Below are 71,642 nucleotides of genomic sequence, written 5' to 3' on the forward strand. Positions count from 1 at the left end.
TCTAGGGAATAAAGCTCAGGGGGAACGTTTTTGAGGATTAGCCAGGTAGGGGCCGAGGTGAGTTCTTGCGGAGCTAGGTTAGCGTCTGGCGACTAGGGAAAAGCTGAGAAGCTGCAATGAGCTGCCTGCCAGTACCCAACTTGGAGAATCCATTCACTAGTTTGAACTGACAGGACGAAGATGAGACATGATGTAGCTGAGATAATGCGGATTGTAATCTTTCCAAACTTTCCCCAGACTGGGTTTAAGTCATCAAAGATCTTCTTAGCTGGTGAAATGGAACCATGGAAGTGGGCCAAGATGTGATCTTTCCACAGGTCTGAGGTATAAAGTGTAGAGGATGGATTCGACCATCCCTCAAGGCTCGAAGAACAGACGGCCCAGCCCATATAAGGCGTAGCAACAGCTCGGCGCGAAGGCTCGGAGCGCCGATCTCTCGGTGCGACGCGGGAGTAATTTTAGTCGGCCGCACATTGACTAAACGCATCCGGCTCAATGGCCCCTCGAAGTAACATGGGCTTCTCGGTCCAGCGAGTTAAAAGCCCACGAAGACGATGCAAGCTAGGTCACGGAAGAGCACCAGGTCGGCTAAAAAAGAGAGAGGGGTGCAACGTAAAGAGGATCCGAAATCACTCACACATACTTGGCGGCTAGATTAGGGTTTTACCTTTATTATCTCGCCGTGTTGTATCTCTCCGGTAAAGCTCTTCGAGCTCTGGCATCCTTTGCTTTACGCATTTCCTTTCCTTGTAACCGACGAAACGCTTTCCCGACCATCAATAAGACGTCTTTGCTTAACCCACATCTAAAACCGAACGTTCCCTCATTTAATACCGTTTCCCGATCAAAAATAGAGCAAGACTGATTCCAGTGCTTGGACAACCGGTGTACCATCCTACAGATACGTAGGAGACGATATTTTTCTTAGGTTCCGGAGAGAGGCCTTGAACCGTTCAGCATACGAGGGTGCAACGGCGGAAGGGATCTCTGCTGGAATTGAGGATTTCTGAAGCTGATGAGCAATGGCATCAAAAGACGAAGCCAACGGAGACTGGGAGGTTGTGGCAACGCTAATCGGCTAGAGATTCGATAGAGTCTCACCAAACATCCCAAACCGGCCACCCAGGAGGCAGCAGCGACAGACGTTCAGTCCAAGGAGCCTATCTCTTCAACCAGAAGGATTTTGTCTATGAAAAAACTTTTAAAAGATGGCTAACTCACCAAGGAGTCAGTGAGGCTTGGAATTTCGAGAAAATCTTCACGGACCAGAAAGTTATGGATTTTACAAACTGGAGCTTCTCCAATCCATCCAGTTGCGAGTATCAGCCCTTAGAAGTGGATTTCAGCCCAACCAAGAAGCGGCCTTCTCCAGAAACAACCATGGGCTTCAATAAAGATATCTTAGCTTTCCATAAAGCCCGAAATCAGCCAAATTTGTCAAGAAAAAACCAAGATGCAATCAATTTCCCAAAACTGGCCAAACCGACATCAATTTGGGAAAGTCTCCAACCAATTCGATTTGGTTCGATCCAGAGTTATATGTGGAAGCCAGGAGATCATCTCAACCATCCAGAAGACATCCAAGATGTTCTTAGCTGCACCAGCACCAAGAGGATCAGGCGGATTCTCATTTACCTCAACTTGCCTTATTTGGAGTCTTTGGCAATAACTCCCCAACAGCTACTTCCTAAACAGGTTGTGCACGACTTCAGCGCATATCAAGCCATCAAGAAGATTCCCAGGAAGCTTTCATATCCACTCAAACCATCCAGGTTCAAGAGGAATCAAGTTCCCCATTTATGGCCAAGCAAATCTCATTCCAATGGCCATATTTCTCCATTGAAGACTAAACTTTATTTTCAAGTTATTTTCTTTCCTTGTATTGTTTATGACCGTTTGGTCTTGTCTAGAGTCCCCTAGGAGAGCCTATATATGCTCCAGTCATCCATCATTGTAAAACACCCATCTTTGAAAGTATTATGAATTATTCAGTTTTTTCTAGTTTCTCAAAACTATTGTTCTAAGTCTTAGAGTATTGTGAGAAGCAGCTCTTGAGCATCCAGACTTATCAAAGCCTCCTTTCACAGAGCTTTGTGGCGTCCATCATCCCACTTCCATCCACCAATCGATCTTGAGAGTGAGACATATCCAGCAAGACATGTTCCATCTTCATTCATCTTCCATCCATCGATCCTTGTTGAGAGCGATACACATCCAGCAACAAAGATCCCATCTCCATCAATCTATCCCTTTTCTATTTGTTTTTATTCATATTATCATTTTGATTCATATTTATATTTTTTTTCTATTCTCATCATAAAAACTCTAAAACTCATAAAAATCGGTTCTCTTTGTTTTCAAGTTTAATCCTTAGATTCTACCATCTATCAATTTGTGGGTTACACCCCCCCCCCTGTACCTACAACAGGGGGGGGGGGGAGAGAGTCCGGATCTGGGGGGACCGGATCTGGGGGATCTGGAAGGCGAGGAGAAGCTCGGGGTGGCGAGAGAGGCCATAGATAGGACAGAAGAGAGGGAGGCAGAGAGATGTCCAGGGGACTTCTCGTTAACCGGCATGAGGCCAGTCAACGGCGTGGACTCAGAAGGAAACCCTAGTCGCACTAAAGAGGGCTCATGAGAGAGGCCATTTCACAAAGTCCTTTTATATTGTGTTAGAGTTTACGAAGTTAAACATGGCAAAGCAACTATTAACTGTAAAACATTATCCATCGACTTATATAACTGTCAATAGGGACTGTAACCATAACACTTTGAATAGCATGAGTCTCATTGTTGTAAGTGGTCTTGATATCACAAAAAACTTCTGCAGAAAACATTGGTAACTAACGGTTAATAAGGTTGCGAGGAGTTTCGGCCAAACATTGTTTGAGAATGGGAAAAGCATGAGTGGCTAAACATACACGGAAAATTCACATTTGTATTTGCCAAAATCATAAGCTTTTCATATTTTGGAAACCTGAATTTTTCTGTTGGGATCGAATAAGCTTATCCCATAGATTCACCCTTCCTTCAGCAGATATTTGGAAGTGCTGAGTTTCTGAATTCCTATAGACCCTTGGATCAACTTCGTCTACTGAAAAGATTAAGGCCTTAGGCAGTTGCCTTATGTTAGAACGATGAAACGAAAATGTTAAATTGATTAAAGGACGAACATTAAAAGATGTTACCTTCTCATTGAGAGAAACCAGGTTCACGCCCAGAAGCTCACCTGTTTTCTTCACGTCCTTGCCTCCCAAAAACGAAGAAGACATTTAACAACTGTCTCCTTACAATGCTATGCCTTCAAAATGGAAAATTGAGCTGGTTAATCGCCATCTGTGGAAGCTCTGTTTGTAGGGTTTATACTTTATTATAATTTGAAGAAGTTTTGCGATTCGTCTGGAGCACCGTCGAGACAGAAGTTACGGTCCAGACATCAAAGAAAGGAAGAACTCAATCGTAAGTAATATTTTTTTTGAGTAGGGCTGAAAATAAGGTGGGTCAACCCTCTTAATTAAAATATACGAAAAACACCCGATATTTTATAATCTATTATAGTAAATGGCAAAACAAAACCCAACCCATGAAAATTTTCGAAATCAGTTGACAGTAAACAAATTTCAAATGCCATGTGGCAGTTTTTTTGCCCCATGCTAGGATAATGATGTTGAGGGATGAAGAAAGAGAGAAGTTTATTATATTATAATAGATATATACATATATAGATAGATATTGTTTAAATATCAATTGTTTACATCAGTTAGTTACATATGTATCATCAGTGAATCAAATTTATTATATATAATTATCATTTTAATATTTCTATTTTAGTTTTTTTTTTTTTTTGACAGCAAGAAAAATTTACAGACTCATGTAGACTCTGTAAACCATAATGGTAACTCCGCATCCATGTGTACGACGAAAGACGGTTGTGTCCGAGCACTGCGTGCCAAGCGATCCGCCTTTATGTTTTCCGTCCTAGGAACATGAACAATCTCCGAGTTGGTAAATCTTCTTCTCAAAAGCTTAATGTCATCCAGGTAGCTTTCAAATGCTGGACATTCTTCTGGTTCCGAAACCATCTTCACCAATTGAGAACAATCCGTTGCAAACGTGACCCGGTACTGTCTTAAGTTCTTCATGCATTCCATTGCCCAAATTAGAGCCTCCAACTCCGCATGAAGAGGTGAGAGACTTGCCCTTACATTCCTTGCCCCTAACAAACCCTCAAACCCCGGAAGCGTGCTGAACCAGCCTTGTCCTGAGGAAGCATCCTTATCTTTCTAAGAACTGTCAATGAAACACCATCTTCTTGTAGTCTGTGAGGGAACTCTGATCTGCGCTTCAGGGGACACCCTGGGGTTATTGACAATTTGTGCCTCCGCCCAAAGTGTTGATTTCAATTCTGCTAAGTTTAGCGTTTCCCTCGAGTCAATATCAATATTACTGAACACTTTGTTATTCTGACCCTTCCAAATGTACCATAGAATCCATGCAAACTGATGATCCTCCATTTTTAGATTGACTCTCCAAAATAGATGATCCATATTAGCAAATATCGAGCCCAAAGGAAAAATATTTGGGTTCGATGGGATTTTAGATAGTGCCCACACTTGCCGTGCCGGAAGACATTCAAAACACACATGAATTGTTGATTCCTCCGGGTCTCCACACCTTGCACAGCTTGTATCTCCTTGTATTCCTCTTGATTTTAAATTTTTGGTCACTGCTATACAACCTGTCAACAGCTGCCATAAAAAATGCTTTAACTTTGGAGGACACTTCACTTTCCAGCATAATGTTTTAAGAATGTCCACATTGGGTCCATAAAATTATGGTTGTTTTTCCTTATCAGAATATATCCTTTCTACTTGATACCCTGATTATACCGTGTATCTTCCATTATTAGTGAAATGCCATTCATCCCTATCATTCAATTGATTTCTACTCAGAGGAAGACTCTCAATCATTTTTGCATCACGGGGGTCCACCAAAGTCCTAATTGCCTGTAAATTCCATGTTTGGGATTCCTGATGAATGAGGGAATCCAGTGTGAGATTCGGGTAACTGTTATGAAAGTTTTTGTTTGCTGGTCTCGGGCGAGTGGATGAGATAGATGACCATGTTCCAACCCTTTTAATTAGTCTTTTACAAACCAAAGATCTAGCAGAGATAATACTCCTCCAGCCATACGACGGGGAATATGAACGAATCGGTTCCAGGGGTGACGCATTCCTGTAGTATCGTCCTTTGAAGATTCGCGAAAAAGAGAATTTCTCAATCAGCCTCCACAGCTGCTTTCCCAACATTGCTGTATTAAAATCAGTCAAATCCTTGAAGTCTAACCCACCATTATCCTTATGAACACATAATTTATCTCATGATTTCCAATGCATACCCCTTGTACTTCTTCCTGGGCTCCACCAAAACTGAGCTACTGCACTCGTTAATTTCTTCACTATAGCTTTCGGCAATCGATACACCGACATCACATGATTTGGCAGAGCTGTGATAACCGACTTAATGATCACCTCTTTTCCCCCTTTTGTAAAAAACCGAAGAGTCCAGCCATTCACCCTATTATTCAGACGATCTTGTACAAAACCAAACACTTGAACCTTAGATCCCCCTAAAATTTCTGGCAAGCCTAAATAAGAACCCATACCTCCTAGGTTCTGAATCCCCAAAATATCTCTCAACTCTTGCTTACTGGATTCCTCAATTTTATGTCCAAATTGAATTGAGGATTTCTGAAAATTGATTTGTTGCCCTGATACAGTTTCATAATCCTTTAGTATCATGAGGATAGTTTGACACTCTTCTTTGTTTGCCTTACAGAAGAACAAACTATCATCTGCAAATAGCAAATGAGAAACTGCTGGACACGCTCTTGCTACCTTCGTACCGGTTAATTGTTTCACCCGCTCCGCTTTTTTTATATTCGTGATTAAAGCCTCAATACACATAATAAATAAATAAGGAGATAATGGATCTCCTTGACGTAATCCCCGCTGAGGTATTATAAGGCCTCTCGGTTGCCCATTGAGAAGAACTCTATATTGAACTGAAGATATACACCCTCGCATTAATTTAACCCAATGAGGATCAAATCCCATTTTATAGAGAAGAGCCTCGATAAAATCCCACTCTACCCGATCATATGCCTTCTCATATCCGTTTTAATCGCCATAAACTTATGAGTTATTCTTGGGTTCACCCCCTAGGGTGAACCTCTAGGTTCACCAACCAATAGGATTTCATTATTTCAAATTCGATATCTTTTAAAAAAGGAAACAAAATATTATCAAGTTATATTATGTTTTTAAAATAAAAAAGTAAAAAAAAATAGTAGTTACAAAAAAAAAAAAATTCCTAAAATATTGTTAGCGTTGTCAGCAAAACACTAAACCCTAAATCCTAATCCCTAAACCCTAAATCTGAAACCCTAAACCCTTGGGTAAACCCTAAACCCTTGGGTAAACCCTAAACCCTTGGGTAAACCCTAAACCATTGGATAAATCATAAACTCTAAATCAAAAACACTAAACACTAAAATCCTAAACCCTTGAGTGTTTTAGTGTTTAGTGTTTTTTATTTAGAGTTTATGATTTATCCAAGAGTTTAGAGTTTACCCAAGGGTTTAGGGTTTCGGATTTAGGGTTTAGGGTTTAGGGATTAGGATTTAAGGTTTAGTTTTTTCTTGACGACGTTAAATTTTTTTTTTTTGTAATTACTACTATTTTTATTTTTTATTTTTTTATCTTTTTACTTTGAAAATATAATATAACTTGACAATATTTTGTTTCCTTTTATAAAAGATATCAAATTTGAAATAACATAATCCTATTGGTTGGTGAACCTCTAGGTTCACCTAGGGGGTGAACCCAAGAATAAGTCTAAACTTATTTTGACAGGATTTGTTGGTTCGCAAGCCATGGAACATTTCCTGCGCAATAAGAATATTATCCAATATTAACTTTCCTGCCACAAAAGCCGATTGTGTTTCCGAAATTAGATGGGGAAGACAATTTTTCAATCTTTGACACAACATTTTCGAGATAATTTTATAACCAACGTTACATAGACTTATCGGCCTTAGTTCCATCATCCTTGTAGGTCTCTCTATTTTTGGTATCATACAGATATTAGTTATATTAAACCGTGAGTCCATATCTCCTGTGACCAAGAAATTATTTACCAACTCGACCACATCATTTTTAATGACATTCCAGGAATGCTGAAAGAAGAGAGCCGTCATTCCATCTGAGCCTGACGCCTTCTCCGGATGCATCATGAATAAAGCTTGACGAACTTCTTCCTCCGTTGCTACTCGCAGTAGCATAAGATTCATCTGGGGGGAAATTGATGGCTCTATCTCTTCCAAAAAACTATCAAACTCCACTGGGTTAGTTGAATTAAACAAACCATCAAAGTAATCTACCGCCACCTTTTCAACACCGTTCTCTTTTGTGACCCAATTACCCGCTTCATCATAGAGACCCACTATTTTATTTCTGATCCGATGTTGTTTCGTCAAAGCATGGTAAAACTTAGTATTAAGGTCCCCAAATGAATGCCACATATTCTACTCTTTTGATGCCAGTATTTCTCCTCATCCTTATTGGCCTCTTGTAATTTCCTGGAAATCTCAATAATATCCTCTTGTGATCTATTGTTATCTGTTTGTACTTCTTCCAGCGCTTGTTGGAGATTCTGAATTTTGTCCTTCCCATATGGCTGGTTGTTTTTTCGCCATGAAGATATTTCATGACGACAATTATTAATATTAGTAATAAAATCCATTGATGGATCTTCCTGATTTTCTGTCCAACCCGATACAATTGATTCCATGAGTCCCTCTTGGCCAATCCATCGCTTATCAAACCTGAACTGTCCCCTTCTCCTTCTTGTTAATTTATCTTCCAAAAAAGCTACCACAGGCCGATGATCTGACCTCACCAGCCTCAAATATTATGTATAAGAGTATGGGAAAAGTGTATGCCATTCCTCATTAGCCAAGGCTCTATCCGGTCGGCATCTGACTGTAAAAGCTCATTTCCCTTTACCTCTCCGTCCTTGCCATGACATTTTATTACCACGGGCTGGGAATTCCAGTAAACCACTATTCCTTATCATATTATTGAAAGGAATAAAAGAGGTTGCACTCCGTAAAGGCCCCCCATCCTTTTCATGGTTCCCGTAATCTCATTTAGATCACCAATTATAAACCAAGGTTCCGATCGTGTGAGTCCATACCTAGTCAATTTTTCTCATATCTGTTCTCTTAACTCTTGAACCGGGTCTCCATAGACATAGATAAGGAAAACTTGTTTCCCATTGCTCACTGCTTCAATGTCAAATCATTTTATTACTAGAATAAAGAATCTTTACTTGATACCCATTATTATAAAAAAGAGCTAAACCACCACTCCTCCCATTTGGATCCACAGTAGACTGTCGTATCCAAAGTGAGATTGAAATTTTTGAACAAATTCAAAATCCTGTTTCGTCTCAAAACAAAAAATCTGGTTTATGTTTGTGCCGTATTTCCTGAAGATAACTTATGGTCCAATGACTTCCAAGTCTTCTGCAATTCCAGCTTACTATTTTCATATATAAAAGAATGTATATTGCTCATTCGAGCGAAAGGACTCAGGTTTGATGCCACCCAGAAACCGACCAATGTCAAAACTCCACACACCCCTGCCTAGCCCTCGCGTACATTGTCGCAATCCCACATTCTGATGCCAATTAGTATACCACTGTATCCAGAACCAGAGCTCATCTCGAAACCACTCCCGCCACATGTGTTTATTATTTAAACAAGCCAAATTCGATTTATGTTTCAATAACCATAAACTCCAAAGCCTCCGGATATCTCTAATAAAAAAAAAACCGCTTTCAAACTAAAGATTATACATTTCAAACTAGCAACATCAAAATTTCCCAACCAGGCAATGATATTAAATTTTGTCGTCAAATCTTCCACTCGAAGCCTCACCTTAATATCCGTATAATGCATCTCCATAGTGGTCACTACTATATATAGAAATCCAAATAATTCTATCATTTGTTCATACCACTCTGTTACCAAGAATGTTATATCCTCCACTACCATCCCCAACACAATAACTGATCTGTTTGGTTTTACAATCCATACCAAAATAAAATTAAGAAAAAAACAAGCCTTAGCTGTATTGTTGTATCTATCATTGATCCCTCTCTCCCATGAATTCGAAAAGATGCCTCCAGACAAGCCAAATATCCCTAAAGTTCCCAAATATATCTGCAAAGTAACCGTGAAGATTCTCACCCGATGAACCAAGTGCCAAAACAAAAACAAATCCTTTTTATTCTCTTGCATAACCAATTAAAAAAACCAAATTGACCATCTCAGGTCCAAACAACAAAACGGAGCCATGCTACCATTTAAATCAAATAAACCATACTTGCTCATAGAGCTTATTTGAAAAAAGAAAACCCCAAAACAATGATAAAAACCCTGGAACCTCAGAGCTACTAAAGAAAGAGACTGATTCATAAAACTACGGTTTTGGTGGTCCACTCTTCGGGATTGAAGGTCCCTTGCTCTCCTGCTGCTTGCCATTCTCTCCACAGCGCGATCATGTCTTGTTCGGAGCTCGTTTACGCGGTGAAGCAAGAGCATTAGCAATCCTCATCTTTGTGCTTACTGCGGTTCCTAGCGTAGGCTTGAACAGTCTCTTACGAGAACCATTCTTCTTCCCCACTTCTCCTTCAACCTGCACTTTCTCTTCAGCGTCATTTCCAACTTCAACCTCTCCCTGAATATTATCTCCCTCCTCCTGTTCCTTCAACATCTCCTCAATCTCACCGTCAGAGACATCCGGTAAGTCATCTGTCGCATCCATATCAATTCCATGTTCCAAAAAGACGGCTCGAAACTCATCCATATTCATCACCTTATCATCCTCCAAGACCGGTGCTTTCTCAACCAAACTCTGAATTATTTGAAGCCCTTTCTCCACCTCCATAGGATCCGATAACGCATCTGTTCCTATCTTCTGAGTCTTATCGTGTTCTGCTTGAAAAGCAGGAGAGGGACGTGTCTTATTGAGACTCTCAGGAGCTCTGATCTCCCCATCCTCCTGCGCCTCATCTCGTACTTCACCCTGTAACTGCTGAGCTCCTGTCTGTCTTGATAGATTCCTAGCATGGCCCTCTTGAACATCAACCTGAGGCTCGTCTCTTCGTGAGCTTCTGTATCGAGAGCCATCACCATCTCCTCTGTAACTCTTGTGATTGTTAAACGACCCCTTACTTCCTCTATCAGCCATCTATACCCATTTAGAGTCAGCCTCTTCAATCATTTTGCCTTTGCCCTTCCCATGGTAGTCACGACCCTCTCTCTCCTTGTGTTGTTGCATCGGAGGACCATTAATAACCGCTCCCTTGTAGCTCCGTGCCCGATCATCATGTTTCCCTCCATCATACCACCCACCGTTGCCTTCTCTGTTCTCCCGTCTCTTCTCTGGACTCGCCTTTACCACATTTTCTTGGTCAAAGGGCAGATCTCCTCCTTATGACAGAGACTCGAGCAAACTTGACAATAGCCGAAGAGTTTCTCGTATCTCAAAGAGATTGCAGCTTCCTCCCCATCATAAAACTCGCCCCCCTTGAAATCCAAAGTGGTTTGAAAGCAGAGCTCTTGAAACGCGTTCACCACCACCTGAACTCTTGAACGTTCAATATCCACTGCTACCGTTCTTCCAAGCGCATCGCCGATGCTCTCAAAAGTGGGAGCCGTCCTAAACTCCATTGGAACGCCAATCACCCGAACCCAAAACGTTATTTCCGATGGAAAGAGTTGATTCTTCTTTAGTTGCCAGCGCGCCAGAGCCAGCATCCAATAATCAAAATGGTAAGGTTGAAGCTTCATGACCGCATCAATGTCCTCCTCTGTCTCAAAATCAAATTGAAACTTTCCAAATCCCAAATCTGTCCCAACCACCGGGTCCTCCAGCTTCCAAATCTTAGGTATATTTAGAATCAACGCCTTCATGTCTTGTTCCGGGGGATTCATACACCTTCCAATCAATGTTTTGGAGTAAGTCTTGATGAGCGCCGAGTTATCGAAATGAGGCACCAGATATCTTCAATCTTTTACGGGCATTCTCTCCATCCTTCACCTCCCCACCGTTACTCACCAATTGTCCCTGTGTCATGATCACCAGAATGATAAAAAAACCTTGCTCTGTAATATAAAAGATTGTAAAAGAGACTTTAGATGTGCTCCAACAAAGAGTAAAACTAATATCCCTTTTATAATGATCCCGGCCTTCCAAATCCCCAAACCAATCTTGATGCCCGTTAATACCATATATTTCCAACTGATTCTCGTGATTGATTCGCCTTCCCAATGTTTTCCGTAAAATCTCATTACCATAAGTACTAGAGATCCCATATTTCCATATCACAGTTGAATCAAATCCATTTAATCTTCCATCTATATATCTCCTTTATATAACAATGATACAGATTAAATAAGAAACCAGATACAATACCTGTATATCCCTTCGATTTCGTCTTGATGATGATCGAAATCGTAATCCAATTCGCTGAAATCCCAAGCCTCCTTAACTTTCCAAAGTTTCCTTTTTCTATAACCAAATCAACACCTCGGAGATTCGAACGCAATCTCCATTCCACGACCCCCTGATTCTCACTTTGCCAATCCACTAGGCCCCACCAAAACCCGCCTCCAACACCGGAATCCCATCGTCGTGAAGTCATGAGAACCCTAGATCGCCTCATGTGTCGCCATTTCCCCACTAAAACAGATCGTATAATATCCGTTCTGCAACCGTTAAACCTTAACCCACTTAGATCTTGTGATCTCGTTTTAATGAGAACGAGGATCCTACCACAGAGATCTCGTGGTTGAAAGATGCGTGAAGAAAACTCCCTTAACCGGAACGAGATTGAAGATCCCTCTGATTCTCCCCGCCTTGTCGTATAAAACTTTCCTAAACTCCAGAGATTCCTTCGAAGATCCGGAAAAACATTCCTTTCAAAGAAAACGTCATAGGGATGTAAATCTTTTCATAATTTCTAAAAATAATTTGAAATATTATATTTTTTTCTAAAACTATTTGAGGTATCTGTTTCTTGTAAATCAAGTTTATCTTAATATGAAGAAACCTAATAACAATTTTTTTATAAAATACTTTTATATAAAATGTTAATATATAATTCATAAATATATTCAAACTTTGTTATATGTCTTCATATTCATATTTGTGATAAATAATATAAATTTGCTTGATGATAAGTTTAAAATTTTACTTATCTTAAAAAAATATTTGGTTTTTTTATGTTTATAGGTTTTAAGTAATTTATTAATTTGTTTGTATGATAAAAATTATATTAAGTATCTTTATGTTCTCATCTTAATTAGATATGTGATTTGAAATATAATGTTCTGTATTAACTTAACTATTTGTTACGGTATGTTGATTTGCATCTATTATTTTAAATTGATGATGATTTTGTTTTGTTTAATCAGGTTAAAATTGGTTTATTAGTAGGTGGTTAAGTTTATCATCTTATATTTGTAAATATATTTTATAAAATTTTCTATAGTTTGATATTTGTTGTTTTGAAAATTTGAAAACAATAAATATTAAATCAGATGTGCATTAATAAACATAGTTTGTAATATTTTGAAAATTACTAAACATATATAAATAAATATATATATATATATATATAATAGATAATTCATAATAATTGGTTGATTTAATTGTTCGTATTTTGATTGGTTTCGCTATTTATATTTTGAATTGTTAAAACCAACCCAAATATTCAGTCAAATGCAAAACCAACCAAAAGGGGTAGTAAAAGTACTATGTAACCCTTATGACCAAACAAAAAAACAGAAATGTATTTTACAATTATATCATTATTAAGTCTATACGTAATAGAAAGAAGTCTACATATATGTAGAAAGTCTACTGTGTAGACTTATTCTGTAGTCTACATCATAATTTGATCTAATAATTTAATTTTAGAAATGTATAAAAATAATTATTGTGATATTGTTAATTAATCATCAATATAATGATCAATATGAAGTAAATAAATTAAAATTTTATATAATTAAACAATTTTAAAGAATATACTCTAATTTGGTAACCATGTGTTAGACAATATGGTTTAGAAGCAAAAGGTTATAACATGTTACGTATTCTAGTGGTAGATTTCTTAGGGTTAGATTTATATTTAGTTTTTTTTTTGTTTTATTGACTTAATTTGTATATTAACGTGTAGTAGTTTAAATTTTGTATAATTTGATATTTGATACAGTAATTAATACTTTTTATTATAAAGCAAAACATTTAGGGTTCGAGATCTGTGGTTTAGGGTTTCGTAGACCTACAATAAAGTCTATTTAGTTGGAGACGTATTTTTCAGTCTACATTTTTCAATTTTTTTACAAAAAATCATTACATTTAAATTAAGTTGAGTTCCTTAAGAGTTAAAAAATGAAATCATATACTATAGCTATTAAAAAAATAAAGAAATAAATTTAGTAAATCATATATTAAAGTTATTAAAATAATGAAGAATAAAAAACAATAATGAAATTATTATAGTAGACTTCCAAAAAATTCTACTATGTGGCAGTAAAATCTACTCCAAAATTTTAATTTTAATAGACTTCAAAAGAAGTCTACAGTGTCGTAAATTTTAACCTAGTTACATTTTCGTCTCCCTATATAAATAAAATTTATACAGTCTCTCTCTAAAGTGGGTGCACAAGTTTTTAAAACTCCCTCACTTCTCTCTAAAACTCTCTCCCTTCTCTCTATAATTCTCTCCATTCTCTCTAAAACTCTCTCATTTCTCTTTTTTCTCTCTAAAATTTTCTCAAGTCTTTCTAATAATATTATCTTGTCATTTTAGGTATTATGATTCATGGTTTTCATCTTCTCCTTTAAAAAATGTAAGTTTTAGATCTATAGATTTTAAATGTGTATTTTAATGTTATTTATTTCTCACAATATTAACTTTTTTTTTGTAGGTATTATCACTCATGGATTTCATCTTCTCCTCTAAAAATGTAAGTTTTAGATTAATAGATTTTAAATATGTATTTATATGTTTGTATTCAAATAAATTTATAGATCAAACTCTGTGCATGAATTTGCTACTAGTTTATCTTATAAATTCTATTTTGTAAAGTATTTTCAGATTTAAAATTATTTTCACATTTCAAAATGTATAGATTTTTTAAAATCTGAAAATTATCAGACAGTGTAGACTTCTAAAAAAGTCTGCTTATAAACTAAATTAGTAGACTTCATATGAAGTTTACTATACCACAAAGTTTAAGCAGGCTTCATTGGAAGTCTACAAAATATGACTTTAATTTTTTTTTTCTGTTTTTTAATAATTCTATCTTATTTTGTAGGTATTTTCTTCCATGGTTGTTATCTTCTCTCCCAAAAAATGTAAGGTTTACATCTATAGATTTTAAATATGTGTTATAGTATTTATATTTAAATAAAGTGACATATTCAAATTTTATGTCTTTAATTTATTACTATTTTTTCTATTAAATTATACATTTTTTTTTTAAATTTAGATTTAAACTTATTTAATATTTTTAATGTATATATTTTTCAGATCTGATTTCTTTTTGATAGAGTAGACTTCAAGTGAAGTCTACGAGCCTTGACTTTTAAAGATATTTCATTAGAAGTTTAATCAAATATGATTTTAATTTTTATCTTATTTTTCATAATTTTATCTTATTTTGCAGGTATTCTCTTCCAAAGTTTTCAAATCATCTTCCCAAAAATGTAAGTTTTACATATATCCATTATAAGATATTTTTGTGTTTATAATGAATAAATTTATAGATTCATACTTTATGTTTTTGCTTTGTTACAAGGATGACAAAAAAAAATATTTTGAAATATTTCCCAGAACAAAGTATTTTCAAATTTTCTAAATGTACACTTTTAGATATGAAAATTTTCCGTTACTGTAGAATTCAACTAAAGTTTACTAAACAATAAATTTACGTAGACTTAATAAAAAGTCTACTAAAATATGATTTAATTTTTTATCTTATGTTTTTCTCATAACATTATCTTATTTTGCAGGTACTCTTTTCCAAGACTTTATTTGAGGCATCAAGATTATGAAAAATCAAACACACTCAAGAATCTATCTATATATATAAAAATATGTTTGCTTCACTCCTGTGCATCCACGTCAGCGCCAGGTCAGAAAGTCGAGGTTTGTAGTGCTGCCACGTGTCCAGGGATAGTCCTCGGAAGCGGGTCGAATCCGCCCCGCCCGACCCACCCCGCAGTGGGTTTAATTCATTTTGTCAAATTTAAACATTACCCACCCGATCCGCCAGTAGTTTTTTGGAAACCCACACCCGCCCCGCATTAGTCAAGCGGGTCAAGCGGATACCCGAATCAATTTTAAAAAAAAAATTTAGTGACCAAATTAGAAAAATGACAAACACACGATCAAGTTTTAACCCGACAAACACCAAACAATAAGTTAAAGATCTGGCAAACACACAAACCATAAGTTCTTGTTCAAACTAAAATCAAACTTGAAAACAAATTACATAGAGCCTCTATGATAGAGGAATTCTTTCTTCCCCTGACTTGAATCCTCTGAAATTTCATATGGTAAACTGCCCCCTCGTACCAACACTCGAATTTACATAGAGCCCCTGTTTTTTTCCGTCACAATACCTGTAAAAAGACAAGAGGAGAGGATGAGACCTCAACACCATCAGAGACAAACTCAGATAGACAGAGAGTCGTGAGAGAGACAAGGAGAGATACAAACTAGAGAGAGAGAAACAGATCCGTGAGAGAGACAAACTAGAGAGAGACAGATTTGTGAGAGAGCCAACAAGAGAGCCAAACTAGAGAGATAAAGAGAGTATCGAAACAGAGAGACTAAGATAAGAGCCAATATACCTGGTTTATCGAGCAAGACTCAGCCGTGAGAGAGATAGAGAGTCGAGGGAGAGATTGAAACTAGAGACAGAGAGATGAGACTCGTAAGAAACTTGACAGTCGACGATTTTAATCTGCAGAGAGCCAAGAGAGAGCGAGAGACTCGATTTAGGGTTACGGCAAAGAGAAAAGAAAACTATAGATTTGGGCTTTTGGATTTGTTTTATCCCTCAAACCAATAAAAATTGCACAAAGTTACATCCTAAAACTATAAAACGACACACACTAACAACCTAAAACACAAAAACGACACAAAACAAAACTAACAAAACAACATGTTTTCAATATAAGCGGGTGCCCGCTAACCCGTTTCCAAAATTACAATGACCCGCACCGCCCCGCTATTTTTTTATCTGATCCGCGTGACCCGCCATTTATAAAATCAGATTTTGTTTGGGCCCGCACCCGCCCAGCAGCGGGCCTAATGGGGCGGGGCCCGCGGGTGAAGAATCAAATTCCCAGCGCTATCCCGGGAGAAGAAACGCAGCGTTTCATTAACATCATCTTATTGGGCTTCGTTATTTTACATGTTATTAGGCTGTGATAAAAAAAGCGTAACTGGCCGGATAAGTCTGAGTTTTGCTAACCCTAATATGACAACAGTGAAGAACGGAGACGCATCCTAACGCCGTTGGTAACTGTTTCAATCCTGCTGCTTCCTCTAGACCCATGATTAGGCCTGGGAAGCAGGTCGGATCCGCCCCGCTCAATCCGCCCCGCCGCGGGTTAAACTCATTTTTCACTTGAAAATTATACCCGCAAGACCCGCATGACCGGATTTCGATAACCGCACCCGCCCCACATCAATCAAGCGGGTCTAGCGGGTTATCCGCAAAAAAAGTTCAAAAAGCCAAAAGAAAAAAAAAAGAATGCTTGCTTTCGATTTACGCAGAGTCAAGATTTGATAGGGATGAGTTTACGGTTTCTGATTTGCAGAGAGTCAAAGGGTTGCTTTGACGTTTGAAAGAGATGAGTTTAGTTGAGAGAATTAGTTTACGGCGTGAAAAGAAATGTTTGTGTAAAGAAATTTAGGTTTTATGTGGATCCTATGTAAGATGACAAACACGTTTAGTTAAAGTCATTAAAAAAACACACATTCTCAAGAGTCAACACAGAAACAACACACACTCTTATACGTATAACATCAAATCAGCACACGCTTTACATCTCTATCACTCCTAAACGACACAGTATCACCTTATTCGACATAATCAATTAAACACCATAACTAAATAATAATAATTTTTTTTTATTCTACTCATCACCTTATATATAATTTCTACTAACAAAAAAATGGATATTAAAAATATTAAAATACATAATTGAACAATGAATAATTTAAATTGATTTTATAATTGTTTGGCTACTTATATTTTTTATAATATATTATAATATTTATAAATAAAATAAACATAATAATATACAACCAAAATTAAATTTAAACAAAAAATTCCGGGCGTAGCCCGGGCCAACCCTAGTACTTTATGATATATTGCTCTGTAATAATTTCTCATAATAAAATATTAATTTTTAAATAATTGTTTAATGCATAATCTATAAACATTGTATTTATTTTAGTTGTGTTTCACTTGTATGATATTATTAATTTTTTGTAAGATATCAATTTTTTTCACAAGATCTAATCAACCAAACAAGTAAAACCACCATAAGCTGAAATAATCACACATGTGAGAAGAAGAAAATCTATGCAAAATTCCTAAGAAGTTTCAAAAGTAAAACTAATCACAAATTTTTGCAATAAGTTTCAAGTGTATATTTATAACACATTAACTTTTGAAATTCATCAAAGACCACTAAAATTTCGCTAACATAAACTGTAAAATAATTAAATCATGAAAAAATATGATGAATAATACAAAAATGCACTTTTAATGGAATTTACGATGTAGACTTCAACTGCAGTCTACATTTGTAGATTTACAAAGACGTCTACACTTATTATCTAACATATAGTCAATCCAAAAATTTCTAGTGTACTTGGCGCTGGCTTGATACACAAAGGCGTACAAAGTTTGTCTTAGATAACTCGATCAAGTTCTGCACTTGCCGATCATTCGTGACAGGCATAAGAGGAGTATTTGCCTATTCGGAGTCATTTGTTGTAAAATGACGTCTGGTAAGGAATATGTTAGCATCATCTTCTCGATTTTCTTGTCCAGATCATAATCTTCTTGTGTCATTTCAAGAAGTTCACCATGTGTACATCCATCATGCACAAGGAACATTCTTCCTCCTTTCCGATTATTGACCACAAACTCCCACAAAGAGTCTTTCACCACCCATTCTCCGTATACAACAGGTAACAGAGCTATTTCTGGAAAAATACAGTTTACATAATTAGCGGAGAAATATTTCATGTTTCATAAAACTATAAAGGTAGACTTACAAATATGTCTACAATTATTAGCTAACAACATAGTCAAATCAAAAGTATTATACTTTCATAATTATAACATATTTTCTTTTCAAAATCACTCAAACGCATTATCAGCTAACAACATAGTCAAATTAAAAGTATTATTAGCTAACAACATATTTGATCAAAATTTTTTTTTTTTGAAAAAACTTAATGAATAATACAGAAATTCATTTTTAATTTATTTTTCTATGTAGACTCCATATTCAATCTACGAAGATGTAGACATTCTTTTCAGTTTACTAATGTAGACTATCAAATAGGTCTACTCTTTGGGTTAGTTTTTGCAATTGAAAATTTTACTGGTTACTTTCTATATTTGAAAAAAGTTGTGATTTTGTACATGTAGACTTCCATTTTAGTCTACACTTCAAAATGGTTAGTTTTTTCAATTGACCAAAATTCACCCATGATTTGACTTTCGGAAGTAGACTTCATATGCAGTCTACATTTTTGAATTTTTTTGAAAAAGGTTAGTTTTGCAACTGACCAAGTTTGACTTTCTACGAGTAAATGGAAACGAACATCTACATATTTTTAGACTTCGTTGAAGTCTACTCTCAAATTCGACGGGTTAGTTTTGCATTTGACCAAAATAAAATAGTAGACTTCATAGGTAGTCTACCTTTTTTTCTAAAATAAGAAGACTGAATATGAAGTCTACATTTTAATAAAATTTTAATTAGTTTTTAAACTTTTTAGTCAAACACAAAAGTAACCTATTCAACGAAGTCAAAGTTTTGGTCAAATGCAAAACTGACTTTTTGCAAACTTCTGAGGCAGTCTACATTTCGTAGACTTCTGTTGAAGTCTACAATAAAAAGTCAAAAGTTCGGTCAAATGCATAACTAACTTTTTTTAGGTAGACGTCTTATTAAGTCTACCTAAATTTTTGTTTATGTTGTCAAAGATAAAGACGAAGACTGCCGGGGAAGTCTGTGGTACAAAAAAAAAATTTGTTTGGTCAAATGCAAAACTGACATGTGCGTTGACATATAGACTGCATAGTACGTCTGCATATAGGCGTAGACATACAAAATAGCCTACTATCTCGACACAGATCTGAAAAATGATGAAAACCATGTAAATAGTTATTTTTTTTTGTGTAAAGCTCGTTTCTAACCTCCTCAACCGTCCAAACTCCAAATATGAACAAAAATAACCACCTTTAACGATTCACTAATGAAGAAATTAGAAAATATGAAGTTTGTGTTTATGAAAATGAAAGTTATGAGAGTTTTTTAGATGAAAATGTAGAGTAAATGAGAGGAAATGAAGGTTTGTTGGTTTAGAATGAGAAAAAGTGATTGAAAATTAAATTTAGAGCTTTAAGAGCTCAAATATGGTGGTTCATGATGGTTGAAAAAATGATGATAATGACATTATTGTAAATAAGAAGAAATGGTGTGGGTGTATTTGGTTTTTTGTGAATTTCGAAATTAATAAAAAAATAAATAATAATGGTAATTTTGTAAATAATTAAAAAACATAGAGATAATATAGAAAATTCATTGATGAATAGTAATGACAAAAAAGTTGGTTTTGGGTTTGACTTGAAAATATGGGTTAGTTTTGAAAAACCCCCTGATTGTTTTGTTATAATTAGACTAAAATAATAATAATATTGTTAATTATACTTTCTTTAGTTTTTTTCTTTGGTTGATAAATATATATAAATATATATATTTATGCATGATTTTATATATGTATTTCACTAAATATATGTCTATATTTTATAATTTTATAGATTTGTTTTTTTAATGATTTTTGGACAAATAAAAATAAAAGTAATTTTCGTTTATATATAATCTATCTTTTTACATTTTGTAAATATTTAATTGTATTTTTATGTGCTATTGTAAAAAAGAAATTTAAGCTAAAAATTTAGTTAGAGCAAAAACGAAAATTTAGTTCAAAAGTTTATTTAAATTTATCAAGAAAAAAAGAAATAAAATAGTTGTTACTAAAGGAAATTATATATAATATTTTTAGTTGTTATTAAAGGTTTTAAATGTAAAAGTTTGATATATTTTTATAATAAAGTTATTGTTTTATCTTCTATTCCTTTTTATTTATATAAAATAAATTCGTTTTTGTAAATTACATACTTTAAATATAAAAATTGATATTTAATTAAGATATTGCCTTTTCTATTAAATTACTTTTTGATTTGTATAAATTTAAATTCGTTTTTATTAAATTTATAAAAATCTATATGTTTATATGAAAGATGTTGCCTTTTCAGAATAAAGTGATTTGGAAACAAATATTAAAAAAAAGTTAAATAAAAATATTAATAATGTCATTATAATATAAACTTAATTCATTAAGGTTATCATTGTAATTAACCATTCTAAGAATCAATGTGAGAGGGACACACAAGAAACTGATTTCTCAAATAATATTATAGAGATAAATGGCAAAACAAAACTCAACCCATGAAAATTTTCTAAATTAGTTGATAGTAAACAAATTTCAAATGCCACGTGGCAGTTTTTTGGCCACATACTAAGGGCATTTCCAACTACTAACACCATTTTAGTGTCAAAATCACACTATTTTATTGTAATTTCAACGCTAAAACCAAGGTCTTCTCTAACCATAACACTAAACTTAATATTTTATAATATTATATGTTTTAAGTTTTTTATTTATCATTTATTTAATTGCATGTTTTAGTAATAAAATAATTGAATAGTGTTTTAGTGGGAAGAATAATGTTTTAGTGTGGTGAATAGTGTCATACCATATTTGGTGTCAAATTTTAGTGTTGCACTAAAATAGTTTGATTTTTGCAGTTCCATTGGAAAAGATTTTGCGTAAAAATCACACTAAAATAATGTTTTGCAGTTGAGTTGGAGGTGACCTAAGATGATGATGTGGAGAGATGAAGAATGAGGGAAATCTATTTTATTATAATAGAGAGATAGATATTGCTTAAATATCAATTTTTTAAATCAGTTAGTTACATATGTATCATCAGTGAATCAAATTTATTATATATAATTATCATTTTAATATTTCTATTAATTAGTTAGTGATACTTTTTATAATTTCTATAAATAATTTGAAATATTATATTTTTCTAAAACTATTTGAGGTATCTGTTTCTTGTAAATCAAGTTTATCTTAATATGAAGAAACCTAATAACAATTTTTTTATAAAATGTTTTTTATATAAAATGTTTTTTTGCAACTAAACTTTTATATAAAATGTTAATATATAATTCATAAATATATTCAGACTTTGTTATATGTCTTCATATTCAAATTTGTGATAAATAATATAAATTTGTTTGATGATAAGTTTAAAATTTTACTTATCTTAAAAACATCCCAAAGTCAATATACAAAAGTCAAAAGGTGACATAAAATTAAAATATCCTCATAGTTTTAGACGAAAATTTTCTTTGGAAGATGGTATATGAAAATTGATATTATATTTATAAAAGTGCTTTAGAATGCATATCAACAGCCAAATTATGTACTCGAATTATTTTAACAGCCAAATTATGTACTCGAATTATTTTAAAATGTATAATACCCAAAACAGCGTAATTCATCTAAAATAATAACATACATCAAATCTCAATTGAGAAAACATCCATTAAATCTTGCAACTTTCAAATTAAAGCCAAAAAAACTTCCAACTCGTGCTTGAGCCAAAAAAAAATCATCAACCTTTAGATATTAGATGTTTTAGCTCACATTTTCTGTTGACCATGCCTTTTAAAAAATTCGAATTGTCAAGAAACTAGGGATGGCAATTGGTACGTTAGCCCGCGGGCCTAACCCGTAAAGTTCCAATGCGGGGCGGGTTTGGGCTTACATATCTTAGGTCCGAGATATTACGGGTCTTGCGGATTGGTCAATTTCGGGTATGGGGCAATGCGGGGCGGGTCGACGTGGGTTTGCGGGGCATTCGAGACCCGCGTGTCTTCTTCACCAGAGGCGTTTGCGTTCTGCTCACCGACGAAAAAGGTGAGAAATGGCGACTGTGAAGGAAATTTTGGATCTTCTATTCCACCCGTTGACTAAGGTCACCACCGGGTCTTATCTTCTTCATCGGTACCTTCTCTTCATCTTTGGTCTACAACCGTACTTCTTTCGTAGAGAGCACCACCGAAGCTTCTCTTCTTCCTCGATCTACTACCATAGCTTCTCTTCTTCCTCGTTCTTCTTCCTCCATCTACCACTGTAGCTTCACCTCTTCCTCGATCTACCACCATCTACCATCTACACAGGTATATGATTTCTTCCTCTCGGTAGACACGAGTTAAAGTTAAATATTTGCATGTTTTTTATATCACTCGCCATTCTATACTGTAATTAGATTACAAATTTACAATCTGCTACTAAGTTACAGTATTCAGTTCAAGAGTTCGTTTGGTTTGTTTGACTTGACTAGTTGACTTGAAACATGATAGTTGTAGACTTTAGTGACAAGAAGTTATCAGTTTTGTTTTTTTTTTTATGAGATGTTTTGTTTGAAACTTTGATTGTTTTAAAGTTTTACTATTAATTGTCATTGGTATCAGATTGATTCAATATTACACTTTCAATCTTTAGTAGAGAAACCAAAGAAACCGTGTAGGCTAATATCATGTCTCATATATCTTGTTTATCATCAACAGTGTCTTCTTCATTGTCATTGATCTTCCTCGAACTGCCTTGATTCTCTTCCCAATCGAAAGGAAACAAAGATTAACGTTCGGAGAAGTTTCTTTTTGCCTCCTCTTCGTACTCTCTGTACCACTCTGTGATTCTTCGTGGGCTTGTTGGTGCGCTTAAGAAGCATCCAGTGAATTTTCTTTGCGAAGATGGAGCAGTTAAGCTCATCACTTCCATTCTTCTTTTTTTTTTGTATTTCTGAGAACTGTTTGATTTACGAAGAGTTATGAGATGTCTCAAGGTCAATGAGAAGAAGATAACTAATGAGGACTGCATTTTCACTACCCCGCGGGCCGGACCGCAAAGTCCTATGTAGCAAGCGGGGCGGGTTTGAATAGAGGTTAGGAACCACGGGTTACGGCGGACTGACCCGCAAAGATCCGCCAGAGATAGAGACCGCAGCGGGACGGGCCACGGCGGGACGGGTTGTCCCAATTGCCATTCCTACAAGGAACATAAATGACATTAATAACCGTAACTGTAACTGATGTTAATAACCGTAAAATTTGACGAGAAGTTAAGACTGAGAATTTCTTCATCTAAAACCCGACAAGTAATTGAGAGTGACTAATCGACTTTATCAAATTGATGAGAATCATTATTTGTCGCAGAAGAAATCACCACTTCTTGTTTGCATCAGAGATTGCCTACGAAATCGATTTGCGGAATTTGAAATCAATTTGGGGATTAAGTTTTCGAGTGAGAAAGAAGATATCAAGTTGAGATTTCTTTTAAACGAAATGATTTTTAAAACAATGTTGTTTTAGGTTTTATGGACGTTACTCAAATTTAACACTTGACTATTCAAGTTTTTTAAAAGATCGGGTCAAAAGTAAATAAAAGTTAAAATGACTAATATTTAAAATTTAATTTTTTTTTGCTTAAACACGAATTAGAATTTTTTTGGATTTAATTTGAAAGTTGAGAGTTTTAATGGTTGTTTTTTTAATCTAATAGATTTGAATAATTATAATACTTTACGGGTGAAGGCAAACCAGAAAATAGCAATGTTTTTAAAACTGGACCGGCTCGAACCTGAATTTTTTTGGTTCATGGGTCATTGTGGTTCGCCCGGGTTTGAACCGGGTTCGATCAGGTTTACTTAGATTAAACTAAATTTAATAATATTTTATAAATAATATGCATATTTTTTTTAAAAAAATAGATCATATCAAATAAAATGTTTTTTTGTCATCAAATAAAATGTTTAAATAGCCATAATGTGTAGAAAAAATTTAAAATAACAATTAAAATCTAAAATCAATATGAAAAGCACATTTAAACTTTATACGCAAATCTTATCACTCTAAATCTTCATCACCTTTAAAAAAATTATATACACATTACGTAAAAGTTATATTTTGAAATACAAATTTCAGAAACGAAAATGCATCAATTATTTAAAGTCTTCAAGAGATGATACTTTATTAATCTTTGATAAATCTTATTTTTACTTAAAAAAAAAGAAAAATTAATTGTTTCATTAACAAAATTTTGGCTTATATACGAACCGGGGTTTGGCCGGTTCATTGGTTCGTTAGTTCCCGGGTTTTTGACGGTTCAATAAGAGTTTTTAACTGGTTCGATTTTAATTGAGTTTTAGCATTAATTCAACCCAGATTATTTTCGGTTCATGGTTCAACCCGGTCCAGTGTCGGTTCGGTCCGGGTTTAAAAACACTGGAAAATAGAAACGTTAAACTTGAAAATTCTATTTCTTCTACATTCAAAAAAATCAGAGTTCTTTTTGTTGTCTGTGAGGGGGAGAGAGAGATTCTATTAACGATCCCGCCGTTCAAAAACCGGAGAGTAACCTCGCGCCGCCTCGAGATCTCACCGGAAGAGTTTCGCCATAGAAGCAAGAGAGTCCCATCGATTTTGAAAAAAATGTAAATCTCCGTTCCCCGGTTCCCCACTCAATTCCTAAGGTTTTACATTCGCTCTTTTTCGATTTTGATCTGCTTGCGATTACGATTACTGCTGATAAGTTGTGTGAAGAGAATCTTCGTTAGTCATAGCAAATCGCTTTGAGAACTTGTTAGCTTCTGCACTACATTCGTATTGGTTAACCTTTGTTAATCGAAAAGAGGGAATCGAATCATATGCGGATTATGATTATCTAATCGCGAGATTCGTTCTAGCGCTATTGTATTTTGTCAATGTGGTTTTTGATCAGCTTGCGATTATGATTACTGCTCTGATAAGTTGCGATTATGATTACAGCTTAAGTTGGGAACAGTTATATCAGTTTCTGCAGTTCTTTTTTGTTGCATTATCATCAGCTTCACTAATCAGTAATCGCATTTCTTTGCTCTCAAGTGCACTAAATGGTGGTTGTTACAAGCGACGATAGACTTGCTGGAGCTCTTCCGCATGTTCAACCTATGAGCGCTGCTAGTAAAATGTGGTAATATTGATCTTTCCTCTGCACTTTTTTTTTTTTTTTTTTTGTTGATAACTGTTTTCTGGATCTTTGCGTTTAATTTTCTTGATTGGTCTTGGTGAATGCAGTGGGAACCATCTCCCTGAAGCTGAAAAATCCAGAGTTCACTTACCACAAACGAATTGGTCGAAACATGCCAACGCTTTTGAGTGTATACCATCGTCGAACAACTTTCTAAGCTCTACTATGCTTTACTCTCTAGAAAGTCAAAAGCCTAGAAGAAGTAGAGAAACGGCTTCGAGGTAATTGCAATATGTTCTTTTTATCTCGTCTCCATGTGTCCTGTTCTGTTACTTGTTTGGTTACTACTGAGGATCACCTACAACTAATTACACTATTCCTGTGACTCTTGGTTTTCCCAGCATCATATTTGAATCTTTCTGTCATCACCTGTTCTCATTCTGCATATAGGTAGCTCAGGCTATATGAAAATATGTCTTCTCTATGGATCCCTTCTTCAGTGACTTCCAACACCCGTAATGAAAACTTAGCTAGATCTCCATGATTACGTCCTTTGATGGAAACTCTAGCTAGTCTGATATAGCTGAAGTGATCTGAAGAACTTGTTCCTGCCTCTCTTTTTCTAGGCCAATTTACAACATCATCCCTGTAGATGTGCAGACTTCGGCACACCAACATATTTCAAAGGTAATAACAACATGGAAACTTGTGATGGTAATTGAAATTTTTTGACTGATCCAAACCCCTCAGCATGTTTCTTGCGGCAAATCTTCCTCCTTTTCCTGTATCTGAGTAAACACTTAGGTCGCTTTAGCTACTGGATTCTGTTTTCCGATTTATCTTCCCTTGGCAGAGAAGCCTCTTATCATTCATTAACTTATTACTCACGCTGTTATCATATGTTGCCAGGCTTGGTGTGCTCTTACAAACCTCTCCATAAATAATACATACCTGAGACCTGGCATTACTCCTGCAATTGATGATATCAACACTAACTGTTCATTTTCTACGAGAGGAAGATTCACTGCTAAAGTTACATCCAACACTGATGGATCTTTCTATGCACACAATCATCAAGAGGATAGTCAAAAGAGAATAAGAGGAACTGCAACATCTTTTGACTGTTCCTCCTCCTCTTCCCCAGGTGATGGTCAATTAACTTCTGGAAAAGTTCCATGGGTAAATAACGAGGTTAGAGATTCAATAACCGGTTGTATAAATGGTATGGAGGTACCACCAATTAGAAACTTAGCACACCCAGCTAGACAGGTGGAAGTTATCGAGATTGACGATGATGACATTCTCAAGGTAACATTATTGATGCTACTTGTGCAGAATTGAAAAATTAGACTAACACCAACATGTGCTTACTTTGGAGAGCAGGGTATTGACGTAGAGCAAATTGTTATGGAGCACTACTATTCAACGTGTACCCATCAACCATCTGTTAATATATTTGCTTGCAGAGGAAAAGAACAGCCCTGTTTGCCTCCTGAGTTATGTTCCATCTGTAGTCATGGAGTAAAGGTGTGGCTGCCATTTCTCTCACTTTCTTAATGGTTATTTCACAAAACCAATTGGTTTTCTCATCTTGTTTGCTTTAATATCAACACAGCTAGGGCTCTGTCTTCAAGCTTCCAGCCATGTGGAACAAATGAAGGACGCGCTGCTTGCAGTATCAAATGAACTACTTGACGATTCTACCGACCTGAGCCCTGGTCATTTTGAACAGCTTTGTCAAGAGAGGTTTGCATTCTCATCAATTCTATTCCCTTTTTAGTTGTTTTGTTGTATTCAAAAGATAACATGGAGCTAATACAGCGAGAAGAAATTAGGCCTAAATAAAAATGATAGCGTTTCTGTTTTTTTTTTTAATTGCATCGAAATTGAGAGTGTGCCTTGAGTTCTGGGGTAACTCCTAAGCTGTTGAGACTTGTATTGTTTGTAGGTTACTGTTGAAAAAGCAAATACAGCTGCTTGAGATCCTTATCCAAGATAAAGAAAAGAAAAACTCAGAGTGTTTGGCATCTAGGCCTGGTCATAATATTCAGTATGAGACACCTCAAACAACAAATCATAAGGCGGATTATGCTCAGGCAGACTCTCGAGCTCATATAAAAGAACAAGGAAGATATGTAAGTGATAACTGGAATATGCCACGAGACTATTTATGTTCTGAAGATAGGTCTGGTCTTTCATCTGGTCCTCGAGAGAGGGAACGTTGTGTTCCTGAGATTATAGATGTCACTTATACTGATGGTTCAAATGACAAAAAGTGGAGCAGTCGTGACTTTCCGTGGACTAAAAATCTGGAGGTGATTGATTGATTATTAGTCTTTAGCTGTTCTTTTTTTATTTCGCTCCCATGTACTCATGTGCTCCATTGCAATGGTTAGCTCAATAACAAAAGAGTGTTTGGAAACCACTCATTTCGACCCAACCAAAGAGAGATCATTAATGCTACAATGAGTGGTTGTGATGTTTTTGTTTTGATGCCAACTGGAGGAGGGAAAAGCTTGACATATCAGGTAACGACATCGTAAATGTTACTTTTATATGCCGTTGTTATCCTACAATCTTTTTGTTGCTTTTATTTTATAACAAAGAGATGACAGTTTTCAAGTTGTGTTGATACAGTTAACATGTAAGCTAGTGTTTGCCCTGGTGGAGGATATAAGTCAGTGTCAGAAGAGTTGCTCTGTGTTTAGGACCCTCTAAACTGCTTCGTAACATCTTTTCTCTGCAGCTCCCCGCTCTGATCTGTGCAGGAATAACATTAGTAATTTCTCCACTTGTTTCACTCATTCAAGACCAGATAATGAACTTATTACAGGTGACCCGGAGATGATGTTTCTTTCTTCTATTTCATTAATATGTTGTACTCAGAAATTATGTCCCAGTTTACACTTTGGTTTCTGAATCATGGTTACAGGCCAATATACATGCTGCTTCCTTAAGCGCTGGAATGGATTGGACTCAACAACTAGATATACTTCGGGAGCTGAGCTCGGAGAACTCTAAATACAGGTTACTGTATGTCACACCGGAAAAAGTGGCAAAGTGAGTCATTATTTATTTTGTTGTTGATTCTGAAAAGAATTATGTTATTTGAAAATCACACAGCGGATACAGTGACCTAAGAGCATCCAAACCTACAAAATTAGCTTTTGTAACGAGTATAAGCTAAGAGTCTGCGTGATTTATTTTGGCCCAACTTTCTATCAGATTCCCTCGTGTTATTAGATTTGTTATGGACTATTTTGGCTGGTGGTGAAATTTATAATTAGACACTTGCAGTAGTTTTAGATTTTGACCAAAGGCTTGCATCTTCTAAGTATCACAAGTCTTTCCTATTGTGAAAGATAATACCAGTTACCATCCAGCTGAGACGCTTCTCTTTCTTGACTGCAGAAGTGATTCCCTTTTGAGGCACCTTGAAAGCTTAAACTCCCACAGTTTACTTGCTCGATTTGTTATTGATGAAGCCCACTGTGTGAGTCAGTGGGGGCATGACTTTCGACCAGACTACCAGGTTAGCCTTTTTAAAGCTTGAGACAGATACTCCTTTCACATTTCTGCTTTTAAGAAGCATAACCTTCCTATTTTTCCTCCAAAACAATGTTTAAATATGCAGGGTCTTGGTATTCTGAAGAAGAAGTTTCCTAAAATTCCCATGTTGGCTTTGACAGCTACTGCAACAGCCAGTGTAAAAGAAGATGTTGTGCAAGCTCTTGGCCTGGTTAACACTGTTGTGTTCCGGCAAAGTTTTAATCGCCCAAATCTGTGGTAATGTACTGAAATAGCTTAAGCAATTCTGTTTTCAGAATGCTGCTTACCAAAAAAAAAAAATTATGCAGGTACTCTGTGGTTCCCAAGACAAATAAGTGCTTGGAAGATATTGACCAGTTTATCAAGAAAAACCATTTTGATGAGTGTGGCATCATTTATTGTCTTTCTAAAATGGACTGCGAAAAAGTCACTGAAACGTTGCGGGTTGGTCGTTTGTTTGCTTTTCTCGTATCACTTATACGGAGCGTAATGCGTGTATTATGTTTCAATTTGGAAGTGCATATTATTTGCAGAAGTTTGGCCATAAAGCAGCCTTCTACCATGGTAGTATGGATCCTGGTAAACGTGCGTTTGTACAGAAAAAATGGAGCAAAGATGAAATCAATATAATATGTGCTACGGTGGCGTTTGGAATGGGTAATGAATGGTCTTTGCTATAGCCACTTAGATTGACTGATGTTTGCTGCTTGCTGCGTGCTGATGTTTGGTATTTCAGGAATAAATAAGCCTGACGTTCGCTTTGTAATTCATCACTCTCTCCCAAAGTCCATTGAAGGCTATTATCAGGTGTTTTACTGAACATTCGACTGAGCATAACCTAAAAACAGCTAGAAACTCACTTAAGCTAATTTTGTTTCATGCAAGGAATGTGGTCGTGCTGGTAGGGACGGCCAGAGGTCATCATGTGTTTTGTATTACTGTTATAGCGATTATGTAAGTTGCATAAATCTGACACTTTATTAAGTTATATCTCTGCTCTTGGTCATGTTTGTGGTTACACAATATACTTTTCAGATTCGAGTGAAGCATATGATTAGCCAAGGAGGACCTGGCCAAAGCACCATGACAACGGGATACAATCGTATAGCAAGTTCAGGGAGGACACTGGAATCGAATACGGACAATCTTCTCCGCATGGTAATTATTGGCAAGATTCCTTCCTTGTGTTTGCTTTCAAAGTTCTAAATCTACTCGCTGAGATATATTTCTAAAATTTTGCTGCTTCAGGTTAGTTACTGTGAAAATGAGGTGGATTGTCGACGTTTCTTGCAGCTAGTTCATTTGGGGGAAATTTTTGATTCGACGAACTGCAAAAACACATGTGATAATTGCTCCAGCAGCAAAACATTGATTGAGAAAGATGTAACTTTGATTGGAAGGCAACTGGTATAGGAATCATCTGAATTAAGTTCATCATGTACTTTACTTGCTGGATGTTGTATCTGTGATGTACAACAATCTTTTGTTGCTGGATAGGTTGAACTTGTGAAGCTAACAGGAGAAAGGTTTTCTTCAGCTCATATTGTAGAACTCTACAGGGGATCCTTAAACCAGACGGTATGTACAACTAACAATACATTCCTTTACTTCCTATTACCAGAATATGTTATTTCGAACCATTTCTGTCTCATAGACCATTTTTTACTTTATTTAACTCGGTTGTCCTAACGCCCATGAATCCTATCAATGTCACTGAACTGCTCGCAAGTAATTATCTTTTTGGCTTGTAGGTCAAGAAACACGGACATGAAACTTTGCACCTCCATGGAGCAGGAAAGCATTTATCTAAAAGTGAAGCCTCTCGTATCTTGCACTATCTTGTGACAAAAGACATTCTCACAGAGTATGTTAAAAAGAGTGATCTGTATGGATCTGTATCGTCTTTGCTGAAGGTACTTATAATTCATTTTTTCATTTATAGCCTCCGGTTGATGTCATAGATAGAAATCTTTGTGAATGTGTATCATTGTTACTGAAATCTTTTGGAGAAATTATGTATTCTTTCGCTTTTCGCCCTTGTTCATTATTCTTAAGGATGAATTTTTATGTTCACAAATATTTTTATCTATTTTATCATATAGGTGAATAGATCAAAAGCTGCCTCAATCTTATCTGGAGGCCAGACTATAGAAATGAGGTATATTGACTTTAACACTTGAAATTTGTAACTTTATGTAATGCTCACTTGCAACTAAAGTAAAACCGATACTCATACAACGTGAAATCTTGTCTGCTCTTACTGCAATGACATTGCTGCTACTAGTTGTCAGGGATGCCAGTTAAAGGTTGATAATTGTTAGTTTTAGTTGAGATTTTTGAATATAATTTGCAGATTTCCTTCAGCTGTAAAAGTAGTAAAGCCGAGCAAACACGGACCAACCCCAGCAAGAGTTGCACTGAAGCAAACTACTCTTCCAATGGCACCTGCTCCCCCACAAGACTCGGTATTTATTCTTGTCTCCTTAACGATTATAACCACCACCTTTTTCATATCTATTAGGGTGATGATGGTTCATTTGTGTCAATGCGAGGCTAGATTCTCTCGGATACCTTGTTCAAAGCCTTGAAAAAGCTGCGTGCTGATATTGTCAAGGAATCCTCAGATGCAGTAATGTCATACCACATATTTGGGTAAGTTCAAAAACTTTCCCGTCTCTTTCTCTGGTCATAAGTAAATATAAACTCTCCCTTGTGTGTGTGTCTTGTAGCAATCCGACGCTTCAACAGATAAGTAAACGACTTCCCAGAACCAAAGAGGAACTCCTTGATATCCATGGTCTTGGAAAGTAAGTATCTACTCTCTCTCTATAAGGGCATACGGTGATTCTCATCTTTAAAAAAAACTCTTCAAACAGAGCCAAGGTGAGCAAGTACGGGGATCGTTTGTTGGAAACTATAGAATCAACCATCAACAACCACTACGGAACCAATAAGAAAGAGGGTACCGGGTCAGGGAAGAGGAGAAGAGACGAGAACACTAATCCAATTGTAGTTGACGATGATGATGATCCTGATTGGACTCCGAGCCAACAGTCCTACAAAAAGGCTTACGCGGTTCGTGGTCAAACGTGTGAAGAAGCTACATGTTGATTTTGAAGATGATGGAAGAGTATTATTACCTTGGTGCATATTGGTAAATGACTGAAAAAAATGGCAATATTGTTCTGTATTAGTACTTATAAATTTACTTGTGTGTAATCTATCTTTGAATTGGGAAAGGATCATCAAGCTGAATACTAGAAAGACATCTGATGGGAGAGGATCATCAAACCATATAATCCTTTGTTAATTACTTCACGCGTCCAGTTACCTATCTTAACGCGGCTCATCACAACCTCGTAGCAACTCAACAAGCAGAAGTGCAAGGAGACAATAGGTTCTTGCTTCTTGCGCAAGAAACCGGTTAGAAAATTATAAGGTCCGCAGAGTAATAGACGAAATTTATGATAAACAAATAAAAAAATCAATCTCTGATCCGAAAGCTAAAAAAAATCACTTGTTTAAATTTTACCTCTTTCACCAGCTTTGAATTTCCAAAAAAGGAAATAAATAAATCCACTAAAAGGAAAAAAGACTTTTACGCATTTATTAAAATAGCAATTCAGAACACCCTATTATGGAAAGTTTCAGAAAAGGAAACAACAGATGAGAAGGGAGCCGTATAAGTAGAAAGAGAGATGAATGTGCACACAAACGACGCTTGCTTTCTTACAATTATCATTATGGGAGGCGAAAAACGGAAAATAGATATTAAGTTTATCGAAGACAAAGCAGTAAGATCAGTTACGTTTTGTAAACGACGTGATGGTCTCTTCAGCAAAGCTTCTGAGCTCTGTCTTCTCTCGCCCGCCACTCAAATCGCAATCTTAGCGACTCCGCCTTCTACCAATTCTCACGCTGGTTTCTACTCCTTTGGCCATTCCTCTGTCGACCACGTCGTCTCTTCTCTACTTCACGACCAGTCTCCTGGTGATCCGACAAACCAAGTAGAGAACAGAAGGTTAGGTTTTTGGTGGGAAGACCAAGCCTTGGAAAGATTGGAGAGCGTCGACGAGTTGAGAGATGCGACCGATGCGGTTACTAGGATGTTGAACAATGTGAGGTTACGATTAGATGCCGTGAAGGGTAATCAAAGAGGTGGAGCTTTAGTGATCCATCAAGAGGAGGCTCGGGCTCCTAAGATTCGTAACACCAACAAGGAAAAAACGAATCAAATTACTAATTCTGAAAGTTCTTGTGGTTTGGTGATCCATCAAGATGAGGTCCCTCAGCTTTGTAACACCAACACGAACTACAAAAACGAAGAGACGACGACTCAAGTTGCTAATTCTGAAGGTGCTTCTGGTTCTGGAAGTTCGGTAGAGAAAAATGATGATATTCTCCATATCGATGATTTGGATATTGATGATTTTTTTCATTGATTTCAAGTTTGATCCATTATTTAAAACTAGCTGATGCCCAGCGCAAATGCGCAGGTTTATTTTATGAGGGTTTATTTTATGATTATGATTTTAGTAAAAAGATTTTAGATCTTAACAAACAAACACAATGGATAGAAAAAATAATTATATACCAATTATTTTCTTACCCTTTCTTCTCACTTTAAATTTTTTATAGTGAAGTTTCTAATCATTCTTATAATTGTAGTTGTAATGAAAATGACCTTATAATTGACTATACTGAACCGAACCGGATTTTGGATAATTCGGTTCATTACTCGGCTAAGTAAACAAAACCAATCACATATAAAATTGAATTCAGTTTTCAGTTATTATTTTAAAGTGCCATTTCTTTCATTTTTCAAAATAGTAAGGATCGGTTTGGTTAATGAAAACCGAACAATTAACCGATCTAAAAAAAAACTAAAAGAAAAAAAGTTTGTCACCCAAGTGTCTAAACCAAATCTAATTTCTCTTTTCGTTTTGTTCTCTGGGTACAACCGTCTCTTTCTTTTATTGCATCTCCTTCTTTATCTCAGACTATTTGATACAGCAAAATCAAGGTTCAATATAAAATTCTAATAACTCGATTCAAGGTTTGTTACAACAAAGAATCGATCATACACTACAAGAATTCATCAAATTAACTACGGATTGGCAAAGACGTTTCCGTAGCTAAATGTATTAGCTACAAAAATAGTGACAGAATATATAATTTCATTTTTGTTGCTAAATTTGTAACTAACTTTAGCAATCCGTAGCTATATAGCTAGAGATAAATTCCGTCGGTCTCTGTAACTAGATAGCGACGTCTTGGCTAGAGATAAATTGTCTCCATAATTATTATACTTATCAATGGATAACATACGTACCATAACCAATCCCCAAAACTTAAAACTTAAACTCCAAATCCCTAATTTTATATACGTTAACCTAAATTTACAAATTTTGTGTGTATCATCATCAACCCCTAAAACGTAAACTTCAAACCCAAACTCCATACACTTTAAACTTAACCTACAAGTGTATGTATATGAGCACCAATCCCTAAACCTTAAAACACAAAACCCAAATTCTATACACTCGACCTAAAACCTACAAACATACACCAAAGTCATATGTATATAATTTATTAGAATGTAGCTTTATATATAATTTATTAAAATATGCTATAGGTCTGTCTAGTAAACATTATTACTCTAATATACAACTAAAAACTTATAGTTTTAAAAATTCCTTTTGAAATTCAAATTCATAACTTGTATTTAAATCTTAAACCCTAAACACTAATTATAAACTCTAAATCTTAATGGCAAAAAAATTTAAGTTTAATCTCAAATCTTAATCTCCAACTTTTAATTTCAAACCCCAAACTCCAAAACAATAACATATAAACTAGTTGATAACCAATGAATATCTTATCAGCTAATCTACATTCACTTAAACAATTTAAGACGCTTGGATGAGATTTGATCCAAGAGATGAAATTAATTCTTTTTTTTATCTCATTTCTCTTCCTTCGATAGATTCTCTTTCTCTCTTTCTATTGGTCAATTTGTTCCTTTCTCTCTTTCTATTGGTCAATCCATTAGTTGATGGATTACAAATACTAACCGTTGATAAAAAATAATCAGACGGTTCTGGTTAGTTTGTTCCTTCCTTTCTCTCGCTCACATGTTTCATCTCTTTCTTCTTACTCTTTCTCTCGCTCAGATGTAATTCTTTGTACCTTCTTCTGATAATTAATAATCTGTCTTTCTTCTTCATTTATGGATTTATTATTTAGCATCACAGTTGTTCCGTAGGACGAGGCTTCGATGGTTCAGCTCGCTGGAGATGAATAAAGGGGGAACTTCTTATCCTCTCTCTGCCATTAACCTCGCCGGTAAAGCTCTCCCTCTCTCACTCACTATCTCTCTCTCTCTCTCTCTCTCTGATTTTGTTTTGTTTTTGGTTCAGGAAGGGTTTTCGTGAGCAGAGTTGGTGGTCGTGAGCTTGAACACAGAGGAGGTACGGCGTGGTGGTGGTGGTGCTAGCCGCCTCTGCTTACCGGAAAGTGAAGACAAAGCTTCATGGTGGTGCGGCGGATGATGACGAAGATGTTTAGATTTAGATTTAGGTTTAGGTTTAATTTTTTCTCGGTTTAGTGATTTTTTTGCTTCGGTTTAGTTCTGTAAACCAATTTCAGTATATAAATAAATTTTAATTTTATAATTCAATTCTCAGATTAATTTTTATTTTTATTTATTTTATTTAGAATTGATTTAATTTGTGATTTTTTAATATAGCTACATAAATTCATTAGCTAGAATTGTCACTAATTAGCAAAGGAACAAGTCGTAGCTACATCATTGCTATTGGCTACGGAAATTGCTTTAGCTAATTTGTTGCTAGTTGGCTACGGATTGGCTACAGATTGAGTTTAGCGTTGGTGCTGAGGCCAAGGAGTCAAGCCGTCGCTATCCGTCGCCTTCTTAATTCTAGCTACAGGTTATGTCTAATCGCTACAAATTAATCGGTAGCTATATTAGCAAATTCTTGTAGTGATACCACGCCAAGAGCTTACACATAGAAACAGCTCAAAAGCAATGATACAATGATCACTCTCACTCACAGAAAGATTAAGAAAAGTTCACTCGATATCTGGATAACTCTCAACTGATTCCTCTCTTCCTCCTTTATTCTTCTTCTGTTCTTCAATCATCGTAACAAACTCCAACGGACTCTCCTCAACTCCACTCCTCGATAGACACGTGTCCTCCTTCTACTCTTCTTATTTAGCTTACACGTGTCTACTTCATTTCCTATATCAAATCCTCCCCAACGGAAGAACCTTGACCATAAGGTTCAAAAACAGGAAACTTCTTCTGCAAGTCAAACAGAAACTCCCAAGTGGCTTCTTCTTCTCCTTGATTAACCCATTTGACTAGAACCTTTGTCGCTGCTCTTCCCTGTCTCTTAACCATTCTCCTCTCCAATATCTTCTCTGGTTGCTTCAACAGAACGTCAGACATCACCGTAGGTAACTGATGAGCTGTGTGAACGTTACCCACCAAAACCTTCAACTGAGAGACGTGAAAAACCGGGTGAATTAGTGAAGTTGGAGGCAACTCAATCTTATAAGCCACTTCTCCACAACGATCTAGTATCTTATAAGGACCATAGAACTTCGGTGCCAGCTTGTTGTTAGACCTCATGACCGTAGACTGTTGCCTATAAGGCTGTAACTTCACATAAACATAATCTCCAATATCAAAGCTCCTCTCCGTTCTATGTAAATCCGCATTTTGTTTCATCCTGTGTTGAGCACGCAGAAGATGAAACTGAAACAAGAGAATCATGTCTTCTCTATCCTGCAATGACTTCGCCACCACTTCCACTTTGGATTCACCAGGCAAATAAGGCAGATGTAATGGTGGTGGTCTACCATAGACTGCTTCAAATGGTGTGAGCTGAGTAGCGGTATGAAATGTTGTGTTATACCAAAACTCTGCCAACGGTAGCCATTTGCTCTACAAATGTGGCCTCTCACTAGTCATACAACGCAAATAAGTCTCCAAGCACCTGTTAACCACTTCCGTTTGGCCATCACTTTGTGTGTGATAGGCTGAAGAGAAGTTAAGAGAGACACCATGTAACACAAACAATTCCTTCCAAAAATCACTGAGGAATATGGTATCTCTGTCACTCACAATAGTTTGAGGGAACCCATGTAACCTGTAGACTGTATCAAGAAAGGCTTGAGCAACCGAGGCTGCTGTATAAGGATGCCTTAAAGCCATAAAGTGAGCTGCCTTACTCAGCAGATCAACCACTACAAATATCACCGATTTGCCAAAGGATTTAGGAAGCCCCTCAATGAAATCCATAGAGATATCAGACCATAATGCAGTTGGTATTGGCAGTGGTTGTTCCAACCCCGGTGGAGCCACTGTCTCATACTTGCACTGCTGACATACTTGACAACTCCTTATAAAGCTCTGAATATCCTTGCTCATCCCTTTCCAATAGAATAGACTCTTAACACGTTGATGTGTTGCATCTCTTCCGGAGTGTCCACTGCTACTAGACCCATGTAACCATCCAAGAATTTTATTCTTCAACTCCACCACCGAAGGAACCACCAACTTACACTTTCTTCTCAGTGTATCTTGCTTCCATGTGAAATGTTTCTTTGCATCAGGCTTCTTTTTTAACTCTTCAATCCATTCTGTAATATGAGAATCCTCAGCGTAACAACGTTTGATCTCTTGCATCAAATCACATTCAAGCACTAACAATGCCATACTCAGAACTTCAGAACCTTCCACTCTCGATAATGCCTCAGCTGCCAAGTTATCTTTGCCCTGTCTATACTGAATTTCATAGTCAAACTCTAGTAACTTCGGCAACCATTGTTGTTGAATTGGCGTGTTGAGGCGTTGTTCCAGTAGATACTTCAAACTCCTTTGATCAATTCGTATAATGAAGTAATCATGAAGTAAATAATGGCGCCATTTCTGTACAGACAATAACTCCTTTTCATAGATGGAAAGATGAACTTGTTTCCCCTTCAAGTGGTGACTTATATAAGCCAAAGGGTGACCTTCTTGCATTAAGACTGCACCTATCCCACTTCCACAAGCATCTGTCTCGACGACAATCTGTTTGTAAAAGTCAGGTAAAGCTAGTACCGGAGCTTCACACAATGATTGCTTCAACTCTTCAAAATATTTGTGTGCTTCTTCTGACCAGACAAATGAATCTTTCTTCGTTAAGGCTGTCAAAGGTCTCGCTATACCTCCAAAACTCTTCACAAATCTTCTGTAATATCCTGCCAAACCCAAGAATCCCCTCAGCTGTTTCAACCCGATCGGTCTAGGGCATTCTTGAACTGCCTTGATCTTATTAGGATCAGTAGAAACACCCTTTGCTTCAATGTAATGGCCTAGATACTCCACTCTTCTTGTAGCAAATTCACATTTGCTTCGCTTCGCATACAAACTGTTCTTTCTCATGACTTCAAACACTTGACTGAGATGATGAATATGATCTTCAACTGAAGCACTATAGATCAATATATCATCGAAAAAGATAAGCACAAACTTCCTCAAGAATGGCTTAAAGACTGAGTTCATCAAGTCTTGGAATGTTGCAGGGGCATTAGTCAACCCAAAAGGCATCACCAGATACTCATAATGACCACTATGAGTCTTAAAAGTTGTCTTGTGAATGTCATTTGAGTTCATCCGTACTTGGTGATAGCCCACTCTCAAATCTATCTTGGAATATACTGAAGATCCTCCCAACTCATCCATCAAATCCTCAATAAGTGGAATCGGAAAGCAATCTTTAATTGTCATACTGTTGAGGTTTCTGTAGTCAACACAAAGCCTCCAAGAATTATCTTTCTTCTTGACTAACACCACTGGAGAAGCATAAGGGCTTGAGCTCGTCTGAATTGTTCCAGCGTCCAATAGACTTTGAACCATATTGTCAATCTCTGTCTTTTGGTACAATGCATACCTATAAGGACGCTGGTTAACCGGGTTAGACCCTTCCAATAGAGGTATCTTGTGGTCATGACCTTCTCTATGGGGAGGTAGCTCAGTCGGTTCCTCAAACCAAGTCTTCATAATCTTGTAATAGCTTCTCCAATCCTGGACAATCGTATTTCTCACTCCCACCTCCAAGAGTATATACTTCAGACAATTCCTCTTCTTCTCTGTTTTAAACATATATCATAGAAATGTTAGCCATCCCATCTACAATATTCATCGTATCTGCTCTTACTTCCTTCACGCTTGTATCTTTTATCCCATGTAAGACAAGTCTCTTGTTAAGGAATTTAAACTGCATCTCAAGCTTCCTGAAATCCCATGTAATTGGGCCAAGTATAGAGAGCCATTGTATTCCCAAAACCATGTCACAGTTCCCCAATGGTATAAGCATCATGTCTTGTTGGAATGTGAAGTCCACTGAAACTGATCAACCTTCCCCCTGACGGTAAGCTTTCCTCCATCAGATTGTGCCAATGATTGATGACAAGCTGCAGCCATCTGATCAAAATGGATCGAAGCTAATCGTACTCGTAAATCGATCGGAGTGTTATCAATTCCGAAGAACTCTTCCACCTTAAACAGCCATTCTTTAACATTCTCATCGTTGAAACGCAGGAAATCGACCTTCGCTAATCTCGTCATGCCGTTGTAAGTAGAATGATTGCCTTCGCTAATTTCATCATCAGCTTGAACGTCTCGATCATTTCACGAACATTCTCATCAGTTCGCGCATGGCGTTCGTTTTGCATCTCGATCGCCTTCTCCAATGCTTCGAATCTGACTCAAAACTGCGACGTCGGTGTCACGCGCCGTCGCGTTCTTCATCAAAGCTTGGGCTCTTGTTTCCGCCATGAATTCTGAGGTTCGACTGGCTCTGATACCTTTGATACAGCAAAATCAAGGTTCAATATAGAATTCCAATAACTCGATTCAAGGTTTGTTACAACAAAGAATCGATCATACCACGCCAAGAGCTTACACGTAGAAACAGCTCAAAAGCAATGATACAATGATCACTCTCACTCACAGAAAGATTAAGAAAAGTTCACTCAATATCTGGATAACTCTCAACTGATTCCTCTCTTCCTCCTTTATTCTTCTTCTGTTCTTCAATCGTAACAAACTCCAACGGACTCTCCTCAACTCCACTCCTCGATAGACTCGTGTCCTCCTTCTACTCTTCTTATTTAGCTTACACGTGTCTACTTCATTTTCTATATCACTATTGCTTCATCTGCTTCTTCATCTCATCTCATGCTTCTTCTTCCTTTATTGCTGCGTTTCTTCTCTCGATCAATTAACACATATATTTTTTCCATCTCTTTTTTTTAAACGAAATTATATTAAAATTTTAACCCAAAAGGGTATCAGAATCTTACATTCCGGCACCGGAGAAACGTTTGCAAGACCAACATGACGAGGATTAGACAAGACATCGAAACAAAAAACACAGCAAGATCTACGACCCAAAAAATCTAAAGAGATAAGATACTCAGGCGAGGGTGAGAAGACCTAGCAAGGAGCCTCAACTCTGACGAACACTGATGGTTAGCGGATCCGACGCCACCGCAGACATCACGACAGCCAGTGTGTTCGAAACCGACCATGGATCCATCTACGATTATTATTCTCAGAAAGAGCCACGACTCTTGTACGCCGGCAACTACATGAGACACAACTCTCGAACTTCCTCCGCCAAGCTCCACTGTTGCTCCGCTGTCACAACCGTCTATGGCCACCGCGCACAAACACTAAATTCCGCCAGCCAAGAACTCTTCCGCCTGTAAGAGGGAGATGTCTCTGGTAAGTAAGACGAAAACAAAGGAGATTATAATAATGATTTACGTTTGATCATGTGTAGTCATAGTCCCTTTATAATAATGATATTATCTTAAGTCGCTTACGGAGAAGAAGAGTATTTAAGTTTCTAGGCAACAAGAGAAGAATGAGGAAAATGACGTGGAGAGACAAAATGTTTTGATTGGTTTTTACAGTTTTTTCATTTAATGACATGGTTTTTACAGTTTTTTCATTTAATGACATGTCAATCTCTCATGCATTTTAAAATCTGATGTGTCATGCTCTGTAGAGAACTTTGCTTCATTATTGTGTTGATTTAATGAACTTTTATATGCATTAATGTCCGATTTAAACTTGCATCTTCATATGTAGTCTAGGAGAAATTCTTGGGTTCACCCCATAGGGCGAACCTCTAGGTTCACCAACCAATAGTGTTTGAGTATTTGATATTTGAGATCTTTTAAAAAAGGAAATAAAATTGAATATCCAAATTAGATTATATTTTTTTAAAAAAATAATAAAAATACATAAAAATAGTTACAAAAAATAAATTATATAATATTGTTAATTCTTCAACAAAATACTAAACCCTATACCCTAAATCCTAAACCCTTAAACCTTAAAATTTAGATAAACTCTAAACCGATGGAAAATCTTAAACCCTAAATCATACATTGAAAACTAAATTTTAATAACACTAAACCCTATATCCTAATCACTAAACCCTAAACTCTTGGGTAAACTCTGAACCCTTGGATAAATCATAAACTCAAGGGTTTAATTTTAAATATTTTTGATTTAGAGTTTATGATTTATCCAAAAGTTCAGGGTTTATCTAAGGGTTTAGGGTTAGTGATTAGGGTTTAGGGTTTAGTGTTATTAAGATTTAGTTTTTAATGTATGATTTAGGGTTTAAAATTTTCTAATGGTTTACAGTTAATCCAAGATTTAAGGTTTATAATTTAGGGTTTGGAGTTTAGGATTTAGGGTATAGGATTTAGTATTTTGCTAAAAGTTTAACAATATTTATTTATTTATTTTTTTTGTAACTATTTTTATGTATTTTTATTGTTTTATTTTAAAAATATAATCTTATTTGAAAATTCAATTTTGTTTTTTTTTTTGAAGATATCAAATATCAAATACTCAAACACTATTGGTTGGTGAATCTAGAGGGGGTGAACCCAAGAATTTCTCGTAGTCTAGTGATGCATATTTTTGTTTTGATTCGGGAATAATGCTAGCAAACTAAAACCAAAATTTAAATTTTGATAAAGTGAAAAAGTTTTTACGACGGTCAAAATGTTCAGACCACTTTAGAATGAGATGAGCACCCATTAACCATACACATACGTACGTAGGCTGATTTGAAATGAGCTCAAGCTTAGTTTCAGGTTTGAGTGGATAGGTTTTTATCTAACCAATGCCAGAAATTTAGTGTTTTCTTAGTACATTGCCTTGTACTCGAGTTGAACCATACTAATCATGTTCTTAGTTTTCTTCCATGCTTTTATTGGTCAACAACCAACCACAACGAATCGATTTTTCAACTTCGTAACATCTCTCTCCTATTCTCCTTTATGGCTTTGATTTATTGATCATTTTGATGGAGTTTTATGGTCTTATAAAGATTTGCTTACCTCTTTCTCATTCTTTTTAGCAACAAAAAACTCACACACGTTATTTTCTCTTGGTTTTTCTGACTAGCATTCCTCTTACAGGTTTTCATTTGTCATTCTCTTGGTATCAATTGTTATATATTAATTTTATGTTTTGTATCATCATCTGTTAAGACTATAGTAATTGATAATAGCTTTTCCATATTGTAGAAATAGTGATATTTATAAACTTTGCTCTGGTAGTGGAGTGGAAGGCTGTAGATTATATTGTTGTATGTTGTAAAAAAATGTTGTTGGATGGTATGATCTTTATGTCGCCGGTTCGATTACGAATTTTGTTTTCAATATATTGACTTTTTTTCTTTATAAAAAAATCACTATAATGGCATGAATACAAAGTATCTTGTCTATGTCAAACCCACGACATGAAAGACTCGATTTACATGTCATTTACACTATTCCACTACAAGAAAACATCAAGGATTCTGAGGGAAAAAATCGTCGGAATTTCGTCGGAATATCGTTATTCCGACGCAATTCCGACGAAACACGTCGTCGGAAATAATTCCTCGGAATTTCTTTTTTCCTCTGAAATCCCTCGGAATTTTCCGACGGAATTCCGAGGAAATAAATTTCCGAGGAAATTCCGAGGATCCCTTGTTTGTCGGAAAAGTCCTCGGAATATACCGAGGTAGAACTTCGTCGGGATAATTCCTCGGAAGTTCATCGATCGATGCGTGTTTGGACATATATACATCGATCGATAGGAGTATACCGACGGACTTTTTCCTCGGTTTATTCCGAGGAACTGTTCCCTCGGTATATTCCGAGGGATCCGTTCCTCGGAATTTTCCGAGGGAGTTGTCCCTCGGAAAATTCCAAGGGAAATGTCCCTCGCTATATTTAAAAAAAAAAACGGATCGATCGATGTAGTGAAAAATATAATTAATTTCCTCGAAATGTAAAAAATATTAATTTTTTTGAAAAAATAAAATTTCTGAAATTTAAATTCGAAAATATGAAATTAAAAGTAAAATTGAAATCATACTAATTAATATTCAAAGTTTCACAAATAAAAATAAAACATTCCGAGATTGGGGAAAAAAAAAACTACGGGTCTGGCACGTCCGGGAACACCTCGTTCGGGTACATCCTCTGCATCATCTCCATCATTTGCTGGTTCAGCCTCCTCTGTGCCTCATAGCCCGCCTGTTGAGCCGCCATCTGGGTCTCCAACAAAGATATTCGATCATCTTTGTCCTTCAACTGAGCCGTAAGTACTTCTGGATCAACAAAGGGCGGTGGTGCAGAAGAAGGAGGAACCGACCGGGTGCGACGACCCAAACCGAACAAACGTCCCTTCTTCTTTGGAACCGACTGAATAGAAAAAAGCCAAATTTAGAAATTTAAACCAAGAAATAAATGAATTGAACTTAAAAAAAAAAGAACTTACGGATTCAACGATTTCGTTGATTCGAAACCGGGACAAGTTGGTCGAAGCCGTCGAAGCGTCATCCTCGGTTTGAAGCTGAGACACTTCGTCTACCACCTGAGTTTGGACCAGGTCGACCACGTCCCTCACAAGACCGTCATCAATCTGGCCGGTCTTCTTGTTGGTATACGCCCTCCTCATTAGGGCGAGATCATCGACCGGCTCGCCATCATTTTCTTCCGCCTTGAAAAAAAACATAAAATTAAAGAAACATTAGAAATTAGAAGAAATGCACAATAAATTTAAATTCTGAAACTCAAATAATTGAAGAAAAAGCGGTTGAACTTACCATGCGATCTCCGAGAGTGGCAATAGATTGAGCACCCAAGTTATGCTTGTAGATGCCCTTCCCTTTACGGTCGCTCCTGCGGTTGGTGGAGTTGGTGGAAGAAGTTTCTTTCGTCTCCTCCTTATCCCAATGCGCACACAACTCCTTCCAGACCGTATCGTTCATCGACTTTGGGACCTTTTAATTAAAAAAAAAAGAAAAAGTTTAATAAATTAAAAAATAGTTTAATAAATTAAAAAATTGTTTAATAAATTAAATCGAACCTTATTGATTTCCCACTTCTTCTTCCACTCGTGGATCTGCTTCCCATAGTTGTCCATTACTTTATGGACGAAGTGGTGATAGATAAAGAGCGTCTCATCGGAATTCCAGTTGAACTCTTGCTGAAAAAAAAACACAATTAGTAGAAAATTTATATTAAAGATTAAAAATATAAGTAAAAAATTAGAATACTTACCGCAAACTGACGAAACCACAGAACCTGCTTGTCGGTTGGGAAGTGAGTGAAAGTCGGATGTCCACTGTCGAGGGCCGAGTACATCATACGGTTGATCCATGCGCTGATCCCGTTCCCGGATCGGTTGAACCTTATTAAAAGAACAAACGGTTAATAATGAATCCAAATTTAAAGAAAAAAAAATGTTTAATTACCATGTTTGACCCCGTCCATGTGGATACGGAGTGAGATACGGAAGATGGTCACGACCGGGCTGTTGAACCAACTCCGCAACCCTCATCACTCCCGGAGGACCCGGAGGAACAGGAGCGGATGCAGCAGCGGGAGCGAGAGGAGCATGAGCGGGTGCAGCAGAGGGAGATGTATGGTTGGAGCTGTGGGGCGAAGGGGAATCCTGAAAATGGCTGGAATCCCGAGACTGGCTCCCCGTACCACCACGACCACGACGCTGTCGAGGCCGGGTCTGATCATCATGAGACCTGTAAATTAAAAAAATATATTTAATAAATACAGAAATATATAAATTAATTTTTTTTATTAAAAAAAAATCCCAAATAATTTAATCACAGAAAAAGATTTATATATATTAAAATTTTTAATAAATATATAAAAATAGTTCTAATAAACAAAAAATAGTTTTAATAAATAAAAATTGTTTAATAATTAAAATGTTTTGTAAAATCCAAAAAATCGAATTTATATAGAAATTTTTTTTTGTAAAATCCAAAAAATCGAATTTATATAGAAAAATCGTTTTGTAAAATACAAAAATCGATTTTATATACAAAAATCGATTTTATAAATACAAAAAATAAAAAAATTATAAAAAAATTCTAAATCAATTCAACAAAACAAATTATTCAACCAAATCACAATTCTAAACCTATTATACAACCAAATCACAATCCTAACCAATCACCCTAACAAAAATCTATCAAAACTACACAAAAACCTAACAAATAGAACCTAAGAGAGTGGGATAGGGTCCTTACATGATTTGTGTAAGAGAAGAGGGAGATCGCCGGAGATATCGTCGGATTTCAGGGGGAAATCGCCGGAGAGAAAGAGAGGAGTCGCGCAGAGGAAAAGAGAGAAATGGGGAAGAAGAAGGGGCTCGTGGTTATAAAACCTAGGGTCCGACGGACATTATCCGTCGGAATTCCGTCGGAATTCTAATTTCAATTTTCGCGAAATATTTGCCCGGTAAAATGAAAATATTCCGAGGAAATTCCGACAGATAGTAAAATATCCGTCGGAATTTCCTCGGAATATTCCGAGGAAATACCGAGGAACTAGTGTTTGGGGTTTCAAAACATCAATTTTTTTTGCCGTATTTCATTTCTTATACAATTGTAATGCATACCATTGAGGATTCTTTGTATACATGAGCATAAACCATGAAATAACAAATTTCAAAACTAATTGAAAGTATTCCCTTTACCGTTCGTTAAAAGGTATAAGTGTTTCTCTTATGTTGCGAGATTTCGTTCATACAATCGGAAAAGTGTTAATTATACGGTAAGGAACAAATTTTTGACTTCATAATGAACGTAAGACACTTAATAAGGGTTATATAGGTGTTATTCAAACGGCAAAACGTTGTTTTCGGTTTAAAAACCCTATTTCCTCGGAATTTCCTCGGATTATTCCGAGGGAACTCCGACGAAACCCTCTTCTTCCTCGAAATTTCCTCGGAATATTCCGAGGAAATTCCGACGAACTAGTGTTTGGGGTTTCAAAACGTAATTTTTTTTAAAAAAACGCATCGATCGATGCGTTTTTGAACAAAAACAAATCGATCGATTACTAAGATGGCCCGGGCCGTAAGATTGTGATCGATCGATGAGAGTATCCCATCGATCTATCGACAATCTGAATTGTTCCTCGGAATTTCCTCGGAAAATCTTGTATGTTTTTTTAAAAATGCATCGATCGATGCGTTATAGAACAAAAACGCATCGATCGATTACTAGGATGGACCGGGCCGTAAGATTGTGATCGATCGATGAGATTAACCCATCGATCTATCGACAATCTGAATTGTTCCTCGGAATTTCATCGGAAAATCTTGTATGTTTTTTTAAAAATGCATCGATCGATGCGTTATAGAACAAAAACGCATCGATCGATTACTAGGATTTACGGGGCCGTAAGATTGTGATCGATCGATGAGAGTAACCCATCGATCTATCGACAATCTGAATTGTTCCTCGGAATTTCCTCGGAAAATCTTGTATGTTTTTTTAAAAATGCATCGATCGATGCGTTATAGAACAAAAACGCATCGATCGATTACTAGGATGGACCGGGCCGTAAGATTGTGATCGATCGATGAGAGTATCCCATCGATCGATCGACAATCTGAATTGTTCCTCGGAATTTCCTCGGAAAATCTTGTATGTTTTTTTAAAAACGCATCGATCGATGCGTTATAGAACAAAAACGCATCGATCGATTACCAAGATGGCCCGGGCCGTAAGAATGTGATCGATCGATGCGTTATAGAAACAAAACGCATCGATCGATGCGTGTTCGGAAAACAGAATTATAAGGCAAAACCCGACCTTTTTTGGATCTAAACCTTAGAACTCTCATCCCCTCCGATTTCCCCTATAATTCGCCCCCCCCTTTCTCTCTCTATAATCATCCGATTTGAACAATTTTGGGCTCTATTCCACTTGATTTTTCGAGCTCTACCTGATTCCTACACTCGTCTTCACCCTAAGACAGGTATACTCCGCGAATCTCCACATTCTGAAATCGTGTTCTTGAGCAATTTTTTGGGTTTTGTGAATTTCTTATTTCCGTGTTGATTCCTTGATCAAATATGCATGAAACAGATGTTTAAACATGGAATAGAACACAATTGTCTGTGATCAACGAGTTTGGAACATGATTTGAGATGATTTAGGGATAGAGAATTTTTTTCAATTTCGTTTTTTTTTATCACAACTCGATTTTGCTTTTCATTTTCATGTTCAGCTTTGCCTTCTTAATTGATTATAACCATGTTGAGAGCAATGATTCTATTTTGTAGAGAATGAAGCGCACGAAAACATCAGCAAAGAAAAACACACAAGAAGCGGGTTCGTCACAGCTGGAGAAGCAAAGGCCAAAGAAGTGGGATAAGTCTGATACCACCCACTACAACAACATGAAGAAGGTAGCCGTTCCGGCTACACAACTAGCATGTCCTGAGACGATGACAATATTGGGAATCAAAGCAGACATTGAAGGACTGTTCCAGAACATGGGTCTAGGCCAACTATGCAACCTCAAGGAACCCACTTATCCGGAGTTGGTACGCCAGTTCATAGCATCCGCATACGTCACCCGTCCCGATGATAGCCATCAGGAAGGTTTTCTGGCATTCGTAGTGCAGAAAGTATACTATGAGGTATCTTTCACAGACCTCTGCGGACTATTTGGATTGAGTGCGGGGGAGAGGACATATGGTCTTTATTGGACTTCAGAGCTGTTGAACTTCTGGGAAACGATTGGCACAGGGGTTTATAGATCTTCTCAGGCAAAGGAGTCACTTATCCGGAGCCCAGTACTGAGATATGCGACACGCCTCATTGGCTCATTGCTATACGGGACAACCACAGCCGCATCAGTCACGCAATGGGAGTTGTGCCTCCTGTACCAAGGTGTGAGGCATTTGCTACCGGCATTTGGAAACTCTACATTCCCACCTGCTACTGCCTTCAACATGGGAGCGGTGCTGGCCGCAAACTTAGCAGGATACAAGGGGAAAGTAACCAAATCCAAGAGCAATGCATGTGGATTTGGTGCAGTGATTACTCGGATCCTTAGACATGTGGGTGTAGACTGTGAGAACCACCAGGTAGCACTGGACAGATCGAACAACATTGCTTGGAACTACCTGGATGTCATTTCTCTAGTAAGTAAGGAGTTCATAGCTGGTCCCCACTCGAGGATCGATCGGGATGGTCCTTACGTCTACGTATTCCAGGACCGAGCGAAGAAAACACTCTACTGCCACCTGCCTCAGATCGGCCTGACTGCTCTACTTTCAGAGGCTGCAGTTGAGTTTCTACCCCCTGCTACCGCACTAGTATACAAGCCATCCTTCTTCACGCCAAAATATCAGACCAAAGGCAAGGGCGTGAATGAAGAAGGACAAGATGAGGCTTCACAAGCCATTCCAGATGATTCACAACCCCATCAGCTACTCCCATCAGACTCCAGCCAGTACAAGCTGCAAGAGCTTCCACCGAACGCCACTTCGCGCCAGCAACAACATTGGAGAGATCAGAGCATAAAGACAAACAACGACATGCTACACAAGATCTGGGCTGCCATTTCACGTATCAGGCCGTGTCGTTGCCAAAAGGATGATGTAGTTCATCGGGACAACTCTCCATCCAGCTCTGGTTCGGGTTCGAGTGGTACACACACGGTAAGAAAGAGGTCCAAGAGACCCAACGATGCAGGAACATCTGGAGCAGGAGACGAGGAGTAGGAGCTATCACCGGCTATTTTATTTTCTTTTCTATTCTAACGTTTTATGGTCTTATTTTCTGTTAATTTTGAACTGAGTTTTTTTTTAGGTTTCTTAATTATGAGTTCGTATTTCTTTTACATGGTTTTTTTGTTTTATTTGGTTGTGTTTTGTGTAGCTTTTAATTCGTATTCAGCTTTGCCTTGCTAGATAAACCAAATAACTATTATCCGAGGAAAGAGGTTATATCAAGTGTTCCTCGGAATTTCCTCGGTATTTCTTAAAAAAAAAAAAAAAAAGTTCAATGGTAGTCTGTTTCCGAGTCATCATCACCAGATGAATCTGAATCTGGATCTTGGTGAAACTCTCCAATTACTGGTTCATCCTCTACGTGAACGACGGCTTCCTCTCCAAAGTCGGTTAAATCGACTACAAGGCCAACTCCAGCTAAATCTTCTGCTGCACTACAGTTGCCGGATGTGCTTGGTTGTAGTGGGTCTTCCAGCTCAGAACTTCCCTGAACTCGGCCTCTCGGGTTGAGTCTTGTAACAGTAACCCATGGATCATCTCTGTTCCTTACCCGGGGGTACTTGATATAACAAACCTGTAACATTTAGAAAAATTATAAATTAATACACATGATGATGAATCATTCTGAATAATTAACATTTAATTACCTGATCGGCCTGGGAAGCAAGAATGAAAGGATCATAATATTGCAGCTTTCGCCTCGAATTTACTGATGTAACACCAAATGCATCTGTTCTCACACCTCGATCTGGGGTGTTGTCGTGCCAATCACAATAGAAAACAGTACAGCGCAATCCAACCATGCCCAAATACTTGATTTCCAAAATCTCATGTATGTGTCCGTAGTATACATCATCTCCTGATGCAGAACAAACGCCAGCATCATAAGTCGTACTCGAACGTCTCCTCTTCTGAGTTGTGAATGCATATCCTCGAGTACAAAATCTCGGATATGACTTCACAACAAAGTTTGGTCCAACGACCATCTCACGTATCCAATCGTCAAATGTTTCACCTCTGGCCAAACCAGCAGACACCTATTAATAGCACATATATATATATTATATCAATAAATGTGAATTAGTATAAATATGTGATAAAATATATTTTAATTTGTTTAAAGCACTCACATAAGTAAACATCCATCCAGTAAATTCTCTCTGCTTCATTTCTTCTAGTTCGTCCTCTGTGGCGTATCTATACTCGAACCGCTTTTCTGCCATGAAAATCCTGTATATGATGACAATAATGTAATTAATTAAGATTTAAATTTCAACTTGTTAAAATAAAAATTTGTAAGCTCATTTATTTACCTCTCATATTGAAGAACGTCTTCGCAGTTGGTGAGCAAATATGTTTGCAAATGACTGCGCTCCTGCTCAGTAAGTCGACGGTCCTTTGGTTTTCCGCTAAGTCGTCCAACGTCTGTGAAAATGTCTGGAACCGTAACATGATATGTTGCCCGTTCGCCTCTATCATCATGCCGAGCAGGTCTTCTGTTTTTGGTCTGAACTTCTGCTGGAAAGTAGTACTCGGCAAAGTTTGAAGTTTCTTCATTGATCATCTGTGCGACTATAGAACCTTCCACCCTACTTAAATTTTTCACCATCTTCTTCAAATGGAACATATACCGCTCATACAGATACATCCATCTATACTGCACAGGACCACCAAGTTCCAATTCTCTTGCCAGGTGAATAACAAGATGCTCCATAACATCAAAAAATGAGGGAGGAAATATCTTCTCAAGGTTGCACTGAATCACGGCTATGTTAGTCTTCAAATTTTCAATACCTTCAAGAGTCACTGATCTCGTGCATAAATCGCGGAAGAAACCACTTATCCCTGCAATTGCTTCATGAACATTTCGTGGTAATATTTCCTTGAAGGCGAACGGAAGGAGGCGCTGCATCATTACATGGCAATCGTGGCTTTTCAAGCCAGTAAACTTTCCTTCCTTTCTGTCGATACAGTTACGCAAATTTGATGCGTAACCGTCTGGAAATTCCACATCGTTTGAAATCCAATCAAAGAACGCATCTTTTCCCGCTGCATCAAGTCGGTATATGGGAAAAGGAGCCCTACCATTCTCATCAACATGAAGTTCTGAACGAGCACATATATCGACTAAATCCAGTCTTGACTTCAAATTATCCTTTGTTTTACCTTGAACATTAAGGATCGTGTTCATGAGATTGTCAAAAAAGTTCTTCTCAATATGCATGACATCTAAATTATGCCTTAGCAGATGATCCTCCCAGTATGGCAGATCCCAGAAAATACTTTTTTTGTGCCAGTTATGTAGTTCTCCAACAGCATCTACCGGAAAACGCTCATGTCCACCGACTTCTGGCGTCCTTTCTGCACCAAAATCTCTTAGTTGTATCTTCAAATCTTTCCCACAAATTTCCGGAGGTGGACTGTCAAACACCCTCTTGTTCTTCGTAAACAAATTCCTACTCCTACGATATGGATGATCAGGTGGTAGGAATCTCCTGTGACAGTCAAACCAACACGTTTTCCTTCCGTGCTTTAGTTGGAAAGCATCAGTGTTATCTTGACAATATGGACATGATAGCCTTCCATGCGTTGTCCATCCAGACAACATACCATATGCTGGAAAATCACTTATTGTCCACATTAGTACTGCCCGCATTTGAAAGTTTTCTTTACACGAAACATCGTATGTTTCAGCACCTTGAGCCCATAGTTGTTGCAACTCATATATTAGTGGCTGAAGAAACACATCAAGTGATCTCTTAGGATGCTCTGGTCCGGGAATGAGAATCGAGAGAAACAAAAACTCTCGTCGCAAGCACAAGTTTGGGGGGAGGTTGTATGGTGTAAGAATGACGGGCCATAGAGAATACTGTCTTCCACTCTTGCCAAACGGACTGAAACCATCAGTACATAATCCAAGGTAGACATTTCTTCTCTCATACGCAAAGTCGGGATACTTTGATTGGAAATGCTTCCACGCTTCTCCGCATGCCATCTCATTGGTTGCGCTGTGCGTTCAGACAGATACAACCTCTGCAACCTTTCCGTCAAAGGTAAATACCACATCCTTTTATATGGCACTAGAACTCTTCCAATTGTATCTTTATAACGAGGCTTTCCACAAAATTTGCATGTAACCCGCTGTTCATCCACCCTCCAATAAATCATGCAGTTGTCGCTGCATACATCTATTACCTGATACGATAAACCAAGACCAGCTACGAGTTTCTGAACCTCGTAGTATGAACCAGGAGCTACATTATCCTCGGGTAGAATACCTTTTACAAAATCAGCAATCGCATCCACACAGTCTTCAGCCAAATTATAATCTGTTTTAATGCCCATCAATCTTGTAGCAGATGATAAAGCTGAATGACCATCTCTGCAACCTTCGTACAATGGTTGCTTTCCAGCATCCAACATATCATAAAATCTCCTAGCTTCTGCATTGGGTAAATCTTCCCCTCTAAAATGATCATTTACCATCTGCTCAGTACCTACACCATAATCTACATCCGTTCTAATTGGTTCTTCTAATCTAACCGCTGGCTGAGGTTCACTAGTACTACCATGTTCATAATCAGTTTCCCCATGATGATACCAAATTTTGTAACTTCGTGTAAACCCACTCAAATATAGATGAGTCCAAACATCCCACTCTTTAATAACCTTTCTATTTTTACAATTAGAGCAAGGACATCTTAACATACCTGTTTTTGCTTCCGGTTGTCGGTGAACTAACCCCATGAATTCAGTTATACCTCGTTGGTATTCTTCCGTAAGCAATCTCGTGTTCGGATCCAAATGAGGTCGATCGATCCAAGAACGAAAATAATTTGAAGAAGACATATTTTTTATGAATCAAATTCGTGTGTAAATAGAGTAAGAGGGAGGATGAAGATATGAAGTGAATGAAGAGGAAGAGGAGTGCTTGTATTTATAGTTTAAATCCTGCCGACATACCGAGGAAATTCCGACGGAATTCCGACGGACAAAACTAGTTCGTCGGAATTTCCTCGGAATTTTGTAAAATCCCCCAACGGCTCTCCAACGGCTATAATATTTCCTCGGAATTCATCGGTTTTTTCCGAGGAACAGAGTTTTCCTCGGAATTTCCTCGGAATATTCCGGCGGACTGTAGTTTCCTCGGAATTCCGTCGGTATATTCCGAGGATTTCATTTTCCGTCGGAATGTCCGTCAGAATATCGCTGTTTTCTTGTAGTGTTCGTGACCTTCATGACCATAGCCCTCTAATTTATCATGCAACATCAATCTAATAATTACGAAGGCAAATTAAATAGTCACATACTTTATCTACGTAGAACTGATCATTACTTTTTATTAAAAGTTTTATTGAAAAACCTTAAGAATACATTTGAGAACTTACTTTGTTTCATATATTATACATAGGTTTCAGAATAATAGTTAGTGTAGTTATCATCTAGTGGTAGACGGATTTCAAGGAGATCTGAGTTCGTAGTAACACCACCACATTAAATCCGTGTAGCCATATGATTATGTGAATATGAAACCTTGTTTTAACCCTCATTTGAATATTTAAAAAAGATGGTTCATCTGTGTGCTGCACATCTACTTAAAAATTAGTTTGGATCTTTCAATAGATCTAAAATACCACAAGGTTAATCCAAAAAAAAAAATTAGTGTAGTTTTATCTGGACTGGAAAATCTTATCGACTCAAAAAGTATGTATTAAATAACTTTGCAATTTTTTGTAATTATATTGAAATAGTGTATATCTTTAACTATAGAAGATATTTTTATTGTTTATCTCTTTAACAAAACAAATATTTAATTATATATACTGTTTTTGCCATTTGGCAAAGTTTCTGATAAAAACTCATTTACCTGGTGTTAAAAATACAAATTGCAATTACAACTACAAGATCTTCTTCTTCTTTTCCGGATTCGTTTCCATGCTATTGTGATAGTGAAATGATAATTTCTTCTACATATGCCATAAAACATTACAATATTTTGCCATTTGGCAAAGCTTCCCTTGTTAAAAGATCCTCTTCTATTTTACATATGCCACATATTATATTTTTTTTCTTTATACATGCAAATATCATTCAGGCATGCATTGACTAAATGCAGTCCTGATTTTTGTTTTATTCTTTCCATAATAACCCTATAAAGAAATGGTAATATCGTTTATATATGCCACATGTTTTTTTTTTGTTTTCTATTTTGACAAAGTTTTGATATATCCAAACTCATTTACAGTTGGCAAGTGCCACAATTACAAGATATCATCTTTTCTTTTGGTTACTGTTTCAAGATTATAATGTAACACCTGTGGATATAAATAGCTTCATGCATGACTAATTATACACCATGATCCAGGCACAAACAATATAACTCACCTCTTTTAGTCCACAGAACTTAAGGCTAGTCCTCACATCCTCTTCCTTGATATTCCATGGATTCAGAAACCGTTACCAATGCAACCCTACCGAACCACCAAGACGAGACCGAGAAAGAGTTTGAGAAGAATCAACAACGGTACCAAGACCTAATCGCCACGTTTCCTCACACCCAAGGCTGGAGACCAAAATCTCCACTGATCGGATACGGTGGTCACTGGATAGTGAAGCCTCTCCTTGAACGTTGGCTTCACGCGCGAGACGTCTTCCAAGCACGACCCATTGACTTCTTCGTTTGTAGCTACCCAAAGTCAGGTACCACTTGGCTCAAAGCTCTAACTTTCGCCATCGCAAATCGGTCCGCCTCTGACTCTGACCAATCCTCAAACCCTCTCCTGAAATGTAACCCTCACGAGCTTGTTCCTTTCATCGAGGGTGAACTCTCTTTATTCCAACAAAATGATGCTGTCGAGGACAAAGGGAATACACTGTTCTCGACTCATATTCCTCATGGGTTATTACCCGAGTCGATTTCGAAAGCGGGTTCTAAGATGGTTTACATCTGGAGAGACCCAAAGGACACCTTTGTCTCCATGTGGAACTTCTTCCAAAAGGAAAGGTCGGACAAGGGTCCTCTCAACAGTCTTGAGGAGTCTTTTGATATGTTCTGTCGAGGCCATTCTTTTTACGGTCCTTATCTAGACCATGTCATGTCGTATTGGAAAGCTTATCAAGAGAAGCCAGATCAGGTTTTCTTCCTAAAGTACGAGACCATCAGAGCTGATCCTTTGCCCTATGTGAAGAGATTGGCTGAGTTTATGGGTTATGGATTCACAGCTGAGGAAGAGGAGAAAGGGGTTGTTGAGGAAGTTGTGAAACTCTGCAGTTTCGAGTCGTTGAAGAATGTTGAAGCCAACAAAGGAGGGAAAGAAAAAGAGGACATCAAAGGTAAGGTAAGCGGAGGTGATGTTCCTTCTAAGTTTTATCCGAATAGTGCGTATTTCAGAAAGGGAAAGGTCGGAGATTGGAGCAACTACTTGACTCCGGAGATGGCAGCTCGTATCGATGGATTGATGGAAGAGAAATTCAAGGACACCGGGTTTTTTGGATACGGTAATTGAATGGCCGGTTTGTGTTCTTAGTTTACTTACAGCACATGTTATCTCATTTTCTCAGTTTTATTCTACAATGTAATATGTTATCATGCATTTGGTAGAGCAAATCTTGTTTCTGTTTTTTTTTTCTTTCAAATTTATGTTTCTATAAAAAGTAATTGGGTTTGTAGCCCATTTGCCAGCAACCTTTTTTATCTTTCATCAGTGTTATGCTTTCTGTTAATTTCTCCATTTTGTGTGTGTAATTATGATAGCATGAATCGTACTATACTATTTTGTGATGACATGTTTGATGACATTTCTTAGTTTAACATTAAATATCAAATTGTGAAAACATGTGTTTAATTTTAAAAATTCAAAACATGACATACATAGAAATCTATGTTTTCAATAAAATTTTATATCTAAATGATTACATCGTTTACAAGTAACTAAAATGAAAGTGGGTGAAAAAAGAACTTTTTGAAGAAATATGAATAATGTATTGAAAGGGATAAAATACATATTTATATCATAAAATGTTCTGAGATTTATTTCTTAAGTTATATAATGAATTACTGTTTGATATTTTTAGTTTATTTTCACAAAAATATACCACAAGAAAGAAAATGATCAAAATAAATCAATACAATACTAAAAGGGGGATAATCTCAACTCTCAGCTATGCCACGTCATCAAAAATAATCCTCCAATCATAGCTCTTTATTTTCGGGTTGGGCTTCGAATCACAATTGAATGGGCTTTGTTTCACTTCCGGGTTATGGGTCGAATGTGTTTCGGTTTTGTCGTTGTTTTGGTTTTATCTTTTAACTAAGCCTAGATCTACGGAGACGAAGTCGCGAGTCTGCGAGTCTCTTCTCCTCATCCCCAATTCACTTCGTCTTCTCACTTTCAAACCGTAGCTTCTGAGTTTTTTCATCCTATTCTTCACAATCAATTTCGCAATCAATTTCTTCTTAGCGAAGGAGATGAGGAAGAGAAGCGCGAGAAAGAGGAGAGCCGAGGCAGGGCCACCACTGGTGCCCGACCCGAGAGAGGAAATTGGAGGCGAGGAGGTAGATGTGGGGACGCTTGGTCTTGGATTCGTCGGCGCCGGATTCGCCGGGATAAGAGAGATCGGCGTCGGAGTGAGGACGGCGGAAGGAGACAGCGCGATCGAGCATCGTCGTCGCGTTGGCCCGTAAACCCATTAACGAGACCTAATCAGAGAGCGCACCACCAAACCGTCACGAGGATCTCTATCTCCTTCTCTGTTGCGCAGGAGACGATCTCCATCTCTATTCGTCCTTTCCGAACTTGAGAAACGTGAACGGAGATGGTACCTTTGTCATTATCTCAACATAATCTCTGGCCGCCGGAATCTGTATCTACGATGTTTCGGGGTTACGCAACCGCCACATCGAAACACGCCTGCGACCATCTTCGCCGTCACCTCCGGCTTAGCTTCCATATCCGCTCTTCCCTTCAGGTTCAAGCTAACTTTCTTCTCTTATATTTTTCTCCTAAAGTTTTGAACTTTGGAACAAAAAAGGTTTAAACTTTCTTCACCTGTGTGCTTTGTGATTAGCTCTTTTGCAATTCTAATTGTAAAAAGGTTTCAACTTTCAATCACGATCATAGCTGCTTTCAAAATTTATCTCATTTTGTCTTGGACTCTCTGTCTCTCTGCTGCTTTTGACAGATACTGCTGCAAGTCTATGAGACTGCACGAACGGAGTTCTCAAGAAGAGTCGTTGTATTCAACAGGGCTAAGTTTCTTCACTCCAGAGATGATATCAGATCTTCGTTATCTGTATGTTTCTTTAGTGGATGAGAGAGTAGGATAGGTCCTAGAGGTGAGGAGGGGTCATCATCAAACCAGGAGACATCCAAGAGAAACACAAGCAGTGGACGAAGGTGGACCAATGTCCTCCTTGCCGTTAACGTTAGGTAATATGTTTAGTTCTTCTCTCTGTTACATGTAACAATAGATCATGTCTTTTGGTTTGAGATGTTGCATTAGATAAATGCTTTAGGCTTATGGGTTTCATTCTTGTGTCATGACAGAATGTATATTGCACAAGTTGCATCCAATGGTAGAGTGCTGACATGGGGGCCAAGGTATCATATTCAGAGACTTGATTAAATACAAGAGGGAAACAATTTGATATCTGAATATCTCTGTTCCATTTCTCTTAAGTCTATCTCCAATGAAATTTTTTGGTTCTTACGATAAGCCAACTCATCTAATAGCTTTTACAGATAAAACGTTGTTTGTTCTCTTCTCACCGCTTGCTCGAAACAGGTATGTTAATTTTTTTTTTTTGGTCCTGTGGAATTTCAGGGCTTTGCTTTTTTTTAATAAGTTACAATATTTAGATTAAGAGTTTTGAATTTAATGAGTTTGGTGGAAGCTCAACGTTGGCTGCAACTCTTACTTGGGACAATGAGCTGTCTTGGATGCTGGAGAATACTACTGAAGAACTTAAAGAGACTATGCTTTAGGTAAACCTAGAACAAATTCTGCTTTTAAGTTATTGAATGGTCTTTACACTAAAGAGAATTTTGTTGTGTCAGGTTTCTTCTGTTGTTATGAGGTTACGTATAGGCTCTAGGATTATATGTTCTTAGCAAGAATTATGTTCCCACAAAAGGATCGCATTACATTGCTGTAAAGAAGGCTTTGGAGATGATTAAGCAAAATATTTCATCTCTTAGTAAGGTAGTTTAGTGACCAGTGTCTGTCTCTATTCTTGCACTGTTATGATTAGCTTAACTGATGCGTTCTGTTATTGTTTGACAGAGTGAAGGGCATGATGCTTATCACTTCTCTCTGCAACTAACTGGTGCACCAGCTCTTATCGGGAACACGATATGTATATAAGTAGTCTCTTGGTGAATTATGTTTGATTCACATATCTTGAAGAAATTTTTGTTAAAGATATTTGCATTTTGTTTGACATACATCTTTGTGCAATCACCTGAGAGGATTTTCCAAAGGAACCGGTTAGGCGTCCGCAGTGAAGCTTTGACTGCAACTAGGCCTCGAGCTGCTTCAACTGCGTGTGATATCGAGATATAGCATGACTTACTAACCAGGTTAGTTTTTAATTCTACTGTTTTAAAAAATCACATAATCCCAAGCCCTTTTTTCATGGAAATTTCCGGATATGCATACTGATTTGGTTTACCAAATTGCTGCAGCCCTAAAGATGACTTGAGTTTCCGGATATTCCTATTGCTCTGCATCTTTTAAACCTTTTGTCTATAGTTAGTTTGAATTTTGACTCTTTAACAAGTGTACTGACACATGTTATATTATCATATTTCTTCCTTTCAGTCTATATGTGAGAAAAAAACTGTGAAGAAGCTTGCAAGATTGCAGCACCTATATTCTCAATTGGCGGAGAAGCTGAAGAGAGAAGATGACAAGGTGAGATAATAGTATTTGAATAATTTTACATAGCATGATCATCTAGATAGCTTGAAGTTAAGGGTTGTGAATGTTATCTCCAGGTTTTTCTTTTCTTCACAGTTGGTTTGACTCCTTTGTGTTTTTATCTATAGTTTAACGTCATCTTGGCTGCTCTGCATCCAACTCCAGCTGTTTGTGTGCTTCCAGCAGAAGAAGCCAGACTTTTGATCAAGGAAATTGGTGAAATATTAGCTGTTTGTAACATATTTTTATAAATGCACTTCTCTACAACCAGAGCCAAACCGGTCAGATTGTAAGCTTGCCTCATCTCTGGGAAGAGGAGCTCATGTCCTAAACTAAAGAATTTTTCATTATGTTGCAGTATCTGTATCTGTTTTTTTTTTCCATCATATCCACCATCAACTAACTTGAGTATAGATGTTCCGAAACAATAACAATGAGGAAAAAGAAGGGCTTTATGATTACCGATCCTGTGAAGATTGAAAATATAGTTATGAATGTGGTCTCCCCGAATCCCCAAAGCAGCTTGAGCAGTAACGAAGTGGGAAAACAAAACCTCAAAGCTTTTGCTGGTCAGGTATTGTAGATAGGACGAGGCCTTTGATTAATACATTGCAACACGTTGATGGTACCAAAATAATTATTACTTGATATAGCATTCACAAGAATGATTTTTCTGGTTTAATCGTAGTTCTTTTTCAAGTACCCGTCAATTACATCTCCATGCTGCATATCGTACAAGGAACAAATAAATTATAGTGTGGTTATCTAACCTAAATTAAAAAGAATAATACAATTACATTCTTTCACAACTTTTCGTGGCATTTCAACAAAGAAAATTCCAGTAATAGCCGAGTTAACATGATAGAAATATAACAAGCATCATAAGCTCACTTTTAATTAAAAAAATTTTAGTAACATATATTTTGAAAATTACAGTTGTTTTGTGGATAACATAATTCATTTCATTTTCAAATATGATAGCAATACAAAATTTGAACAAAAAAATTAAAATTTCAAAATATGCATGCCTAACTTAACTTTTTTTTCTATAACTGTGAAAACAATTATATGGCAATAATCAAAGTTCTAATTTAAATATACAGAGGAAATACTAATTGTGATTAAGAAACAAACATAAATTACTGAGAAATAGTTGAAGTTAACTCACGACAAAAAAAAGAAGTTTAAGTTAACTCAGTCGACGATAATATTTTAAAAATATTCTATTTGTTATCATATTCAAATTAGAAAAGACGTTTACAAAAATGAATAAAATATTTTCATAGTGAACGTGGTCATCTATAATAGAGCTGGGTATAAAATCCGACACCAAATCCGTTGATTCAAAATACTAGAATCTAAATCAGGTTAGATCTATAAAAGTATTGAACGAATATTAAGTTGGAAGAGGTTAGATAACTGATCTCGATTAGATAATTCCCAATATCTAAAGGTAATCCAAATATATCTGAAATTATATAAGGTGTCACCCTTGAATATATTTATTTCCTCAATTTCAAATATTATGTGTCTTTTTCTGATATATTAAGTATTTTGATAATTTAAAATTAAATTAAATTTATCAAATCAAATTGTTAGAAAATAACATGTCATCTATATTAGAGCAGGATATAAAATCCGGCACCAAATCCGCTGATTCAAAATCTTAGAACCTAAATCAGATTGGGTCTGTAAAAGTACTGAACGAATATTAAGTTAGAAGAGATTAGATATTTGATCTCGATTAGACAATGCTCGATATCTAAAGGTAATCCAAATATATCCTAAATTATATAAGATGTTACTCTTGAATTAGTTATTTCATCAATTACAAATATTATATGTAACTAAAATAGTGCAAGTTCACTGATTTCAAACAAAAAAATATAAATCTTTGAATATCTACTATGTTAGAATAGTGATGAAGCATGTTCTCATATTTTATACGTGTAATACAAGGTTCATTTCTATCGCAACCAGATGGACCTACTATGATTAATAATTTTTTTTTCATGATAATCCAATATATAAAATAAAAAATACTTGGATCATAACTTATATTTAACTATTCTTTATTCATTTCACATTTGCTTATTTTTCTAATGTATTTTTATATGGTAAAAATGATAAATTGTCCTTTTTATTTATTTCTAATTCAATATATAGTTTATATTTTATAACAAGGTATGCAATATATGTGCATTACTAGATTAAATACATTTCTAATTGTCTAACTCCGGGCGTAGCCCGGAAAAAGTTTCTAGTTTTATTAAAAAGTAAATATGCATTTATATCCAAGAGTTAACTAATGTAGACTTAGAGTTTATAGTTGAGATAAGATTTTGGAGATATAGTTTAACGTTAAGGGATGAGATTTTGGTTATTTTATTTTTTGAATGTTATTTTTGTGACAAAAAATTAAAAATGTCTATTTGAGAGAATTATCGTTTTTTACTTGGTTATATAATGCATCGTTATTCATCGGCCAATTCTCTCGAATAGTTTTTTTAAAAGTTTTTGTTATACTTCACCGAATTTTCTTCTGTAACGGCCGTTATATATCGTTTCTTCAGTGAATTATTGTTTTTTCATTTCAGTCAATAGTCAATTTCTCGTTGTGCGTTGTTTTCATTTTGGTGTACCCTCCTAAATTTGTACCGTAATCAAACGTAAAAAAGTTAAAAGTGTTGTGTAATAAGTAAAAAGCAAAGTTATATTTTATGAATATATATATATATATATATATATATATATCGTGTATGAGAGAGACGAGTGATAAAGCCTTTATATCTTATGATCGTATATTGTTTTGCTCATCGTACAAATGAAGGAGAAGTACCATATTTATACTGTCAAGAAATACATAAAATAATGGTACGTCGGTTGGTCAAAGGCGGTGGTAAGTAAATGGATAATCATCTTCTACAATATCTTTTAACACTCCTACTTGATTATCCTCCTTGATTATCCATTTTCTATTACGTAGTGCATCGTTAAAAACCTAATCACGGAAAAATCCTAGGAAATAAAAACCGTGAAGAGGAAAAAAGAGTACACTGCCGTAATCTCCTCCTGAAAATAGTAGACTGAGATTTTTTTCTTACAGGTCACGCAAATGCCGCATTCTGATGTCATATACGTGTCTTCGGAATGTTGTAGTCGAAAGAGCTTTTGTAAACAAGTCAACTGGATTGTCGCATGACCGTACATAATCAATGTCCACCTCTTTATTTTTCTCGAACTCCCGTATGTACGAGAAAAGTCTTAGAGGGATGTGCTTTGTTCTGTCGGTCTTAATGTAGTCTTCTTTGAGTTGAGCAACACAAGCTGAATTGTCTTCAAATATTTTCGTTGGCTCTTTCTCGTTGACTATTCCGCTTGATTCTTGTATGTGGTGACTCATTAACCGAAGCCACACACACTCTCGACATGCTTCGTGAAGCGCAATGGTTTCTTCATGATTTGAAGAAGTTGCAACCAGAGTTTGTTTCTGGGATCGTCAAGAGATCGCGGTTCCACCAATTGTAAAAACAAAACCGGTTTGCGATCGAGCCTTATGAGGATCTGATAAGTATCTTGCATCTGCAAAACCAACCATACCAAACTCGGGTTTTCAACAATACATTATCTCTAAATCAATTGTACCTTGGAGGGAACGGATATATTCTCGACGCCGTTCTAATTTCCATGAATGGGAAATGAGCTGTATCTTGCAAAGACATTAGTGTCTAAAAGTATATTTCATCAAAAACAACTCACAAGATAGATAAGCTCTCATATGCTTTATTACCATTAGCATCTCCAAAGTACTTATTTATATAAGATCTTACCAGGATCTTTTAAACATCTCTTTCAACATCAAGAGATCTATTTACCATTAGAGTACTCAAAGGAGTCGCTTTATTCATACAAAAGCGTTTCAGTAACCTTTTTGTATAGTTTGATTGATGCACAAATATTCTCTCTCGGAGATGCTCTATCTGGAGCCCAAGACAAAACTTTTTCTTTCCGAGATCTTTCATTTCGAACTCTTCTTTCATACGAGTTCGAGCATCATCAACCTCCTTTTGAGTTCCAATTATGTTCAGGTCATCTACATATACAGCAATCATCACAAAGCCAGATGACGATTTCTTTATAAAAACGCATGGACATATCGCATTATTCACATATCTTTTACTCAAAAGATATTTACTTAAGCGATTGTACCACATGCGTCCGGATTGCTTTAATCCGTTAAGTGATCGCTGTAACTTGACTGAACAAATCTCCCTGGATTTTTCTTTCAATGCCCCTGGCATTTTCAATCCCTCAGAGAGTTTCATATATATATCGTTATCCAACGATCCATACAAATATTCAGTCACAACGTCCATGAGATGCATTTCAAGATTTTTAGATGCCGTTAGGCTCATCACAAATCTACACGTAATTGCATCCATTACCGGGAAATACGTTTCCTCAAAATCAATTCCCGGTCTCTGAGAAAATCTTTGGGCAATTAATCAGGCTTTATATCGTGTTACTTTTCTCACGAATACCCACTTATACCCAACAAAATTTATATTCTCAGGCGTTATGACTATAGGTCCAAAGACATTCCTTTTATTTAGGGAAAATAGTTAAATTCGAATGGCCTTCTGCCACTCCTCCCAATCATGTCTTTTAACATTCCAAAATGGACCTTGGATCGGGATCATCATTTTCATGATCGATATATTTGGACACAAAAAAGGAGAATATTCCATCAACATCTTTTATCTAACTTTTCATTTAGAGGATAGTTGATGGAAATCTCAAACTTTTATGTTCTCTTCTCGTCATCTGGATCATCTTCATTTGGTTCGTCTTGAACCTTTTCATCTATGCCTTCTTTCAGACATTTTCAGTATCAGGTTCTTCTGGAACCTTTCCACTTATGCCTTCTTTCAGACATCTTTCAATATCAGGTTCTTTTGGAACCTTACTATTTTGCTCATCCAATTTCTTTTTCTTTCGGGGATTTTTTATCTCTAGAACCCGCTAGTCTCCCCCTCTTTAACTGAATCCTAGGCTCATTCATTTTGTTTCCATCAGTTTGTTCTTTAGGAACATCAACTCTTGATGGAACATTTTCAGCGGGTATATCATGTCGTATCTGTGAACACATTTGGTAACTGGTTTGCCAAATTATGCAAATGCACAATTTCTTGAATTTCCAGCTCTCTTTGATTCGTAGGGGGATCAAGGTGTAACAACGACTATGTACACCATGTAATCTCTTTAGGAATTTTTCTAATTCATCCCCCTAATGCTGGAAATTCATCATCATTAAATAGCAATCGGCGAACCGTGCCATAAACATATCACCAGTTACCGGTTCAAGATACCTTATATACGGCTTGTTCTAACTCTTTCAGAATTTTATACATTCCCAAGAGCATCTTTAACTCTCCAGGGACTTCTAAATATCAAGATGACTTGTCCTGCCAGACACATCAATATATTGCATCTAGTTTAAATTTTCTCCAGTGACCTTGGAACAAGCCGTTTTTCATACCTCAAGGTCATCTTTCATTTCATTCTCTGGAGAAATATTTACCTTGGACTTTTGGTCCAAAAATCTCTCCTTTTTCTAACGAGCTTTATATTGAATTGATGGCCAATCAATTCACTCTACCCTCATACATAGAGGTAGATTCATAATCCTTATTTATATAGCGCTTTTTCATTTTATTGTCGACAATCTATTTTGTTTTTGGTTCCATCTTTTTATTCGTACTGATATGGTTAATCGAGATCTCTTTATCATCATTAATGATTTACCCAGGTACCTGACTGTAATATTAACCATATCAACGGTCTCTTCACGAGATTCATCCTCTATTCATATATTTGCTCTTTTTTGAGGACTCTCTGGAACCAAAGTGGTCTATCACGTCTCCAGCGTGTTATAGACTCATATATCGTCCTTTTAGAACACTATTTTCTTATTGGAGCATTTTCAGCTGGAATATGAGATTTCATTATTTCATCAAAATGTCTGGCAGACATTTTGTAAATGGATTATCCTACTTTTCATCGTAATCCATTTCACATATCTCATTCTATCAGCTTATCATATGCTTCTAGCAAACTTGCGAGCATATTTCTAATTATCCATATACTTTATCCCTCTGGATTGTATATGTGTTTATTACACCCGATCATGGGGATCATCTTACTTGAGTTTTCTTTATCAAGTTCTTTTTCGAGTGCGAACATAATTTTTTCAATGTTCCACTTACTAGGATTCTTTAATTCTCACCCTCGAGATGATGACACTCCATGTCTAAAATCTCGTACTGAATCCCACGCTAGAACCAATAACATATTCAGTTTTCCATTTGGGATGAATTATGTTTCAAATCCTTTAGAGTGAGATCTTAATTTGGGGTCTGTTTAAAGAAATCACATATAATGAACTTGTTTGATGATTCATCACCCATGACGGTTTCTTTTATTTTCTTGACATGCTATGAAAAACTTCTGGTTTTTCAACATTTCACAATAATGTCAATAACATTATTGGAGATGGCTATATATCAGTAAACTTCAGGTTTACCACTCATTTATAATTTTGCCATCTTTTCCTTATGCATGTCTTTTCATCATAAGCTCTTCTAGAGCCAATAATATGTTTATATTACTAGATACTATACTTATTTAGTTTGAGAGAGGAGAGATATTTGTTACCTTTAGTAGTCATGATGATGACCCAATACCTGTCAGGTATATTTATCTCCATCCTGAATCTCAAAATCTTATTCAGGAAGATAATTCTCATATCACATCGATATTTTATTTTCATTTCCTGGACCAACCAGAAAATCTGAATCATCAAGATGAGTATTCAAGCTATGAAAAATGGTTCGGGCTCATAAGAGACGAAGTTTAATATACTTCCTTTCTCCTTTTGTTTTTGACAGATCGGCTAAATATTTGGCGTACGACAACTACGTACCCAATTTTCTTTCTGGCCGTATCTATAGCAAACCTTTTATGTTTGCCTTTTATCACCCGACCACTTTTATTTTTCGTGAAAGTTCTAATTATTCTCATAGGGACGGAATCTTCTTCCTCGTCCTCTTCCACGACCATGATAGCGGTTTCAACCGCATCTACACCCTCGTCCTTTTCTAGTAGGACCGACTTGATGGTTTAGTATCATGATTTCATTTTTTTTTTCAGTTTACTCGGAGGATTTACATCAATTCCAATCCTTTCTTTCAAGGATTTAACTATCAAAGATCTTCTAGATCTTTTCTCATGATACACCTTATCTTCTAAACCATTATCAAAGTGGTGTAAATTATCATGGATTTATCTTTTTCTCATCCGATATAGATTATATCGATGATTTCTATAAGCTCATTTTCTTTCAGATGCATCTCTGCACCCACTGCCCAGATCTTATAATTATTTCTCGTAATATCAAAGGCATTTATTTTGAGCTTTGTCAAATTTGACATGATAACCGTATTCATAGAATAATAATATATGAAGACAGAAATTTAAATGCATAATTTAAATGCATAAATTAAAAACATAAAATAAATGCATAAATTAAATTGCATAAATTTAAAGAGCATAAATAAAATTGGAGGCTTAGCTTACCACATGATCCGAGGAGTCTTAGATTACCATATTGATCATTTTTCAAAGTCCGAGGAGACATGGTCTATCATTTTGACTTTTACTTATTTCAAGGTCCGAGGAAACTTAGTCTGTCATTTTTGACATTTATTTTTTATTTTTATTCACGGAGGCAACGCCTACCACGTGTTTATCTGATCGTGAAGGCATAGCCTACTATAACGATCAGTCGGGAAAGGCAACGCCTATCATCCCGAAAATAAACGGAAAAGGCCTAGCCTGTAACTCCAGAACAATAATAAAATTATAATAAATTAAGTATATTGAAACACATAAATTTAAACATTAGCTCGACTGGTTTAAAAATTTTTGGATTGATAAAACTTAGTTGGTCAGAGCTTCATGCTGATAACGTATTGTTGTGTAATAAGTAAAAAGCAAAGTTATATTTTATGAATATATATATATATATATATATATATATCGTGTATGAGAGGGACGAGTGATAAAGCCTTTATATCTTATGATCTTATATTGTCTTGCTCATCGTACAAATGAAGGAGAAGTACCATATTTATACTGTCAAGAAATACATAAAATAATGGTACGTCGGTTGGTCAAACGCGGTGGTAAGTAAATGGATAATCTATCTTCTACAATATCTTTTAACAAAAAGCACGTTGACAACAAACAAATAACACGTACGTAAAAAGTTAAAGTACGTTAACAATAAACCAATAACGTTTTGGAGTGATTTATATATTACATATATGATTGAATTGTTTTTCAAATCTATCAGCATCCTCTTCAACATGCGACCTTCCTTTTACATCCGTTGTCGTGGTTAACAGTTTCTTCAGTGATGCAATTATCTTCTACAGTTTTTTTGTTTTCTGGAAGTTTTTCATGTGAAGTCCACGATATAATCGTTCCTTTCCTGCATATTTTCTTGACGGCTGTAGGACGAAATCTCATTTTCAACAATTTTTCGTGATCTTCTGATGGTAAAGGTCATTTAAAATGAGTCTTTATCCTACAATTGTCAAAAATATATGTGGTAGAGAAGGTTATACCGTAGCTAATAGAAGTTTGCAGAAGAAAGTTTGTCACAAATCAATGAGATGTTTAGAGCAGAATACACTCCCTTTTGAGATACATTCATTGCTTGGCGTAATATGGGATTTCCACAAATCAGGCAATGAAAGTAAGAAAGTAGCAAACTTGTGCCGTAAGTAAACGTAGCATACAAGGATCAGTCATTGCCCCCAAACACTAAGTGGTCACTAAAAGTGTTCAAGCAAACCTGTGCCCTTGAATTTCTCTTCCATCAATCCATCGATTCGAGCTGCCATCTCCGGAGTCAGATAGGTCTGCCAGTCTCCGACCTTCCCCTTCCTGAAATAGGCGCTGTTCTGATAAGCATTAAGAGGAATGTCCTCTCTATATTTCTCTCCTTTGTTGGCTTCAAGATTCTTCAACGTCTCGAAGCTGCAAAGATTCACTACTTTCTCAACAACCCATTTCTCCTCTTCCTCAGCTGTGAATCCATAACCCATAAACTCAGCCAATCTTTTCACATAGGGCAAAGGATCCTCTCTCATCGTCTCGTACTTGAGGAACAAAATCTTATTTGGATTCTCTTGATAAGCTTTCCAATACGACATGACATGATCTAGATAAGGACCGTACCCTGATAAACCTAGACAGAACATATCAAAACACTCCTCAAGACTATTGAGAGGGCCACTTCCAAACTTTTGCTTTTGGAAGAAAGTCCACATGGAGATGAAAGTGTCCTTGGGGTCTCTCCATATGTAAACCATCTTACAACACGAGTTCGAAATCGATTCGGGTAGTAACCCGTGCGGCATATGAGTCGAAAAGAGAGTATTCCCTTCGTCTTTGAGAACATCAATTTGAGGAAAGAAAGCAAATTCGATCTCAACGAAGGGAACAAGCTCGTGAGGGTTACGTTTCAGGAGAGGGTTCGAGGAATCGTCGAAGCGAGATCGGTTGACGATAGAGAAGGCTAGGGCTTTGAGCCAAGTGGTACCTGACTTTGGATAGCTACAGATGAAAAAGTCAACGGGTCGAGCTTGGAAGAAGTCTTGAGCGTGAAGGCAACCTGCAAGGAGAGGCTCTATGATCCAGTGACCACCATACCCGATGAACGGAGCCTTCTCAAACCAGCCTTCCGCGTGAGGCAGCTTGGCGATTAGGTCTTGGTACCGTTTCTGAATATTCTCGAACTCTTTTGACGCTATCTTGGCCTCGTCTTGGTGGCTCAGAATAGTCTTGTCGGTTAAGGCTTCTAGTTCATGCATAGATTGAGAGGGAGGATTTGAGGACTCCTCTTGTGTTCCATTGAAGATTTGTTGTTCTGATGCCATGTAGAAGGTGTGGTGAATCAGATTCAAAATGATGACTCATTTGAATTTATATACACGCACATGCCTACAGAGGCTGAAAGCCTTCTAGGTACCTTTATATTTAAAATGAAAAAATTCAGTCAAAAAAAAAAAAAAAAAGATTCCTCTACAAACAATATTAGCGCACAATATAAATTTCACAGCATCTCTGTACAGTGATGTCTGTGTCCGGACAAAGATTGGATTGGGTTTAGTTCTATTGAAGCTAGTATTTATACCCACGTGTTAGTATCTCAGAACTCAAGTGCCACCTATCCTTCTAAGTGTCATAACCTGGGGCACTAGATCATTGGGGATCTTCCGAACGGTTTATGAGATAGATCAGGACGGCCGACGTGAACTAAAGTGATAAAGAAAAGTTCATGATCCTTCGATGTATTAATATCCTGTAATAAATGTATTTATATTTGGAAAATAAACAAATCACGCGAATAAGTTGCTTTCTCCGTAATCTGTACAACCATAATTAAACTAAACTCTTCACTTGCGCACAACTAATCTGAATCTGCTTCTTCTATGAGATCGAATGCACAAGAATCAACGTCCTGACAATATATACATTCTTATAATGAACTTGGATGAACATAACTAGCTATGATCCACTATCTCTACTGTCAACAAACCTAATATCGTATAAAGGATTTCTTGTATTGATGAAGGTCAATAGACCAAAGTATATATACATACGATGTTTCCTAATAACAGAAGATATGCACATCTAGATTACAAGAATATTAACATATTTGAATATATCCAAATATATATGAACATATTCGTATATATATCCTCCAATATCCCCCCTCAAGTTGGAGAGTGAAGATCAAGAACTCCCAACTTGGGAAGAAACTCATCAAATCCTTTACGGCCAAGGGGCTTAGTGAAAATGTCTGCAAGTTGAGAATGGGTAGAAACGTGTTTGGTTGCAATAACACCTTTGACTATTTCATCCCGTATAAAATGACAATCATTCTCGACATGCTTCGTACGTTCATGAAAGACCGGGTTAGCAGCCAAGTATATCGCAGACTTACTATCACAATGTAATGGAATCGGAGAAGTAAAGTTAATACCGAACGTGCGAAGAAGGTTGCGAATCCAAAGAACCTCCTGAACGGTAGACGACATTGCGCGATATTCAGCTTCACAGCTCGAGCGTGACACACAGTCTTGTTTCTGTGTTTTCCAAGAGATAGGAGAACCACCAAGAGTTATAAACCATCCAGTAAGAGATCTACGAGAAATGCGGCAACCTGACCAATCAGAGTCACACCAAACAGAGAGCTTGAGCTCGGTATGAGCACGAAGAAGAATACCCTGGCCTGGATTGCCCTTTAAATAACGCACAACTCGTAAAGCAGCATTCCAATGAGCAAGCTTAGGCTTCTGCATGAATTGAGCTAGAAGATGAACCGAATAAGCGAGGTCAGGACGAGTGACAGCAAGATAAATGAGACGTCCGACAAGTCGTCGATAAGCAGCAACATCAGCCAGATCAGGTCCTTTGTCGAGAGCTAATGTCTGATTCTGTTCGACCGGGAAAGCTGCTGGTTTAGCGGCCAAGAGACCGGTTTCTTCGATAATGGCAAGAGCATATTTTCTTTGACAAAGATAGATTCCAAGAGGACTGCGAGCAAGTTCCAAGCCGAGGAAATATTTGGAGATGCCGAGATCCTTCATATGAAAACATCGATTCATATAGTCCTTAAATGATTCCAATAGAGAAGATTTACTCGCAGAAACAACGAGATCATCCACATAGATAATAACCTGAATATAGTCCATACCACGATCCATAATGAACAAGGAATAATCAGAGAGGGACTGTACGAAACCATATGTTACTAGCGAGGAGGAGAGTTTCTCGAACCAGCATCTAGGAGCCTGTTTTAAACCATATAGTGACTTTTTCAAGAGACACACCTTGTTTTTATCAGAACCCTTGAAACCTGGCGGTGGACGCATATAAACTTTCTCTTTCAAATCACCGTGAAGAAACGCATTATGAACGTCCATTTGATGGACCTCCCAGTTACGAGAAGCTGTGATTTGTAGAAAAGTTCTAACCGTGGTCATTTTTGCGACGGGCGCAAAAGTTTCTTCATAATCCTCTCCCTCAATCTGACTGTTTCCACATACAACCAACCGTGATTTTGGTCGTTCCATAGTCCCATCTGCCCGAAATTTGTATTTAAAAACCCATTTACATGCGAGAGCATGTTTATCAGGAGGTAAATCAACGACGTCCCAAGTACCATTATCAACGAGAGCCACATACTCATCTTGAATTGAGTTACGCCAGATCTCGTCTAGTATAGCTTGACGATAAGACGTGGGCTCTTTTAAAGAGGAGATGGCGGCAAGAAAGTGTTGATGACGTTCAGAAAATTTCGAGAAATTAACGTAGAATTCAAGTGCATAAGGAGCTTCGGTGGGACATG

The 71,642-nt window shown here is 36.7% G+C and overlaps 6 protein-coding genes and 2 long non-coding RNA genes across 10 annotated transcripts; 4 read left to right on the forward strand and 4 right to left on the reverse strand.

Moving 5' to 3' along the window:
* Window positions 1-2,749: 2,749 nt before the first annotated feature.
* LOC125593449 lies at window positions 2,750-6,341 on the reverse strand. Its single transcript, XR_007329349.1, has 2 exons — window positions 3,189-6,341; window positions 2,750-3,094 (listed from the first exon to the last, which is right to left on the reverse strand). It is a non-coding gene; the product is annotated as an uncharacterized LOC125593449 (long non-coding RNA).
* Window positions 6,342-9,326: 2,985 nt separating this feature from the next.
* LOC106402578 lies at window positions 9,327-12,083 on the reverse strand. Its single transcript, XM_013843349.3, has 2 exons — window positions 11,544-12,083; window positions 9,327-11,195 (listed from the first exon to the last, which is right to left on the reverse strand). The coding sequence occupies exon 2, from the start codon at window positions 10,314-10,316 to the stop codon at window positions 9,624-9,626; it is 693 nt and encodes a 230-aa protein (XP_013698803.1). The 5' UTR covers window positions 10,317-11,195; window positions 11,544-12,083; the 3' UTR covers window positions 9,327-9,623.
* A 12,756-nt stretch (window positions 12,084-24,839) lies between these two features.
* LOC106402633 (ATP-dependent DNA helicase Q-like 4B) lies at window positions 24,840-32,404 on the forward strand. Of its 3 annotated transcripts, none has more exons than XM_013843408.3 (26): window positions 24,840-25,027; window positions 25,458-25,545; window positions 25,650-25,823; window positions 26,169-26,229; window positions 26,452-26,850; window positions 26,926-27,069; window positions 27,158-27,288; window positions 27,491-27,857; window positions 27,939-28,070; window positions 28,289-28,375; window positions 28,475-28,602; window positions 28,954-29,074; window positions 29,177-29,328; window positions 29,400-29,535; window positions 29,625-29,748; window positions 29,828-29,898; window positions 29,977-30,045; window positions 30,127-30,249; window positions 30,340-30,498; window positions 30,589-30,669; window positions 30,843-31,004; window positions 31,194-31,249; window positions 31,445-31,556; window positions 31,649-31,743; window positions 31,821-31,898; window positions 31,968-32,404. In XM_013843408.3, the coding sequence occupies exons 2-26, from the start codon at window positions 25,466-25,468 to the stop codon at window positions 32,200-32,202; spliced, it is 3,477 nt and encodes a 1,158-aa protein (XP_013698862.2). In that variant the 5' UTR covers window positions 24,840-25,027; window positions 25,458-25,465; the 3' UTR covers window positions 32,203-32,404. The 3 variants fall into 3 exon arrangements, with proteins under 3 accessions (XP_013698862.2, XP_022564729.2, XP_048626054.1); XM_022709008.2 differs by having other exon boundaries at window positions 24,857-25,066; XM_048770097.1 differs by lacking the exons at window positions 24,840-25,027; window positions 25,458-25,545; window positions 26,169-26,229.
* Window positions 32,405-32,622: 218 nt separating this feature from the next.
* LOC106404422 (agamous-like MADS-box protein AGL97) lies at window positions 32,623-34,085 on the forward strand. The gene has a single exon (XM_013845143.3). The coding sequence runs from the start codon at window positions 32,790-32,792 to the stop codon at window positions 33,531-33,533; it is 744 nt and encodes a 247-aa protein (XP_013700597.2). The 5' UTR covers window positions 32,623-32,789; the 3' UTR covers window positions 33,534-34,085.
* An 8,901-nt stretch (window positions 34,086-42,986) lies between these two features.
* On the reverse strand, window positions 42,987-45,028 carry LOC125593450. Its single transcript, XM_048770098.1, has 7 exons — window positions 44,943-45,028; window positions 44,749-44,878; window positions 44,555-44,674; window positions 44,292-44,468; window positions 43,964-44,185; window positions 43,625-43,887; window positions 42,987-43,377 (listed from the first exon to the last, which is right to left on the reverse strand). The coding sequence occupies exons 1-7, from the start codon at window positions 45,026-45,028 to the stop codon at window positions 42,987-42,989; spliced, it is 1,389 nt and encodes a 462-aa protein (XP_048626055.1).
* Window positions 45,029-54,477: 9,449 nt separating this feature from the next.
* On the forward strand, window positions 54,478-56,027 carry LOC106405153 (cytosolic sulfotransferase 18-like). The gene has a single exon (XM_013845748.3). It carries the CDS (start codon window positions 54,685-54,687, stop codon window positions 55,747-55,749), a length of 1,065 nt encoding a protein of 354 aa, XP_013701202.2. The 5' UTR covers window positions 54,478-54,684; the 3' UTR covers window positions 55,750-56,027.
* Window positions 56,028-56,341: 314 nt separating this feature from the next.
* Window positions 56,342-59,592, forward strand: LOC106405600. Its single transcript, XR_001281412.3, has 9 exons — window positions 56,342-57,211; window positions 57,425-57,672; window positions 57,790-57,843; window positions 57,985-58,027; window positions 58,137-58,227; window positions 58,300-58,444; window positions 58,526-58,821; window positions 59,063-59,155; window positions 59,290-59,592. It is a non-coding gene; the product is annotated as an uncharacterized LOC106405600 (long non-coding RNA).
* A 7,865-nt stretch (window positions 59,593-67,457) lies between these two features.
* LOC106405028 (cytosolic sulfotransferase 18) lies at window positions 67,458-69,574 on the reverse strand. The gene has a single exon (XM_013845652.3). The coding sequence runs from the start codon at window positions 69,163-69,165 to the stop codon at window positions 68,059-68,061; it is 1,107 nt and encodes a 368-aa protein (XP_013701106.1). The 5' UTR covers window positions 69,166-69,574; the 3' UTR covers window positions 67,458-68,058.
* Window positions 69,575-71,642: the final 2,068 nt, after the last annotated feature.

Source organism: Brassica napus, chromosome C9 (assembly GCF_020379485.1).
Source record: "Brassica napus cultivar Da-Ae chromosome C9, Da-Ae, whole genome shotgun sequence".
NCBI lineage: Eukaryota > Viridiplantae > Streptophyta > Magnoliopsida > Brassicales > Brassicaceae > Brassica > Brassica napus.

What these genes read in the sequence shown, in the direction of transcription:
- LOC106402578 (XM_013843349.3), bottom strand. Translation starts at nt 10,316, where the DNA reads ATGGCTGATAGAGGAAGTAAGGGGTCGTTTAACAATCACAAGAGTTAC.
- LOC106402633 (XM_013843408.3), top strand. Translation starts at nt 25,466, where the DNA reads ATGGTGGTTGTTACAAGCGACGATAGACTTGCTGGAGCTCTTCCGCAT. An exon ending in CACACCAACATATTTCAAAG is followed by an intron (nt 26,230 to 26,451) that starts GTAATAACAACA and finishes ATATGTTGCCAG; the next exon opens with GCTTGGTGTGCTCTTACAAA. An exon ending in AAGTCACTGAAACGTTGCGG is followed by an intron (nt 29,536 to 29,624) that starts GTTGGTCGTTTG and finishes TATTATTTGCAG; the next exon opens with AAGTTTGGCCATAAAGCAGC.
- LOC106404422 (XM_013845143.3), top strand. Translation starts at nt 32,790, where the DNA reads ATGAATGTGCACACAAACGACGCTTGCTTTCTTACAATTATCATTATG.
- LOC125593450 (XM_048770098.1), bottom strand. Translation starts at nt 45,028, where the DNA reads ATGAGGGTTGCGGAGTTGGTTCAACAGCCCGGTCGTGACCATCTTCCG. An exon ending in CCACTCTCGGAGATCGCATG is followed by an intron (nt 44,186 to 44,291) that starts GTAAGTTCAACC and finishes TTTTTTTTCAAG; the next exon opens with GCGGAAGAAAATGATGGCGA. An exon ending in TTCCCGGACGTGCCAGACCC is followed by an intron (nt 43,378 to 43,624) that starts GTAGTTTTTTTT and finishes GAATTTTCCGAG; the next exon opens with GGACAACTCCCTCGGAAAAT.
- LOC106405153 (XM_013845748.3), top strand. Translation starts at nt 54,685, where the DNA reads ATGGATTCAGAAACCGTTACCAATGCAACCCTACCGAACCACCAAGAC.
- LOC106405028 (XM_013845652.3), bottom strand. Translation starts at nt 69,165, where the DNA reads ATGGCATCAGAACAACAAATCTTCAATGGAACACAAGAGGAGTCCTCA.